This window comes from Teleopsis dalmanni, chromosome X (assembly GCF_002237135.1).
Source record: "Teleopsis dalmanni isolate 2A chromosome X, ASM223713v2, whole genome shotgun sequence".
In the NCBI taxonomy this organism is placed as follows: Eukaryota; Metazoa; Arthropoda; class Insecta; order Diptera; family Diopsidae; genus Teleopsis; species Teleopsis dalmanni.
In genome coordinates, this window is record NC_051848.1 from 53,266,912 (window position 1) to 53,339,000 (window position 72,089).

General features: G+C 27.6%; 2 protein-coding genes across 2 annotated transcripts in view; one reads left to right on the forward strand and one right to left on the reverse strand.

Annotated features, from left to right (window-relative positions):
• Positions 1 to 15,832: 15,832 nt before the first annotated feature.
• Positions 15,833 to 47,778, forward strand: LOC119688423. Its single transcript, XM_038103104.1, has 3 exons — positions 15,833 to 15,901; positions 45,972 to 46,466; positions 47,663 to 47,778. The coding sequence occupies exons 2-3, from the start codon at positions 46,076 to 46,078 to the stop codon at positions 47,776 to 47,778; spliced, it is 507 nt and encodes a 168-aa protein (XP_037959032.1). The 5' UTR covers positions 15,833 to 15,901; positions 45,972 to 46,075.
• An 8,110-nt stretch (positions 47,779 to 55,888) lies between these two features.
• The window catches only part of LOC119688424 (neuroligin-1-like), a 26,821-nt gene continuing 10,620 nt past the window's right edge, over positions 55,889 to 72,089 (reverse strand). Inside the window, exons 4-9 of the mRNA XM_038103105.1 lie at positions 68,530 to 68,730; positions 63,997 to 64,194; positions 62,240 to 62,626; positions 61,820 to 61,856; positions 56,719 to 56,931; positions 55,889 to 55,991 (exon numbers count right to left, since the gene is read on the reverse strand). Coding sequence (XP_037959033.1) covers positions 55,889 to 55,991; positions 56,719 to 56,931; positions 61,820 to 61,856; positions 62,240 to 62,626; positions 63,997 to 64,194; positions 68,530 to 68,730 — 1,139 coding nt within the window. The remainder of the gene's footprint in view (positions 55,992 to 56,718; positions 56,932 to 61,819; positions 61,857 to 62,239; positions 62,627 to 63,996; positions 64,195 to 68,529; positions 68,731 to 72,089) is intronic.

Consider the following 72,089-nt stretch of genomic DNA (forward strand, 5'->3'; position numbering starts at 1 on the left):
TTAATTATTTTATGCGATCTCCACTGAATAATTGATTTTAGAACAGATATAACAAAAGTTCCTATTTACAATAAACAAAAACATTCATAATAAATAATAATGAGTTATTAAGTATAAGATATATATGTAAATTACTACTCCTGAGTAGATCGTACAGAATTAATTAAGCAAAAAAATGTGAAAGTTTGGTCATCATATTCAACGATTTCCATTTATTTGTACATAAGTAAATTTTTTTTTATGTAGGTGATTTGAAAGTTCGGTATTGCTATACCAGAAACTGGGTGTATTGCCCTTACATAATATTTATATAATCTCTGAATGTACTCGTATAACAGAACTTTGAACCCAATTAATTTTGTAATGTAAATTTGTTAACCATTCGGAATTTTAAGTAATTCGTCATAGATATTGAGCATACCCAGAAAACAAAGCGCTTAATTCAATTATATTTCAACAAGATTTTGTTAAGAATATATACATATATATAAATTATGCATATGCACCCTGTATAAATTATTAAGTAACAAATTGATATTAAAAATTTAATTTAATTTAATCCATTAAATTTTTATTCATACTATAAATGGTATTTATACTATATAATTTCTCTAAAAATTGTTTATTATCCGAAACCAGCTTAAATTAAAATCGGGGTTAAACGCGACTTTATGCATGAATGAAATACTATATATAGTTTGGATCCTCAATAGAGAGCGCGACTATTCCTCAACTTAGCCTGAAACAACTAATGCAATAATCATTTGCATAGCTATGTGAACACAATTTTGGAGTAATATAGTGCCTGAACGATTAAATCTAGTTTTTCTGGATTTTTGGTTTGAAATATATTCCATCCTTTTTGGAGCAATGAAAAGGTAACGAAACCAACACATGCACAGAAATTTTTATTTATTTATTTTTTTACGTATATGTTTACTAGATATATACAACCAAAGACAGTTCGAGATTTCAACTTGCAAAACTTATCTTGTGTTAACTTAAGGAAAAATTTATCCAAAAAAATTGATGCTCAAATGAAAGTGAGTGTGTTCAGTGAATAGAAGAACTGAAATGTTATAACCATCCGGAAGCATTAATTAATGTGATGTTAATGCTGGAAATATCGCCGAGTATCTTAATGTTGAGAGGCATCCAAAAGCTTAAGCATAAGTCTGCACAGGCCACAACATAGACACAACAGGTTTTCTGGTGTCTTTTCTTCGAGCGCTGATAGACATGTACTACAGAAGACACTATAGAGTAGGCCGAGCTTGGTTTCACAGAAATATTGGTGTGCCATCCAAAAATTTCTATATAATATGTTGAAAAATAATGCTAATAATCTGTATTGGTTTTAATTTTTAATTTTTTTCTTTGGATTTAATAAGAACCAGATAAAGATGACCTGTCTGCTAACAATCAGACAATCGTACTTTGATTGTCTGAACAAAAGTCGCTCTGTTATCAATTGTCATCAAAAGTAACAAAACCGCAACAGTCAGCTTTAAGCATTATGGCATCCGAATTTAAGGATCCAAATGATTTAATATTCATCGATTACTTTTAAAAGCAAAAAACTATTAATATCGGATATCATATAATATTTTAGAGCATTTGTGGGATAAAATCACAAAAAATTCACAAAAACTAAAAAAAAAGAAAGTGCCATTCTATCAAGATAATCTACCAAATAACACGGGGATGATTACTGAATCAGGTGGTTTTTACAGACGGTCATCATTAATAAATTTCCCAGTCGATACGAATTACTTTTTGTTAGTATTGAGTGAAAATAGATTATTTGTTATCTGATCCTTCTTTAAAAGATCTGAAAGTTTTTACTGTGCTTTCTAGCAAGTCATACCCGATTAAATATTTTTTTAACAGAATCATATTCATTTACTTACTTGACATGATAATGCCAACAAATTTTAAGCAACTGAGCTCATACTGATCATAATTATATCTAATTCGATACTTGTTACCAACACGTATAGAACTAGGGAAAAATTTCTTATCGTAAGTGGTCTTTCTCCCAATTTGGTGCAGAAGGCTGCACTTGAAGATTACAATTGTTAAATCACATATACGGGTACTTTCCTTTAAAATGTTCTACTATCTCTGCAGATCTGTCCTCAAACGATTACTACTTTTTTATTAATTTTGAAAAAATTTATCGTGTTATTTGATTCAGCTCAAATAAATAAGTGATCACTGAAATATAAACCTATTTAGATAGTCTCAACTAATGATTCTATAAAAGAAGTGCAGAAATACATATCTGAATTACAACTAGCATATACTATATACTGAATTTTTTATTATTTTAATAGATTTCGAGAAGAAAGAGAGGATGATGAGCAATACCAATCAAGCGAAAAAATTTATTGTATTCTACTTGTCAAAACCCTATGTCAAGTTGATAAATAATCTCTTCATCGAGCCATAAATAGCATCGAATAATAGTAAGTAGTCTAATGATATTTACAGCGTAACATCTTTTTCAGGTTTTAAGATTAAGCTTTAAGTTGAACACCCATGACGGAATATAACTTTATATACATTGAACAACCGTGTTCCAATGCATATTGGAAGGATATGAAGAACTCTGAGGAATTATTGCATACCTTTTGTTCCAGAGCTGTAATGTTAATAACTGCGTGAATTATATAGAGGACAAAGGAGAGCGGAGGTACTGATATTGCGTCCCTTATGAATCAGAATAATGTTTATAATATTTTTCTCGATATTAAAATTTTAATGTAATTTTAATAAAGCTGTAATTATTTGAAGTGATTCATTTTTTAAATACACATATTCAATGGGTTTGTCTCAAAGAAAAAAATTTTTATACAAAAATTTTAATAAAAATATTAATATAATATTAAAATAATGCCATTATTTTAATGAAACTACTATATACAATAATATAAAATTAAAAATAAAAACGTTGTGGATTTCAAATAAAACGGAGCACAACTGTTTCTATCCAAACAGAAGATATTCAGCATTTCCAATAAAGTTTAGAAAATTTTTCATTAAGGATTTTCTAATATCAGAGATGGAAAGCAGGTCTATGTATATTTAATACTCTCTTTCTAGTTCTGATCAAAGCCAATTATTTGCAAAGAATATGAATAATAGTATTATTTTCTTCTAAGCATAAACGTGAAGATAGCGACTGACCAACTTATCGGGTATAATACAGATATAGTTAATACATTAATTAAAGCCAACATTAATAGTTGGCTTTGGATCAGTTGGTTAAGGTGCGCTAACTCTGAGCTTCAAATTTGGCAGGGCACGAGTTCAATTCCTAATATTTGCAGACTCCAAAAATTATTTAGGCATAACTGAATACAAGAATTATATCCAAGACCACTGATAATGGGTATTTGGCAACACTCGAAACAGCTGTATGGTCAGCCAAAAATTCAATTAAAAAAAATAATATAAAAAATAAAATTTTTGTTGTTGTAGTTCACTACTGTTCGAAAAAAACCTCTTTATACATTAATAATATTATCAAATGCATTAAATGGGATAACTCAGGGTTGTTAAAAATCTTATAAGAATATTTTTATTAGATAATAGCTAATGATAATTATAATAAAGAACCATATTAGTTATTTTACTCAATATTCATTAGGTAATTTATACTATGAACTACTGGATACTTACTATACTGATTTCTAGGAGAGTTGTACAGATTTTTTTTTTATGTACATTGTAAATTGTGCTTTATTATATACTAGTGATTTTTCTTTAGTTTACTAATAATATAATAATTATATAACAATAGTATTTACGACATCGAACAATAACCTCAGTAATACCATATTTCCACTGGTCTCATTTAGGCAGTTCTGCTCAGTAAGGCCGCTCATGAGGATAAATTTCCATACAAAGAGTTTTTACATAAATGAGTTCATTATAAATAAATCACCTGATTTAAGGCGTCAAATGCAACCATTAAAAATAAATTTCTCGCAAAGAAAATTATTAAAATTTTTAATATTTGTCATATGTTTTATAAGTAAAACGTGAACCAACAAGCTATTTCACATTTATAAATCAGCTTATGCCAATGGAAATCACCAAATCTGATCTGAATCTGTTTTCTTGTCTCGAAATCGAGAACATCCCTTATAGCTACGTAAATTATAAAAAGTTTAAATCAGGCCCGATAATAAAAATTAATAATTATAGCTTACTTACAGTTGTTATAATACATATGATATACTGTTGTTCTTTTTTTAACCCAAGTAACTCCACTGTTTCTGGGAAAGTATTCTCGCTAAAGACGAAACTCGGTGGGTAGTACAAATACCATAAATAGGCGAAATACCATACAAAGATGTTTATTTCAAGAAGTCGCCTGGTAAAATGTGAAATAGTTTCATATACACTACTTGGCAGTGTTCATGGGTTCCTGAAAACAGGAAGGTCTTGTGCAACTGTAGGACAGACGAGCTCGCCATGACAGGCACTCTGATTCTTGACATTCATTTCTCAGATATAGCTGTCCCACTTGCAAGAGTTAAACTGGCAATCAAACAAAAATATTTTAGCATTACCAAGAGAGATTGGCAAGGGTCAGTGCATTTTAGAAGACATGCTATGAAACTGGGTCTACTTTATGACTTTTTATCGTGGATACGGAGTGGAAAGTGGAAACTGTGTTCCGCCTCATGTGTTAGTGTTCATCTTTAGCTAGGAGAAAATCTTAATTATTCGGGGCTCCTTTTCTTATCGATTAAATAGACCTATCATCCTGTAAAATTTGAAATCTGACCAGGTTTATAGAATTGTCAGGTTGATTAATTTTTAACTAACGGGGGTGTCATGCCTTTCTGTTTTCTTTGTACGGTGATCTCAAATCGCTGATCTCAAATTGTTTTAGCTTTAGTAAGCTTTAAGCACAAGACCGCCATTCTAACGTTATCTAACATACACGCTAACATAATTTTAAGGAGCAACATGTGTTAAAAGTTTGTTGAGAAAAGCCTCTACAAATTCTTTATAAAAGCTATTATAAATTATGATAAAATCTTCTAGATATACTTTTAGTTTTTGTTCCCAGGATAAGCAGAAAATGAGTTCACAGACTCATTTAATGAATAAGTGGTTTAACGGTAACACTATATAATATATAATAATGCACTTCACTTTCTAAGTTCTGAACTACTAAATTACGGAATTAAATATATGTTGGTAGGTTATACTCTCTCTAATTGGCATCAAGATATGATTTATATATTTCTCATTCAGCGATATCGGTTGGAACTATAATTAATGCAGTTGTAATCCTATTAAAAATTGTGTGTTTACACTGTTGGCAAGTTTATTAGTTATAAATGTAATCTATAAAACTCAAGATTGAAATAATGTAATTTAAAACGGTGCCATTCTAAGGCACTACATTGAAATATGGATTAATTGTTTTAAACGTATGAATATGCAAAATTTATATAAGTAGTAAATGTTGAGGTTATTTAATTGAGTAGGAACTAGTTTTCAATATGTTTCATATAAAATTGTCTGGACTTTAGATTTCTCAATCCACAGTGTGAACATTGTCAACTTTACATAGTCACGTTTAACTATATTTAGTTATATAAGTAAAAGAATAGCTGAATACTATTAATATATTAACAGAACATTCACTAAACCCTATAAACACTTTTTATATACCAAAATAGTAGAAAGATAATATACAACAGATAATTGCATAATTTCTTTTTGAAATATAATATATCTTAAATTAAAATATACTATCTTACATCTTTACAAAAATACTACTTATATAAAACTTCGTTGGTGTTATTATAGTATTATTACTTTTTCGGTTTTTTAGTCCAACAAAAAATATTTTAGTTCTTTCCTAAAAAATTTTACAAGTCTTTAAAATAAATTTTTTTTTGTATTTAACAATATGTCTTTATTGAATCGCTTTTATTTAAATCCTAACAATAAGTTAATGGTCTTAAAAACTGATAACGAAGGGGCTTCTAAATAAGTACCCAGTGCTTATTTATCTGATATCACAGCACATAAGTAGAATCAAATATCATCTAAAACAACATCTATCATTTCATTTCAGTCTAGATCTTTAAAATAATATGACATTTTTATATCCTCAGTCTAATCCATTCAAATTTTAATTTTAGGTTCTACAAGCAAATTACAAAATCGGAAGGAAGTATACTTGAACCTTGAATTAGAAATGAAACTTCGAAACCATCAATGGGGTTTAGGTAGAAATTAACATCTGCGAGTCTGGATGTATAGCGCACGGCTATAGAGTTATGCAAACTTTAACTAATAAACATATGTAGAAGTTATTTAGCGCTTGCAGAATAAAGTGCACCTATCAATAGAAACAGCGACCTTCACCGCGACCTAAAGGTACCTACCGTCACTGTATTGCCTCATCATGAAAGACTTCAACAGCATACAATTGACATAGCCAACAAATTGCTTGACACTGGTTGTAGCTTAAGAAGAAGATTGAAACGTAAAAAACCTCTTCAACGCACAAGCTCAATAATATTTAATAGAATTAATAACTATTTATAAGTCAATTGATGTAAATGACTCGTTGGTCAGCCATGACTATTTGCTGTGTTAAGAAACTATTGGATTTTTTGTAATAAATGTTTTAATAATAAAAAAATGGAATGAGATTTATTAACAGTTATGTTCAAAACTTTAATTGGGGGTATTGGAATCGCATTTTTTGTATGGCTTCAGGAACTAAAAGAATAATTATTATATGTGTATGATATATTATAGAACCACAGGTTTTCAGATTCTTATTGGTGCAGAGCACTGCAACCTTAAGAGATCTACTGTACAGTAACATATGAATACATATTTACTAATATTTTTATAACGGAAGCAACAAAAATTGATTAAGTATTTAACCTTTGATAACATATCGGGCATTATATGATCTTGCAAGATATTTTTTGACTGACTGTAGCGTGCACTTGATATGGCTTGTTTAATGTGACACATCAAAATCACCTCCAATGCTGTTCAACTCAAGTGCTATATGTGTATAAATATTGTTACTAAAACTAACTGAATTAGAACTACAATAAAAAAAAACAACAACAACAATATAATCAGCAACAAAAGCCACAACAACAACACATCAACAGAAAACAATAGCAGAAACAATGCGTACATATATTAGTTAATAATTTTATTTCTTTGGATTTTTTTTATTCCCGTGACAAAGAAAATGATTAATTTTTGATATCTACAATGTTTTTTTTATTGGTTTTTATTCAATAATTACTTTTGGACATTTTTTAATATTTTTAAATTATATACATATATGCACATATGTGTTGTAAATAATTTTTTTCGCTAATTTTGCCTTAGGTTCTTAATCACAAGCCAATATAAAAGCTATAAAAAATTTTAGTAGCCAAAGGGCGATAGAAGACCATCATTACCTTCTATGGATAAATGTAAAACTAAGAACTCGAGAGCCGTAGGAATGGAAGTGAAGAGTGTAAGAAATAACCCACTATAGTTTTCGGTATCTAAAAAAGTATAAAAAAACATTTCTAACGATAATCGTTATCGGTACCGATTAACGTTTTCTGTCAGAAAGCGTGTCATTACCAAAAATTACCAGTTTTTGCATATGTAGGAATGACTTCTCTAAATTAAATTATATTTCTGAGATCAATAACGATAGTAATTAATATAGTTAAGCTATATTATTTAACTTGAAAATTGATCTACTCCTTAGAAAAAAAGGGGTATAGGCAATGGTCACAACTAAACAAAAAAATCGAATTATACTTTTTTAGATATCAAAAACTATAGAGGAATATACCTATGTAACACTCTTCCTTAGAAATTCTTTTTTATACTTTTTTAGATACCCAAAACTAAAGAGGGTTATTTCTTACACTCTTCACTTCCATTCGTACGGCACTCGAGTTCATAATTTTACATTTATCCATAGAAGGTAATGATTTTCTATCGCCTTTTGGCCACTAAAATTTTTAATAGCTTTTATCTATATACAGTCAAGCTTCTATAACTCCAACTTCTATTACTCGAATTTCTCTATAACTCGAACCAATAACAGTGCATTAAGGTTTTAGAGAGCAAATTCCATACAATTCTGCTTTCATAAATCGAACTTCTATAACTCGAATTTCTCTATAATTCAAACAAAAATTTTTTCCCGTACCGATAGGAATATGGGGAAAGTGCATTCTATAAGTCGAATTTTCGTTTTAAGTATAAATGCATTTTGCTGTTAGGGGAAGTCCCTTTTTCCAAATCAAATGTTTAAGCGTGGTTTAAAGTAAATAAAATAACTTTCAATACTACTCTTCACGCTTATAATGAGCTTGACAATGAAATTTGTACATCAAGCTTACCTACAGATGACGATATTATTGAGCACTATAGCTCTAAATTACTGGATCCCATTCTAAGCGCAACTGAAAGTGATGATGAGGGTTCCGTGGATATAATTGTTTATCAGCCTTCCAAGAATGAAGTAGAAGACTCATTCAATATTCTGAAATTATATGATGCTTTAAATGCACGAATAGTTTACAATATGTTAGGAAGGCAGGTGATAAAGCTTGGTCTGCTTTCGAACGACTTTTGTCATGATTGTGGCTCTGTGAATGAAAAGGATATTATATTCCATCTCATGTCTCAGTATTCATTATGTCAGTGTTATTATAGTATATAGGTCATGTGCGAGTTAGGCTAAGTTGATGCTAAACCAAATGGGAGATTTTTTGGGATTTTTTGCACTGCACACATTTAGCCATTTATCAACACGTATCGACACATCACTACATTATCAGCACAACTTAGTATTTCCCTCATTTAGAACGCAACTTAGCCTAACTCGCACACGACCATAATACTTTATTGGTTTTTTGGTCCAACAAAAAATATTACAATTCTTTCGTGAAAACTTTATAAGTAATTTCTGTAACAACTTACTAGGTTGTTCCCTTTAAGTTGAATGAAAGAAATCGAATCTTTTAACTTTTATGTTTAAGGTGGTTCTTCCATTGCAATCTAATCTAATCTATTCTGAATGCTGTGCATTTAGCGGGAGAGGTGTTTTTCTGTTGAGTTCTGTAAAAAGTTCTAATAATACCGTCATAATACAAGTTAGATTGTTAGACTGTAATTATATATGTTCGTGATATTTCTTGGAACATTTTTGCCTGTCTTTTATTGGAAACATCTCTACATTACGTTGATTTTGAGGGTTATTTACGTACTAAAAATCATTAAGCACTTCCCTTAAAATTTACTAAAAATTTCAATGTTAGAATTCAAAACCCCATGGGTAAATATCTACTTACATATATTAAATGTTTGTAACATAAGTGACACGTAGGAAAATTTCTATGTCATATACATTATTCTCTATTGTATAGTACATATGGCCAACCTTATGAGACATGCCTTTAAATATATGTTATATTGTTTGTGATCTGAACACGTCAAAAGTTGAAGAAGTAGCATTGGCCATAAACTCACATTTATCAATGCATCCCGCTGGTTTCAAAATGATCATTTCTCTATCCACTATTACAAGGAATTGAGGAATCTAAACGACTTTCTTAGCTAAGTGAGGACGATTTATTCTTCCTTCCTTTTAATGCACTTAACCTAACTAACCTAGTTGCATCTAGATCGAATATATTATTTCGTATATATAGTAATCCTTAATTAAAATCTATTGAAATTTTTGTTTAACTTATTTGAGGTGTAAATATTGTTTGGTTTAATTTTTTGTTGCTAAATTTAATGGGCTTGTTTCAATTGAAACAACAGACAATCTGAGCTCAGTTAAAAAAAAGAACTAATGTACTAGTTTTCAGACATTTATGGCAATTGCGATGACGAGGATGTACAAGAGTGTGTTTACCCTTTGCTTTGTGACTGTCCTGCTTTACACTGAAGAAACAATGGTTTGAAATCGAACAGAATTGGCTACCAAAAAAGAAGTTGTGTTCCATCATGACAATGCTAGGCCACACACATTTTTGATAACTAGGAACAAATTAACGGAACTTGATTGGAAAGTTATGATGCATCGATCATACAACACAGACCATGCAGTATCTGACTACCATTTATTTTGGTCTCTGTAAAATTCTCTCAATGGTAAAAAATTGTGCGGCGAAAAAACCACTGAGAATCACTTGGCAAAGTTTTTCAGCAATAAACCTCAGAAATTCTACACTAATGGCATTATGAAGCTATTCGAAAAATGGTAAAATTTTGTATTAATAACGTTTTCATTTGGCAAATCTAGGACTACTTTTTATTCGAGATTTGCTTTAAATAGTTTTCATTTTCGATTAACTACGTTAGGTTAGGTTATACTAGCAATTCCAAAGGATCCACTTAGACCTACAGGCCCATTGTGTTACCGTATAATTAAAAACTCATGAGGTGCGAACCACTTAGAACCTTTGGCAAAACTTATAATGCTATTCAAGAGGAAGTTTCGCAGTTCGCTAAGATTCTTAAAAAAGAAAGCTCCTAAAGTGTTAAGGTGGCGCCGCGCATTTGCTAGACAGAAACAAAGCAGATGGTAGGCACTTTCATCGTCCTCCCCATAACTGCGGCTGGTATGATTGAAAAGGAGATTTAACCTTCTAGCATGGTTACTTAAAATGCAGTTACCTGTATTTCGATTGATTAATCTTAGGCAAATATATAGTACTCGAGATTAATTTATAATGCTGTAGATATTTTCGCAGATATTTCACAGCTGTATTTAGAGATTAACCTAAACATGTTCGATTGGGCCAGAAAATTTTAGCAAAAATTGACAGATTGAAAGCAAATATAGATTTGCCAATCTAATACGAAGCCTACCGTGCTTTGTGAAAATAGCTTTTTTAATAAATAATTTACTGTAATGAGGAATTGTTTTGCCTAATATTAACCTACATATATAAAGCTTCCTAATTCTTCCTAATTCTGGATAGTCTTTTGGAGCCCACAGCAGGGTCCTGGATTGATTAAACACATGTTTACACCTCTGGAGTTTTGCTTAATAAAGTTTCATTACATATTGAGAAGATTTAGGTAATCATTTATCTGTATTGAGGTAGGTGTTACTGACTATGTGGCTCTTAATGTCGTTGAACTACTCGTATCTGAATCACTGAATTTGTTTAATTATAGAATTTGATTGAGTGAGCTCTTCGAACTCTAGTGAAATGGAACAATAAAATTTTATTATTTTAATTAATTGAATGTTTGGCTGACAATAGAGCACTTTAAAGTATTGTCAAATACAATCATTAGTAGTATTTTTGCAATTATTTCTTATATGAAATAATTCGTTAATAATTTTTTTAGCAGACTACAATTACCAACTCGTACCCTCCAAATTTAAAGCGCAGTATCTGTGTGGATCATTAGCCAACTGACCCAAAGCCGCACTTGATTTATATGTTCGCACTTTTTTTCTGGAGTTTTGTTAATTTTCTACGACAGTTCATTAACAAATTGGATTGCGATGTTATATTGGAACGACGAAATCATAAACCAGCGGAAGAATAATTGAATTAAACAATTGTAGTTACTTTTAATTAAATTCATTATCCATTTAAAGGATTTGATTTAAATCTTATTCTCAATTTTAAATATATAAAATATGTTAAGAGTTTATAAAATAAATTGATAACGAAATTAATAAAAAAAAACATTTTAAAAGTTAGAAGTGTTCGAATATAAATGAAAAGACAACAACAAAATTTTTTGTTAATTTATTAAAGTTTGATTGACCATACAAAGATGTTTCGAGTATTGCAAAAGTACTCATCATCAGTGGTCTTAGGAAATATTCGAATTTTTTGTAATTAGTTTATAATCCGTATACATATATTAGGAAATAATATGAATATTTCCTAAGACCACTGTTAATTAGTACTTGACAATACTGAAAACAGTGTTGTATGGTCAGTTAAATTTCAATAAATTACGTAACATTTTTGTTCTTGTTTTTTCATTTCTATTCGAACCATTCTAATTTTTAGATAGTTCTTTTTGTCATAAGACGCTTCATTTTCGAATAAAAAAAAATTAACATTATAACACAAGATTGATCCCATCAAAAAATACATAAAGGATAGAGCCCTGAAATTATTTGCGAAATCTGACAGACTTACTAACACCGCGTTATCAAATCTCAGAATGGTTACAGGCTCCTCGGGGAGATATGCAGATCTGAGGTCAATTATTGCTTAGTCTAATGAAGTGATAAACAATAATCCAGTCAAGGCGCAAAAAGGGGTTTTGTAGAAACCTCGCAGTTAATAGAGAGTAAAAGTGCTCAGGTGCACTGACTCAACTCAACTAGCCTCAACATAGAGAAAGAAACATTACATCAGAAAATTATTTTTTTTTCTTCAAATAAATAAATTTATACTTTATACCTTTTTTAATAACAGTGTATAAACAATGTCTTAAAGGCCTATTTAATTTATTTATAAGGCCGCGTGCGAGTTCAAATAAATTGGTGGTAAATTAAAGAAAATAGTGAATTTTGTCGATATAGCAGTGAATGTTGGTATTTACCAGAATTTCGTGTAGGGTAAATTAGATAAAAATTTTGAAAGATATTTAATAAATAAATAAAAAAAACCTCTTTATAAATAAATAAATAAATTTGAAAATTTTTAACCAAAAATAATAAATAAGTGCAATAAATATTCCTAGAAAATATAAATTTATTTTACCTCAATTTATTCGAACTCGTACACGGCCTAAGCCACTGTACTTTTATGCGGCTAATATTTCTATAATATTTGCATTTGTTTAACAACTTTTAGGGCTGCTGCCGCTAGGGGTATTCGAAGAAAAAAATATATTTCCTTTCTTACAAATTTGTTGCTATACAAATTCTTTGTTTTGCTATTGTGCTACTTAGCTATTGTGTATTGTATTGTATTGGATTGGATTGGATTGTATTGTATTGTGTTGGGTTGTGTTGTGAAGTGGTCTCAAATACATACAAATGTGCATGTTTTGTGTTATTATCAGAGTTCGGAATGTGGTGCACAAAATCGCACACTGCACTGTGCGAGTGGAAATTATTTTTAAAATATGCACACGCACATTTGTGGTGTTAAGAAAAAAAATGCACGCACTCAAATTTGTTGTGCGATTTTAAATTTCACATCGCACAAAGCGATGATTGTGCACACAGATTCGTGCACACACATTTGTGCTGTGTGACTGATTTTTAAAAATGTGCACAATCAGATGTGCGAGAAAATTTTATGCTCGCACCGCACTGTGCGACAAAAAATTCTCTTTGCACACGAGTGTGCTGCTCATATTACGTTTGCACAAATGTGCACAAATGTGCGACTGCACAAACGTGCACAAATGTGCACAAATGTGCGATGCACAAACGTGCACAAATGTGCGATTTTGCGCTTGCACCCAAGGGTGGAAAAAATTACAGGAACTTCACAATTTTGTTTGAAATAGAAAATATTATTTTGTTGCAAATTTTTAAAAAATTGATATTTGCGTTCGTTGGGATCGTAATTTATGTTAAAAATTGCATAAATTAACAAATATTTAAAATAATTATTTTTGTTAATTAATGTAAACTAAACATTATAACTGTCTTAACCTTATTTGTATTTTAACTTAAAATATTAGTTTTTTGTATATTACTTTGAGCATTTTTAAATGCAAATATAGTAAGTGAACTTAAAGTATTTGTTTGGAAAGTTTTGCACCAGTTTAAAAAAAATAAAAACATATTTTAGGAAGATTTTTTTATGCCCAAAAAATATGAAAGATTAGGAAAATATTTTTTTTGAACAGGTAGCAGGTATTGGTATTGGTGTATTTGTTTAATAAATTTTGCAACAGTTTAAAAAAGATAATACGGGAGGGCCACAAATAGGTATTTTTCTTCTCCAGAAATATGTATTCACTTAGGTAGAGTATCTAACATTCATTAAAAAACGCGAAAGATTAAGAAAATATTTTCTTGAACAGGTAGCAGGATTTTAGCGCCCTTTCTACTGTGCTAAGTAAGCAGAGATATAATTTAAGTGAAAAAATTATTTCAGCAATGTTATTAATAAGATTAAATGAAAATTTATTTCAAAAAATATGTAATAAAAATTATATATTTTTTAATAAGAAATTAAAATATTAAATTATTAAATTATTTCAATAACTTTGTAAAATTTAAACTGTAATTAAAGATAAAAAATTAAGTGAAATCTAATAACAAAATTAATTTATGTTGTTGTAAAAAATATTTAATTTGCTTTTTATAACCTTACTAACGAATCTTAGTGTACAACTTACTATTAAATAAAATTTTATGAAGTAGTCCAAAATTGATATATTTAATTTTTTCAAAGTACGATCCGTAGAACCGATCCTCTTTACTTATAACATTTCGAAACAAATACTCTTTCTCTATTAAATTCATGTACCTATTGAATATAACAAAGTTTTCAAGTACATTGTGAAATTAACTTTATTCCCATATTTTAAATTAATAAACCTTAAAAAAATAAGTAATATAAGCAATAAATGTAAATCTAATAATAAATTCAAAATTAAAATATAAATACAAAATTATTTCTTCAATAAAATATTTCGCATTAAGACCAAAATTAATACAAATCAGTTTTCCGTACTATTTTGCTGCGATATTTGTCATAATATTGTGCGCTTTTAAATCATAATTTTACACAAACGTGCAGTAGACATTTCGTCTCCGCACATTTGGGTGCATTTTTATTTTCGAGCCTGCACACAAAATGTGCTTCTCGTATTCTTTTCTGCACACGTTGTGTGCGAGGGCAAGTTGGCTGCCGCACACACAATGTGCTGTGCGAAATAACTTCGGCACAAACACCGAATGCGTGTGCGAGTTTTATTTCACTCCACCACACTCGTGTGAAATGTGCGTTTCGTTTGTGCACACAAGATGTGCACTTAAGATGTGCACAAAAATTTTCGCACACCACATTTGTGGTGTGAAATTTTAGAATCGCACAACATTTGTGCGTGGTGTTTTGCATTTTTGTGCACAGCACAGTGTTTTTCTGAACCCTGGTTATTATGATGAGTTATAAATTCGATAATTTTGGACCTTAGACTCTGTTTTACTTTTCAATTTTACAGTTAGAAATAGCTTCAAATAATTAATAATTATTTTTGAACTTTTAATACATACATACATACATATGTGCACATACATACAAACGTGTTATTATTTCGTGTTTTTTTTGCAGTTTTATATCTTCATATTTTACATATCGACGAACAAACGAAACCGACATTGTTTCGGCATTATGGCTGATACTGTTCTATGAAATATATATATATATATATATGCATGTATGTATGTATGTACGATTGCTTGTATGGATGTAAGTGTATGCATAAGTTGTATACTAATTAATGTTATACGCGTTTGTATGTCAACAGCAGCAAATATGTGTAATTGTATATACACATTTAATTTATATTTTTGCTGATATTGATATTGAATGAATTTCGACTTAAGCATTTAGTCGCCTCTACTTTATTTCACTTCACTTACTCACTTACTCAGTTACTTACACTTTACACTTCAATATTCTGAGTTCTGGGTTCTGAGTAATAATTAATTTATTATTTTATATTTATTTCACTCTGCTTGAAAGCAACTTGCTTGCTTTGTTTTAATTATAATTTTAACGAAGAACGAAAACAACAAAAACAACAAAAACAACAAAAACAAGCAAATAAACAACCACAAAACCAAGTTGTTGTTGTGCAGTTTTGTTAAGAAAATCATGTCAAAGTGTTAAAAACCGTCGATCGGTGAGGTTGGTACCTTGTTTGCTTGGTTAGTGCAAAATTGCACATTCATTAGTAATTTCTTAAATTGTTTGTATTTTTTTAATAGTTTGTAATGTAAATTGTATGATTTTGTACACGATTCCTTGCTGTCTTTATAAATTTCTTTTTTTTTTATTTTCAATTTAATATTAAAATTTATTTTTTTAACGAATAATTGTGTGTTGCTTGTGTGGCGTGTAAGTTCAAAAAATAACTGTTATAAAAAGGACTTATAATGAAAGGTGAATTTAAAAATCGAATGCACATTTGGATGCTGTTGGAGACAGAACTATTTTGAAAAATTGGAAATTATTTGAAATTGTGAACAGCTGTGATGTGAACAATAGATTTAAAAAAGTGTTATACAAATTAATAAAAAAACATGATTTCATATGTAATTGTGTATAAAAAAATATATGAAAAATAATTAAACATCAAATAAATAAATAATTTTATATTTTAAAAAAGTGTATTAATATTAAAAAAAAAAACATTGAAAACCAACAGAAAATTATATTTTTGAATTAATTATTAATAAAAAATAAAGTTCTGAAAACTAATAGAAATTTATATATTTGAATTTTTTTTAACTAAAAACGAGAAGAAAAACATATAAGCAAAATTATTAAAAATCAAATAAATAAATAATTTTATATTTTGAAAAAGAATATTAAGAAAAAAAAACAATGAAAATTAAAAAAAAATTAGTTTTTTAAATTAATTATTAATAAAAAATAAAGTTTTGAAAACTAACAGAAATTTATAATTTTGAATTTAAAAAAAAAAAGTACAAAAAAATATATGAATAATATAACGAAATATACAATGTAAAATTTATAACGTGAAAATCAAAGAGAAACATATATAATAAATACAATAATAATAATAAAACCTAAAAATAGAAACACGAAAAAAAGGATGAAAATGTATAAATTATATATATTTTAAAAAGAATATTAACAAAAAAAAAGAAAAAACTTTGAAAACTAATAAAAATTTATATTTTTAATTTTTCTTAGTAAAAAAAAGTACAAAAAAATAGATAAAACATAATTAAAAATCAAATGAATAAATAATTATATATTATTGAAAAGTATTTTATTTTTTTTTTTTTTTGTGACCAAAAATATTATATAATAATTTGTTGAGATGGGCTAATTGGACAATTTAAATACAAAATAAAAACTATAATTTATTAGTTATATTTAAAAAAATTATATTTTATTAAAATATTATTCCGATATTTCGACTATCTTCAATAGTCATCTTCAGGGAAACTAACAAAATATACAATGTAAAATTTATAACGTGAAAATCAAAAAGAAACATATATAATAAATACAATAATAATAATAAAACCAAAAAATAGAAACACAAAAAGAGGACGAAAATGTATAAATTATATATATTTTAAAAAGAATATTAACAAAAAAAAAAGAAAAAATTTTGAAAACTAATAAAAATTAAATTAAATAATTTTAATTTAATTTTTCTTAGTAAAAAAAAGTACAAAAAAATAGATGAAACATAATTAAAAATCAAATGAAAATATAATTATATATTATTAAAAAGTATTTTATTTTTTTTTTTGTGATCAAAAATATTATATAATAATTTGTTGTGATGGGCTAATTGGACAATTTAAATACAAAATAAAAACTATAATTTATTATTTATAAATTTTTTATAAAATTAAATTTTATTAAAATATTATTCCGATATTTCGACTATCTTCAATAGTCATCTTCAGGGAAACTAACAAAATATACAATGTAAAATTTATAGCGGGAAAATTAAAAAGGAAATCATACAATAAATACAATAAAAATAATAACAACAAAAAACAACAACACAAAAAGAAAATAAAAATTTATGAATTATATATATTTTTGAAAAGATTATTGATGAAAAGACAAAATCTAGAAAACTAATAAAAATTTATTTTTTTGAATTAATTGTTAATAAAAAAAGTTTTAAAACACAGACATTTTTTTAACTATTTTCTATTAAAATACTATTAATATAAGAAAGAAAATTTTAAAAACTAATATAAAATTAATTAAAGTATAAAAAAAAAAATTAATTTAAGGACAAAACAGAATTATGTCTGTGATTTTGTAAATAAAAATATATGAAAATGATGCTAAATATTTAACAATTTTTATTTAAATAAATAAGTTGTAATAATACATATGAACATAAAAATTATTTTATTTAAGTGCAGATAATCAGAAATATGAATTCTAAAATATTTAAAAGTTTTACAAAATCTTACACAATTTTTTTTATATAAATTACAAAAATAAAAATAAAATTGACATACAAATTTAAAGTATTTATTTAATCCTTTAAGTATTAATATATATATGTTAAATAAAATAAAAAAAAATTGTTCATAATTACTCCTTAATTTTCTCAATATATCTTTTTTATTGCAACGAGTGCCTCAAAATTGACCAAATCAATAAAAAAAATATTAATAAAATATTAAAATAATAATAAATAATTTGTTTAAGTTGTGATTTTATAGCTTTTATAAATTTTTTTTTAAATTTCTTAAATTTTTTATAAATTTCAAAAATTGAAAAACAAATGGAATTATTAATTTTAATTCAAAAAATAAAATTAATTTCTTAAAAAAAAAAAAATAAATAGTGAATTAAATTAAAAAACTTAAAATAACTTTTAAAAAACAAAACTATGATATAACAAATTGCTATGGTATTTTTAAATAAAAATAATTAGTTTAAATACTTTTAATAAACTAGTAATAATAAAGAAATGCATAAAACTAATTTGAACAATATTTTTTTTTTAATATACAAAAATGTATAACAGAAATGGTGAAAATAATGTGACAAAATAATTTTTTTTTATTTTATTATAATATAATATATATAAAAATAATCTATAAACTAAAAAAATTTAAGGGACCAATGTGGCATTTATCATGAACGCATATATTTAAACCAAAAACTTTAAGTACAATTACAATATTTATAAATATAAATATTTATAAAAATTAGAGCTTAATATTTTTATAAATAAATAAACAAGATATATTTTTAAAATTTTTTTTTCTTCAATTTCAAAGTTTTTTTTTAATATTGTATACTGAAGATGGTCTACGAAGATCGAAATATCTGTAATATAAATAATTTTTTATAAAAATTAAAATAAAATTAAATATTTAACACAAACGAATAAGTGTAATTTTTAAAATTTGAAAAAACAATTTTATAATTTTATGAGTTAAATAAAAAATAAAAAACTTATTAAAAATTAATTAACAATTTTTTAAATTTCAACCCAAAAATAATTGCTGAAAGTATAAAATGTTTTAAACACATTTAAATTTAATATTAAAATAATAAATTTAATAACGCATCACATATAACATATTAATAAACTTATGATATTATTATATTTAAAATATATATATATACTGATATTTATATATATATATATATATATATATAAATATTAATATTAATATTAACGTATATAATTCAATATATTATATTTAATTAATAACAAACAAGGAAATGAATTTTATTTCGTTTAAAAAAAAATATGTTCTGCAACAAATAACAATCAATAATATTAAACAAAATAAAAGTATTACGAAATATAATGCTATACATATAGCATAATTAATTGTTGATTATATTGTGTGTTCTAGAAAATATTAAAAGCATTAAATTTTTTGACTAAAATAAAATAAATAAATAAATAAGTGAAAATTATAAAATAAATTTAAATTTGAAGAGTTTGTAAGTGCATAATAATATAAACATTAAAAAGTGTGAACAGTTGGTATTAATTGTATAATCGCTTCTGTTAATAAGATAACAGAGGTAACAGATATAACAGATATAACACAGACTGCAAGCAGTGAGTACAGTTTAATGATACTGAGAATGAATCTTATATTAATAAAAACAATAAGATTTTATTATATTAAACATATATCTAAAAATATTGCAGTAATATATATATTTTCACACTTTTTTTTATTTTAATGCATAATTTTTTATTTCAATATATTAGTTTATATCTAAATTTTTTTCATTACTTGAATAGCATGAATAGATAAATTATTTGTTTTCTGATTTTTTTTTGGCTTTATACATTTAAATTTAAAATTGTCTATTATTGAAAGAGACAATAATTTGTTTTGTTGTATTTGTTTATTTATATATAAGTTTAATAATTATTCTTTTATGAACATTGAAGATCATCTACAAAATAGCCCGAAATATTTGTATGAAATTATTTCTTTTTTTTAATATAAACAAAAAAGTTAACAATAACTTCTTAAGTGTTATTTATTAATTATTTGATTAAATAATAATTTGGTAACATTTATTTTTATTGAATAGTTATATATTTCATTTTTTCTGCATATATGGAAATTAAAGCATACATATATAACATGAAATATTTTAAAAATTTTATCAATACCTATATCGAAAAAAATCAATTAATATTTGTTTACTGAATATATATATTAAATATTCATAGTTTCGACGCTACAGTGATCATAAACATTTATCTACTATATTTTTATTACACTAATTATTTTTTTTTATTTATATATTATGTTATATATGTATGAAAATAGTTACAGCAAAAGTTTTATAAAAATTTGTTTTAAAAATTGGTGCTATTATAGTTAAAAATTATGAAAGAAAACATGTATACAAACATTTTTAATGGTAAAAAAACTTAATATAAAAAAAATATTGAAAATAAATATGTAATTCAATTCTCTGGAACAACAACCAAGGCAAAAAAAAGAAGAAAGTGACAAAAAAAGATCTATTATAGTCTAAAATTTAGAAAGAAAATCCTTATATATACATTTTTTATAGTAAGAAAAACTGAAAATAGGTTTCATTCTTGTTGGGAACACTTTAATATAAAACTAACGCTATAGGCTCTGTTAAGTAGAAATTAATATACCTCTGCTCTTAACAAAATTATAACAATAATTTTTTTTTCGACTATACCTTTTTGCTTTTTCTATACTTTTAATACAATTGCAGTATTTTTTAAAATATATTAAAATAAGATAAGAAAGAGTAGAGTTAGTATTTCAAAAATTCTATAGCAATAACTGTTCCTATGTTGTGAACAATTTTAATAAATTAAAATATCGTATAACGTCTGTTAAATTTGCTGCTCATGCTACTGTTATACAATATTTATATTTATATGATGAATAATATTTTTCTTATCTATATCATTTTTATTATTGTTAGTGCCGTTCAGTACTCTAATTTTTTACAACAATATATGTATATTTTATTTATATTATTAAAAAGTATTTTTTTTAAATGTTTTTATTTTAGAATTCAGAACAGCGTAAGACAGTATAATTATTTTTTATTAAGAGAAAAACTGATTTATAATAATAAAATATTTACATTTATATATATGTATTTATTTAAATTATTTATTTTATGTATGTCAATTTATGTTTTTTATTCCTTTTTTCTATTTAATAATTAATATGGGTGCTTTCTAAGTCATTCAATTATTAAAATAATTAAATTTTATTTAAACACTTAATAATATTTTTCGAATATATTTTTAAAATAAATAAAAATTAAATAAAAAGATTCACCACATATAAGAAAAAATATAAGAAAAAATATTAATTATAATTATATATAATATATACAATATATACGATATACATATATAAAGTATATATGTATATAAAATAGTATGTATATAGTATATATATATATACAATAATATATATACAATAGTGTAAATATATACTAAGACCGTGTGCGAGTTAGAGTAAATTGAAGGTAAATTGAGGAAAATACTAAATAATGTCGGCATGGCAGCGAATGTTGGTATTTACCAGAATTTCGAGTAGGGTAAATTAGATAAAAATTATGTAAATTAGATGTTACCATTGTAAAAATTTTATGAGATGTTTAAATGAATAAATAAATTTGAAAACTTTTAAACGAAAATAATAAATAAGTGCAATAAATAAATATTTACATAAGTGCAGTGGAAAAAATCTCTACGAAGTTTTTAAATTACTTTATCTCAATTTACTCGAACTTGCAAACGGCCAAAATGTGCTTTAAATGTGAGGCCTTTTTTGTAACTTAATTATTTTATAACTTAATTTTATTTAAACTTTTAATAATTAATTTCAAAAATATATTCAAAATATTTAAAAAAAATATTCAAAAATATTTTAGTACACATCTAAAAATATTAAAAAAAAAATTCACCACACAATACAACGAAGCCGCTTGAGAACAATTATCAACAACTTTGATTTAATTATATGCAACAAAAATAGAAACATAAACTCTATTTTAGTACATTTTTGCTTGCAATCTTACCATAAAGCAAAACACAGATCGGCTTTACTGAGCCTGTTTTCTTTGTCTTCACAACCAACTGTTTGAGTTTATTGTTATTGTTATTTTTGCTTTTGTTATTGATTTGCTGTCATTGGAACAGAAGTACGGTACTGAAGCCGTACTTCAACACAAAGCATACGAATAATAAAATCCTACCTTAACGCTGTCGCAGCACATACATTTTTACTTTTATACGGTAACATTAACTACGTTTGTATGTATTCAATTTGTAAGCGCCCTAAATAGTGTTTTTTTTAAACTCAATTCACCTAAATGTCTTCTGTTTTTTTTTCCTTTTTTTTATTTCTGACCTATATATAAACCGCAGCTTGCAGCATTTCTTACAAGTGTGTGTAAGGGACTGAACACGTATAACACTTACTACATAATTACATTTTCAATACTAATATAGTATGTACATTTTTTTGTTCCTCTCCTCTGATTTTTTTTGTTAATAATACTTTACTTATAGTATTTCAAGTGTTATTTTGATTTTTTATAAACGGGTTTCCCAAAAAAAATTTATGTATATAATTTAATAACAGCAATAACAGCGTTCAAAATATAAAAATACATCAAATAGGGAGCAATATAACCATGAACCGAAAATCCATACGAACTAAACACAAAGGTAACATTTGTTTTTGTTTTTTGTACAAAAGTTGGCTGATGGCTGATCAAGTTACGCTTGTATTGCGTTCTGTTTATCGCAGCATCGCCGAGTGTTTGCATACACAAAATACAGAATATGCGTGCAACAGTAGCAGCGCAAACGCAGTTATATGCGCAGTCGCCTTCATAAGTGCAAACGTGAATGCGGGTCTATGTTGTTTCGGTTTAATTTTGAAAAATTTTTGTTTTGAGTTTATGACAGTTTCAAAATATATAATTTAATTGCAAAACATAGTTAATATCTAATGAAAAACCTGTTCATAAAAACTGCTCATTAAATTTTATTATATGTTCAAAGATATGAAAAGCAAATGTGCATTAAAATGTTCATCGTGTTGAAATAAGAAATACAATTTATCTAGCAAAAGTAAAAAATAAAGAAAAAAATGTTAATGAGCATTTTGGCATTAACATTGAAAGCAAACCAAGCAAATTTTTACCAAATTACCCCGGCAATAACAACAGCAACAGCAACAACAACAACAAACAGTTACATTATTTATTTGTGAAAAAAAGTGTTAATTTTTAAAGCAATTATATCGAAGAATTTTAGTATTTATTCGTGATTAAATAATAGCGCACACAGAATTTGCTCAAATATTAAAAAAAATAAATTACACATAAAGCAAAAAGACATAAAAATAAAAAAAGAAATTATAAAGCCAGCCGCCGCATTTGAAAAAAAATGCAAAGCAGATGTGCCGGAAGGAAATTTTAATGAATTTGTGCCTTGTGCCATAACTACAAATCTAAAAATATTCAAAATTAAAACAATATCGCAGGATATGTTAAATACAATATACAAACAATTTCTAACATATTCAAAAAGTTTTTGTGTATGAAGTGAAATAAGATAGTTATGAATTATTTAATAATTCCATTAATTATTGTTATTTGTACGGAAACAGTTCTTGCAGTGTTTGTGCCTTTTTGAAATTGTGGCACTGCATTATCAACGCTGGCAGTTGACAAAGTTCACCTAGAAGTGACATAAGTAAGATTTTGAAAAATTTCAAACTAACATATTATATTTTATTCATATAAAAAATTTTTTGAAATACCTTGAATAATCGTATTCAGTAACTAAATAAAGTTTGGTTACATTCTGATACACAATGGTTGAGCTGATTCGACTTTTCGGTTGGAAATGTCAACCGGGCTGTCATCCAATTGAAAAAATACAAACTGATTTCTAGCTGGGCGTCTACACTGGCTAAACGTTGACAAGTTGTTAATGTTCGAATATAAATATATATTATTTTCGAATTTGTCTGCAAACTAAAATTTATATGTGTTAGCTTCAGAGAGTGTGCGTAAATTTGAGAGTAAAAATTTTGCCAAGGGCAAGATATTGTAGTGAAACAAAGTGTTCTGAAATTCAAATATTTTGCTATAAGATTTAATTTAACCGGGCTTAAATTCGGACCATCTTCAGGGTACATCAAATGTTATTATACAGAATTGATCATAATTCTTGTTATCGTTACAAAGATACAAAATTTAACACACAAGAAAAAGAATGACAAGAGAAAAACATGGATTGGTTTATTAAACGAATAGATAATAGATTGCCCTCATTCGATTTTCTTCCCTTCTTTTCATCAATTGCTCTCTTTATTGTGTGGATTACTTGAGTGAGTCCACTTAAAATAGACAACATTTTACATAGAATAGATAACATTCAAAATCATTGCCTTTTACAACATCCTCAAAACGGTTAAATATTCCAATTCTAAAAATTGACTAAACTGTGTTTTGTACACAGTTTAATCAGTAGAATTAGTCTAGATTTTCAAGTTACAATGAGATGTAAATTACAAGCACTCATCGAAATAAATTCCAAGTGAGTGAATTAGTGAATACTTCAATCTAAAATTTATAATTACATATCTAAAATGAATAAAATGAATAAAGGACGTTGGGACAGCACACCGTCCAGCAAGTGGCCGCACTGAAGTAAAGAATTAACCGAAGTAGACTACGAAACAACATGGGTCCTTTTTCGTCTTTCAACTCTCGGATGTCGATATTAAGTTAAAGCTAGAGAGGCTTTCATTTGCATTACTACATCTCTTGTTATTGCAAGCAGCTCATTTGGTTTGAGGTTGCCTGCCAAGCCATTGGTACAATATATGCATCGCTGTCTCCTTTTCTTCTTTGCATAGTCTGCCAATGCCTTCCATATCCAGTTTCCATATCCAGTAATCAATGAGATCAGCCAGCTTAAGGTGCTCTGCGATAGCTAAGCACTTTTATCGATTCTCTGGCTAACGGAGTTCTGGATAAAAAAATGAATAGCTCTTCTTTAAACCTCTTCTTAGCTCTTCTTAAAATTATTAAAACTTCTTTAATAATTTCTAAAGTGTTCATTGTGACACATTAGTGAAATTTTGTTATAGAAAATCCTATAATAATAAAATATAGTAATATAATAATGATTTCTGTCCATTTCATAAAAAATAACTTTCTAAAATTAAGTATTTTTAATATTCAATCCAATAATTTTTTATTTTTTGTTTTTGAGATATTGAAATAGCTACACCCTTTCAGAACTTTCACTTCTAATTTTCTTAGAAATAAGGTTAATAAATTTTTTTAAATTTTATTGTTCCATCATTTTGCACACTGTTAAGTCGTTGTTGGGCTATTGTGGGCTTCTTATCTTATCGATATTGAAAATATTTTCAAAATTGCTGAAATAATATAAACATAAACTTACATCCGTAAAAAATAATAAATAATCACCACTTGAAAGTATAATTATTTACGTATTGTAGATATGTATTGCAATGTTCCTACTAACTGCGGTGTTGTAAAAATGTTGCCATTCAATAAATGATTAACTAATTAATTTAGTGATTATTAACAATAAATGTTCGAAGTCATAATTGTTAGTAGCTGATATCTGCAAAATTGTGCTTTCACACATTTTTGGTAGTTTGCGATATATTTAGAATCTAGAAATATACAGATAAATATTGTTGTAGTAAATGAATTTTGTTAAGTGGTGAAGTTGTGTTTGGAAAAAGAAGTTTGCTCAAGAGTAGTGATAAGATACTTCTTTAATTGTTAGTAATAAAAATCATATTGTTATTATTTCCATATATTATTCCATAAGGAGCTTAAGCAATCTACAAAAGTTTTCCATTGTTTGCCATTTCTATGGTATTTTGTGCTATTGCTCTCAACTCGTTAAACGATTTGCCCGTCTCCTGCTAAACTGTCCTTCTCCAGGTCATTTCTGGTCTGCCACTGCGCCTAGTCCCCTTGGGGATATCTTCATGATGCTTACGTAATGTGTGTTCAATCCAACCATACTTATTTCTTCTTATCTCGTGGTTTACGTTTGTCATATAAAAGTTTAAAATGAAACATAGACATTTATATGTGTAATCGTTCTTCGCATATATGTATGTTCTTGAAAGACCAAAGATTATCGCATGATAGCCTCTTATTCCAGCTGATTTCTTTTTTTTTTTTTTGGTAAGTTGCTTACGTATATCGATCGCAAATCATTCAATCCAAACATGCGTAGATGATCGTGGTCGTTCTTTTTCTCTAATTCCTCGAACTCTTATAATATGGTTTTCATATTTTAGTATCGGGTTCTTCATAGATTCGTTAACATTTCATTGTTATGCCTGATTCTAAATGTTCAAAATTTGTCTCTTGCAGTATTCTTTTTTAAGTATTTAATGGTAGTATTTCTATTTATTATCTAATAAACCTTATTGTTTTATCTTATTCTTATTCAAGACAAATAGAACCTTTTAGTTTAATCATTTTTATATTTATAAATTTATAGGCTTTACATCAAAATAGGAAATTATATGAGTTTTTTTGTCAAAAAAATTTTGTTCTGAAAGATAAAGTAAATATCTTTAATCTAAAAATAAGCATCAGTTTCAGTAATTATATCTTCATTAGCACCAAATCCTCTTTTCTGAAACAACTTTCTTAGTTCTTAAAACAGGTAGTAGTCGCTGGGATATAGATCCAGCAAATGGATAAACTTATAAAACGAAGAGCAATTTGTTCTAGTCATTGTAGTTATATTTGAAATATCTATTCGTCACTATTTGTGACATGATGTCATCGATGCAAATTTATACCATCATCATTATTATCAATTCTTATATCTCCCATAAGAGCATAGGACCTCAATTCAAATTTATATGATTGTCTGGATAAGTTGAAAGTACTGCTTTCAAATTCAGATACTGAAAATATTTTTGAGACATGGTGTCAATCTGAAGACCAATCGAAGACCAAACGATTCAAATATGGCGTTCTTTAATCACATATATGCATAATTAAGTAAAATGTCTTCAAAGTTATTTTATGTCCATAGCCTAAAGACTAGATAAATTCAATATTTTGCTTTCAAATACAAATGCACATTCTTAGTGTAGTTTCTAATTGTTATTTTTTTTTCCTAGTTTTATGTTACGTCTTGAATTCATAGCTATACAGATGCTCTGTACAGACTGAGATACTTTCAAAAACAATGTGGTCGAGCAACTTGAATGTATCATATTCACGTTTGAATATAAGTATTCACTCATTCGAAATTCATACTCGTATAACAGAATACATTGTCATGCACTATATCGTTTTACACAAACAACAATTACTTGTGTGTGTCGTGGTTGGTAGTGCATAAACTGGAGAGCAGAAATATTCGCATTATTAGCAAATTGTTTTTGTATTTTCGAGGATTTGATTAACAAACTTCTTAAGAATCATTCGTTTTTCGGTTCGCAAACTCATAGCTAATGAAAATATTCACGAATGCTTTAATTTGATTCATTAAAGTAGTCTGCTTAACATATTTAAACACCTTTCTGTAGATGCAACATAAGACCTCTGTATTCTATCTACACATTGTATTCCATTTAGTTACATTTAAGTGCGAATATATGCGTATAATAAAATATTTTTAAAAAAGTATATGATGCTAATCAATAACATCAAAACGTAAACCTTTGACCGTAATACGTTGAAGTCAATAAATTAGAGTTTTTCAATTTTATTGTTGATAGGCAATCAATTTTCTATTCTATAAAACTAATTGCAAAAAAAAAAAAAATATACCAGAATACACATAATACCGAAACCGAACTGATAACCACACCACGCATGCTTATTTATCAGTTGCATTTACGATGTGCAATTCAATTAGACCTTAGCCGGAATTGCTTTTAATAAAACGTTTAAAAACTATTTTGCTATAAAAATAAGTAATGATATAGATGAATACAGAAGGTTTGTGATTAAGTAGAGTTGTAAATATATAAAACATTATAAATATGTAAAATTTATTAGTTCTCAATAAAACCGCAAAGATCTAAAGGTTTTGCAAGAATATTACTCATTACTCATTTGAGGAAATCAAAATATATGTGATTTTCCATAAGCTAAAGAAATCAACTGCTCAATTGATTTCATTTTTTTACATTAATAAAAATTTAAAACTGTAGAGGATTGTAGATTGTATATACATCCTCCTAATTAGATAAAGTTATATTAGTTTGGCATGATTCCGTTTTCCCGGGCACGCCTACTTGAAAACAGAATCTATTCAACATATCTATTATAAGCAACTTTTTTCAATTAGATCAAAACTTACTTGATATTATCTTTATTAAAAGACGTTATAAAAGATTATATAAAGTGGAGTGGGGTTAGGTTAATCTGGCTGGGTGTAAACCACTTATAGATCCCATAGTCTCTAAGGATACTAAATAGAGTGCTATTATAAAATAAAATTCTTGAAGATTGTGTATACTACATACTCTTAATTTGATAAAGTTATATTAGTTTAACATGATTTCGTTTTCCCGGGCACATCCACTTGAAAACGGATTCCATTCAACACATCTATTATAAGCAACTTTTTCCAATTAGATGGATACAGATTATGTAAAGTGGAGTGGGGCTAATGTGAATCTGGCTGAATTTAAGCCGCGTGCAAATCCATTAGTCTCTAACGTTATCAAGCAGTGGTTTCCAACCTTTCTTTGACCAAGGTCCACTATGATATTTTTGTTTTTAATAGGAACCACAAAGTTTAAGAATAATAAACTAAGAATAATAAAGAATAATAATAATAATAATAATAATAAATAAATATAATTATTTATGCATCTCTGGTATAATGTATAACGAATTGTATAAGCGTATATGTACATTATACATAGGCTTTGGCATAGGTATATAATTACTTGAAAATTTTATTGAGCTTATTTTCTAATAAATGAGGTTTCTGTAGACAAACTAGCTATAAGCTATGTATCCATACTTGTTAATTTTGATTCACAGACCATTTTTAAACATCTAGCGCACCATCTGTTAGGAACCACTGATACATGCTTGGTGGTAGGCATTTTTTAAAATTTTAGAATGGCTTGAAGATCTTTTCTTGAGACAACGCCATCAAGTATTTTTAAAATATTTATTAAATTATTTTTTGTGACCAGATCTACGTAATTCTAAACAAAAAGCTTCATGCTGTCAAAATGATCGAAGTGGTAGGTTTCATTTGTTAAAATTTTATATAAACTATGGTTCGTTATGACTTAAAAGGTTGGTTATGGTTATGAAAGGATTAAATGCTTGTATATACATTCTGCTCAAAAAGTATTCACAAATTTAAATTTTATTCCAAATTTATTTTATATCCTTCAAAATATGCTCCTTCTGAAGCGATTCACATATGCCAACGCTTTACCGAATCATCCACACACTTTTCGAAGGCCCGTGAATGTATGACTTTTAGTTCCTTCAGCGAATTCTCTTTTAGCGATTCAATCGACTCAAAACGCTTACCACGAAGGGACAATTTGAGTTTCGGGAACAAGAAAAAGTCGCACGGATCAGATCTGGCGAATATAGTGCCTGAGCGATGACAGTGGTGCCATGGTTGGTCAAAAAATCGCGTACAATATGAATTTTCCATAGTAAAAATCGCTAAATGCACTTGAGGTAGTCTCACATTAACAGCTGCTGTAAACAAACTAATTGACAGATGGCGCTCAAATTTGTACCATATATCAAGAAAGTGTGTACCAACATAACAAAAAAAAGACCTATTACTTAAGGAGTAGTTAACAAACAACGAAATCCGGATACAGAAGGTAACAACAAATAAACAAAACCATTGCTGCTGTTCTTATGTTAGTTTTAATCTCGGTAGTGTGTAAAGGGCTGGAAAGCTACAAAGGGTCTTAGGCGAGGCATTGTACGAAAAAAACCAAGCAAACACTTATTTCGATAAAAATAGAACTCTTTACATACATATATTTGTTGTTTTCAAAAGTAGATTAATTTTGTATGTAATTTTTTTTTTGGAGAAAGCATGGAAACAGAATTTGTATTAAAACATCATTTATCAGAAATTCTTAAGAGGACTTATATTCCTTACATATTTATATTTTTACCACTTTGTCACTATCTCGAAACCTATTCTATATATTATATTTTCATGCCGGCTCGAAACCTATTCTATATATATATTTGTTTCAATGCCCGCTCTTCTCTTGAAATTCTGCACATTGAATTATTATCACTGCTTTATTTTATTATATTATTAAAAAAAAATTGTTATTATTGGTTTGTTTACATTTTTTGCTTTATTAAACAATTTTAATTTTACCATTTCTCGTATATTGTTTTGGTTTATTTTCTTTCGAAATTGGAACGCTGATTATTGCTATATGTTTCATCATAGGTTAACGAGGGTTGCCTGTTATATTATAAAATGAAATTTATTTATTACTCTATTACTCTTTACATAAATTTATTATTAGATAAATTCTTTTTAAATATGGAAATGTGACATTTTTTTTACCCATTATTAGATCTGAAGGATAAAAAAATAATAAAAAAAAAGTGGAGAAGCTGTAGATACTTTTTTACGGTAACAGATTTAATGTCATATTATATAGGTCAAGTCTTCTTGTTTTTAAACCTCTTAAACGTTTTCTATATAATATCAAATTAAATGTATATTAAATATTATATTTATTTGCATTCAAATATATTAAGCAATAAATTATATAAATATAATAATATTAAAATAAATCAAATAAATGTATTTAAAGAAATATTCAACATTGAACTAAAGGCATGACCAACCAGGACACACGTTCAACACATTGGTATTCAAATCTATGTTATATATAGAAAACAAATATTTAGTATCTAGCTTAAAAAAAATTAAATTTCAGCTTAAAAAACTAAGCTCTTATTTATTATACTTGTGAGTAAATTTTGCTTAAAACTCTTCGAATTCGAATTTCGATCTTCAATCAAGATCACCAGATTGAATTAACATTCTCATCTAGTATATAGAAATTGAATTTGGATCTTTTAGGTTTATCAATCAAACTGTAACCATTGATATATTTTGTGTTGAAAAGTTAATTAAAATATATTTACTAGTAATTCTTAGAGTAAATATAATGAAACTCTAAAGTATCATATTTAAGAGCATTACTTATTTCCGCCAACAAAAAATTTTAAATTAAATATAGAATTAAATTAACAAGACAAGCATATGCACTGTAGGTAAAACATCGCTTTTAAGATGACTCTTAAAATATCGGCTATATTATTAAAGAAACTGCAAAGTACTATCAAGCAAACAAAATTTATTTTCTTGTTTTTAAAGTGAATCCCATCAAGTGATATATAAAAACACTTGACACAATTTTCCTTAGATTTTTTATACAGTAATATGACATATGACCGGGGACTGCGCGGCACTGATGCACAAGCGGAAGAAACACCTTAAAGGGTATTTCATGAAACATAAGAATTCAAGACTAGGAGAAACACTATAATCCGACTAAGAGGAACAATAGATCTTTTAGATCGCAGTGTACTATCCCTTTTTCATAATAATAATAAACGACATATGGCCTTAAAATCTGTGGAAAATAATAATTTCTAAAACATAAAAAGATTACACTGGACCCTATTAGTCGAACAAGATATGGTCAAGGGCATACGTTGAGTTTTTTTCCTAGAAGTTAGTACTCAACAAAGCCTTTGGGCTATTGTCCGTAATGTTCACCCACTGTGCTGGTGTGAATGCACTGATTACCAGATCGTACTTAAATCGCACGAAGTAACATGGACAACCAGATCGGGCTTAAATCTGGCGATATAACGCAGTACAGCTAATTTACCAATATCTCTAACATACGTTTTTCAAATTATAATTTTCGATTACTTATTACACAAACTATACGTAAAAGGGCTTAATAATCTATTCGTGCAATTGTGCTAAGATATATAAAAATATTTCTTTATCCAGTTTTTATACACTCATACAGTTACATACATAATATAACACGTCTAACATATACTATATATAATAAAGTCATCATGATATGCGATGATCATCAGTTATCAAATTGTGTACTCCTACAACCTATTTAAAGGTCAAACGCGTGCCGTAACTTTTAGAGATTATTTTTTGTTCCACTAACATACTACCCATGTTTTCTTCTAAAAACAAAACAAATTATTTTTTTTTAATTTTTTTTTAATTTTTTTTTTATTAAAAATATTGTATAATGAACATTCTACTTAATAATATAACATGATTTATACTGTTGACCTTGGACATATCTCTTCGAGCTCAGCAGACCGCTCTATGAAATCGTACGACGCTATGAAGAATTCTCGTATGATTAGGTTTCCGAAATTTCGCATCAGGCGACACTAGATCTATGCTTGCAAAGCATTTGTTCATACAAATCACATAACATATATAAGTAGTACGATTATTAATGTTTTGTTTTGAACTTGTACTCATTAGTCACATTAATATTATTTATAATATGTTATGTATTCTTTTTTAATCAATGTAAATTTTTTTATTTTCAACAATCTATGCTCACTCTAAATAATTGCCAACTCATAGAAATCAGGTCGTTAACCCTCTCTTCCGTTAAGGGTATGTGTCGGAATTGAACTGATTACAAATTTGCGCAATAGACACAAGGTGTATTATCAGTCATTTACATATATATGTATATATATATAATATATATACTCTTATACAAATGCATAGAAAAGTGAATTTCATGCAATCTCAGCAAAACATTTTTTTTTTTTTTGTAACTTTGTATTACGAATAAATTATTTATTTAGTACGTATTTTTTATGATTTGCCACGTTTCCTGTATTTTGTGTAAGTAATTTAATAATGTATTAAATATTATTTATCACGTATATACCATTTGGCACGGGTGCTTTTTGAAATTAAAAATTATGAAGTGAGTTTTAATAGAAAATTGAGAACGTATTGTATTTTTTTCAAAACGATCTCATTTCATTGTGCTTCGAATGATAAGGTTATTTAGTAGAAACTAGGGTGATGGATTCAAAAACTTTACAGAACATTTTGTAAATTCCATATGAAGAAAATTTGTAATACTGATAAGGTTATTTAGTAGAAACTAGGGTGACGGATTCAAAAATTTATAATATTTAAATGCTGTTGAACAGATATACGAGAAAGTTTCAGAATCTTTTTCCACTGTAATTTAAACCAATCGAAGTCAATAAAGAATTGCTGTTAATTGCTTTTAAAAAACATATATCTATATAAACATATATATCTGTATACATATATATATATAATATATAGGTAGACTAGCTTAAAAGTGTCATATTTGCATATATATGTATTCTACGCAATTATATCAAAAGATTCAAAAAGATGAAACAGAGTCCGACCCTTTAAAACACAGCTAGACTAGTCTGATTTCGGTGAATTGAATTGTTTGTGAATTTAAGTAAGCCAGATATTCCTCTTAATTATCTTAAAGAATTGCTCTACAAATAAGACAATAAGGTTAAAGCAGTACGTTCCAAACTTTATAGTGCAACAACAGGAAACTGATATATAACCAAATAATTTCTCCTTCACTTCTATATGGTTGTGTAGCGTTTAGCAAAGCTTCAAACACTATTATTCACCAGTTAGAAATTGCACAAAGCCAGGCTCTGAGAAGACTTTTCAAAGTTCCTTGGTATATTAGGACGAATGACATCCTTAGGGACCTCAAGATTGATCCCATCAAAAAATACATAAAGGATAGAGCCCTGAAATTATTTGCAAAATCTGACAGACTTACTAACACCGCATTATCAAATCTTAGAATCGTTACAGGCTCCTCGAGGAGGTATGCAGATCTGAGGTCAATTATTACTTAGTCTGATGATGTGATAAATAATAATCCAGTCAAGGCACAAAGAGGGGTTTTGAAGAAACCCTCAGTTAATATAGAGTAAAAGTGCTCAGGTGCACTGACTCAACTTGTCTCTCTCTCTCAATATAACAACCTAGCAAAGATTTTTAAAAATTTTATATTAAAATATTTGTTCACTTCACATAATACGCTCTAATCACTTTTCGCATATGCTCTAATTGCATAATGTAAAAAAAAATTAATAGTCAGGACAGACTTGTAATGTGAAATAACATAAAAACACAAACAACACAAGTTCAATCCGATCATCAAATACTGCACACAGAAAAACATGTAACGTAATTGCTTAGCGTTTGTATCAGCTGCTATAAAATTTCGCGTATATTCACATCAACAAACCAAAATTTAATTGGTTCTTAGGTGTCTCCTCATACTTTTACCTCGGCAAGAATAATCAAGTGCATATCTTCCATAAAGTGTGAAGAGGGTTTTAATTTTGTACTCAGAATTTTTGCACTGAGAAATTTGAATGAAACATGGAAAAAAAATAAAAATTTTCCTCCAAAAACATAAAATGGACTTTAAATCACGTGAGTTAATGTTTATGCACGTGTGGGTTATTATCAATCTCTCTCTTCAGGCGATCCTCAAATTTATGGATCCCATTTCTGTAGTGGTTTTTCAGTATCTATACAGAACGACTATCTACCGCAGCTATTCCTTCTCTGTTTGAAAAAAGTTAGTTTCTACGCAAAAGTTGTAAAAAGAGCCAAAAGTCAGAAGGAACTGAATCTGACGAAAAGACTGATTGCTATTAAATATGACGATATATAGATATATGTATTAAATTATTATGATTCTCACATAGTTTGAAGAAAAATTTCAATATAATGCAAACTGCTCAAAGGTATGTTTGAATTTCTTTAATATGTATAAAGTACCAATTGCTTAAACGTATGTTGTAAATCATTTAACACGAGCTTTATGATTATATTAAGTCATAAATATTATAAATCATAAATTTTATTAATCCTGCTGACATGGTACAGCATGGTAATGTGTGATATACCACATTAAGGTTTTGTGCATTTTTTTGTGTTCTGAATACAGGTTTACTTCTTTCTATCAAGTTTGCTAACTCTGATTTTTTGGGTGCAGTTCTTGAATATTCATTTATGTACCCTATTTTAATAATATTTTTATTATCAAATAAAAAGAATAATAATAACTATAGCAGTGACAATTAAAGCACTATCTGTACCCTTGGCAAGATTCTGACTAGCTTCAGTCTACTATCAAAACTCATGTGGAGAACAAAACAGGGAAAAAATGAGTATAAAATGAAATTTCAAAATAATTATAATAAAATAACTTTATAAAATAAAAATAAAATATATAATAGAAATAAATGTAAACAGATAAAGATTGATTTATAAAAATTACACCAAAAGCTTACTTCTCTAGCTTTCTGTCCGCAAACTCTTCTAATAATAAAAATTTTTATCTGAATTATTTATTTATCTGAATTCAGATATTATTGATCGCAGATAGATTTTTGTCAGTTCAAATTTTCAAGAACTCATTTCTCCATTTACAACTGTTATAGGCATAGCGATTAATATTTGGTGTATAATCTATAGATTTGTTTTCATTTCTATGAGATTGAAGATATAGTCAGAGGAAATATCATGGTTGTCAGAAAAAAGATTTCAAACTGAGTTCCTCATATCGCAACCAGTTATCTACATCCAATTTCTAGTCTGTGATTAGTTCTAATTGGAGATTTTTCACAGAATTTCAGATTTAAAGGTTTACTGGTTAACAGATAATTTCACTAGTTAATTGTTTATTTTATGTAAGAATTTACTAATTTGGTTATTATTTTCAACTGAAACATTTCAATTAAAATTGTAAGAAAAAAAATAAATGTGTAAAATAATATATACTACAGTCATAAAATAAATGTACTGAAAGTAGCTACGAAATGTAATAATATTTTAGCTAAAATATATATTTCATATCCATATGTCTGTATATGGGTCATTCATGTACAAATCGGGCAGACTTTGACAAAAAATGAACTCAACATTTTGGCTGATATTTTTTGATGAGCTCCTTTCATAAAATATGAAGACCCGTTTCTTGGGAAAAAATTTTGAAATTCTTTTCCTATGAGATATGAACCCATGGGGTTTTAGTAATTAGCATTGTAGACATATTTTTAAACGGCCATATCTTAGGCTATATAAATTATAGGAACATCATTAAATTCGTGATTGAAAAATAGAGATGACGCGAAACTAACTGATTTAACTAAACTAATTCTGCAAACGATAGCCTCCCAAAAAGTTTTTATTTCTATGTAGAATTTAATGATAAATTTAATTCAGTAATAAAATAATTATTTTTGTGGAAAATTGATTTATGGTATTATGGTGCGTATGAGTGACATGAGAGGCGCCTGACCAATTAATTTTTTTAAGTACTTCTAAAAGAAATATCACATTGGAAATATTTATTTTTAAGTACAAATTATTGATTAATTCAAATCAAAAATAAAAAATAAAAATCTTTCTAATATGTTTTTTTTTTACTAAAAATTCGTGTGTATGTGTTTGGTGTAAGGTAAAGGATAAATAAATTTTTAAAAAATACTTATAAGACAATACCGTCCTGAAATTTTTGGGTTTTATATAGAATCTTATAAAAAATTAAGTTCAAAAATAATATATAAAAATATTGCTTAAAATGCTTGGTTTGTTTTGCGGAAGGAAAAAAATTTTTAAAAAATAAACAATAATGCCATTCTGAAAAGTTTTTTTTTCCAGTAAGATTTAATACTAAATTTAAATAAAATATAAAAAATAAAAATTCTTGAGAAACATTTGAAAAATATTTTTGTTTTTGAAATTTGACGTTGAATATTAGCACTTAAATATAAACAATCTTAATTGTTAAAAGTTGAATCCATTATCTTTAAAATGCAATAAATTTTAAGTTTCTATCATTTATGGAGCCTGTGATATGAAATATTAAAAAATTGTGTCTACAATGTTAATTGTCAAAAACCCATTGGTATTTCTAGAAAAAAATTACGAAATTTTTTCCCAAGATACGGGTCTTCTTATTTAATGAAAAGAGGACATGAAAAAAAATTCCAGTCAAATCGAAGGTGATGAGATCATCCGTCCTTTTGCGTTGGAAAAGTATGATCCATATACATATAATATTAAATAAACATTAAAAAAATTTGATTTAATAAAAGAACAATATTGAAATTTAAAGATTTCTTTCTCATATAAGGAAGCAAGTGAGTTTGTTCATGTCAAGGCTACTGGCTTATGACGATTGACTCTGACTTTCAAGCTTAACCCTTGGTACTTGCAGTCACAAAAAATATTTATATATTATAAATAAGATATTTATATATTATAAATAAGATATTTATATATTAAAAATAAGATATTTATAAATTATAAATAAGATATTTATATATTATAAATAAGATATTTAAAGTTATAAATAAGAATATTTAATATATTATAAATAAGATAATTATATATTATAAATAAGATATTTATATATAATAAATAAGATATTTATGTATTATAAATAAGGTGTTTGTATATTATAAATAAGATATTTATATATTATAAATAAGATATTTATATATAATAAATAAGATATTTATGTATTATAAATAAGGTGTTTGTATATTATAAATAAGATATTTATATATTATAAATAAGATGTTTCTTTATCATAAATAAGATATTTATATGTTATAAATAAGATATATATATATTAAAAATAAAATATTTATATATTATAAATAAAATATTTATATATTATAAATAAGATGTTTATTATAAATAAGATATTTATATATTATAAATAAGATGTTTATATAATATAAATAAGATGTTTCTTTATTATAAATAAGATATTTATATATTATAAATAAGATATTTATATATTAAAAATAAGATATTAATATATTATAAATAAGATATTTATATATTATAAATAAGATGTTCATATATTATAAATAAGATATTTATATATTATAAATAAGATGTTTATTATAAATAAAATATTTATATATTATGAATAAGATATTTATATATTATAAATAAGATATTTATATATTATAAATAATATATAAATCTTATTTTAAATAAGGTTTTTATATATTATGAATTAGATATTTATACATTATAAAGAAGATGTTTATTTATTATAAATAAAATTTATATATTATGAGATTTTTATATATTATAAATAAGATGTTTATTTATTATAAATAAAATTTATATATTATAAGTGAGATTTTTATATATTAAGAATAAGATATTTATATATAAATATAAAAAATAATTCCAAAAAACCACTGATGATGAATATTTGACAATACTCGAAAACGGTGTGCGATCAGCCAAGAATTCAATTAATTAAAAATAAATAAAAATTTTGTTGTTGCAAATCACTACTGTTCGAAAAATCTCTCTAAAAATATTATATGATAAAATATGTTATGTTTTTATCCTAAACGTGATATAACATATAATATGTTTTAAGAGCTTTGTTTTTGCATAGGCTTTGTTTTTAGTAAAATTATTTCATGAAAAGCTAGAGATTCTGTTTTTTCCGTATGATTGACCTTAATAATCATATATCTTCCCGCATATCAACTTTTAATACCAATTTTAATAAAACTGAGTAGCGACAACAACAACTTAAAATGCATTTTACAACAAAATTAATTATATTAAATAATTGTAAATGGAAATTAAAATTGCAACTGATAAAGTTGCCTTCCGTACAAAACTCATTTTGAGAGATTGATTTCTCTAAAAATAATAACAGAAACCAATACTTATATATATATATATAAATACTCATATATTAATATATTTTAAACAAATTGTATCGTTTTATTATAGATGACTTAAGCATTGGAGAGCTGTATTTCATTCTCTTCTCCTACAAGTTGACCGCCTTAACAGATTTTAATCAGTTGCAATCTAAAATCAGACTTTTTAAGATTTCAGTCTACGTTCTTTGTTTTCTTTGCTGCACATTTTCATTAATTAATTTATTTAAATATTAAATATTATTGAATTGACATCAAATTATTTCATAAATAATAAATCTGTTAATTAGAAAAATAATTTTGTAATCATAAGTTTATAGGATTTATTGGAGTTAAAAAAAAATTTTCGGAAAAAAATTAAAAACCTAAAATTGAAAGATAAATAAAGAATTCATATTCCTGTGCATATATATTTTACCTTATGCATATATAATCAATTTTGCTTTTATATCAAAAGATATACATATATATTTAAACTAATGTCATAGATTTCAAAGTGAATATCAGTGAATGTGTGTATACATTTTTGAATTGTACCATTTCTTAAGTCAAATAAAGTGAAAATTATTCAACGTAAGTTTTAAATATATATATAATAATATATACTCTAGGAACAACTGCTCATTGCAATCCTATTCATTTTGTCATAAAGGATCTTCACATTTTCTATTATATTATACTAAGCCTCCGTTGCGATAAACACTGGTAAAATCGATTCAAATTCCTTTTTCAGTACTACTCTTTTAAGCTCTGCGTATAGATTGGGTTCACTAAAATTTCGTTTTGGGTCTATATGCCAGATGGTGGAATTATTCAAAGTGTGATTTGTATAACTGACTTGTGGTTATAATTGTTTTGTGACATTGTGACATTATACTGATGGAAGAATGCTTCTTCTTATTTACTTAAGGTTTTTTTTTTTGTGCTTAAAACAATAATATAGTTGAAAATAAATACGGATATATATCAAAGATTTCTGAAAATCTCTTTTCATACTACCTTCACCCTTCACGCATTTCTTATTACCTAGTTTTAATGTAAAATCTATTTATTTTTAATGTTTTACTTTTGCTATATAAAGATCATCTATATAAAAAATAATAATATTTTTAAATGAAAGTACTCAAGTTAGATTCAATTTAAAGTGTCTACATGGATTCTGTGGCAAAATCTTCGTTAAATATAACTTAATATAGATGCAAGTTTTTAATTGATATGATAATGATATATAAATACATTAAATATATAACATTTATGGATTTATGGAACTTAGCCTATCTCGCACACGTCCTTAAAATAGTAATACATAATATAATATAATTTTTCTTTGTGTGACTAATTGTATTTTTTCGTATTTAGAACTTTTTATGACATTTTCCAAGTAGACTTTACTTAGTATACTATTATTAGTAGTTCTCGATCACATAGTCTATTCTTCGTAGTACCTTATTATTGCTAATATGATCCGCTCATATTATTTTTACTATTCTTCGAAATAACCTTAATTAAAATGATTGAAACTTGTTAATATCTGTTATTTTTTTAAAGTTCTGGTTTCCATGGTATAGACTAATGTTGATCAAGCAGCATTTTAGAAAATATATGGGACGCTTCCACATTTCTTTTGCATGTGGCGGTCAATAAACCAATCAAACGGTCTGTAGCGTTATTTGGTAATTTAACCATCCTGCAGCTATGAACCTTTCACAAAATAACGAATTAATTACAAAATTATGTTTTATACCAAAAACGTAAAATATAAATACCACGTGCGACCTAGTCAGTATCAATTCTATAACTGATTTATTGATATAAAGTTTTTAACTATTAATAGCAAATTTAAATGTGTTTTTAAAATATATTTCATTTTAATATATTTCATTTTCTTTGTGTGACTAATTGTATTTTTTCGTATTTAGAACTTTTTATGACATTTTCCAAGTAGACTTTACTTAGTATACTATTATTAGTAGTTCTCGATCACATAGTCTATTCTTCGTAGTACCTTATTATTGCTAATATGATCCGCTCATATTATTTTTACTATTCTTCGAAATAACCTTAATTAAAATGATTGAAACTTGTTAATATCTGTTATTTTTTTAAAGTTCTGGTTTCCATGGTATAGACTAATGTTGATCAAGCAGCATTTTAGAAAATATATGGGACGCTTCCACATTTCTTTTGCATGTGGCGGTCAATAAACCAATCAAACGGTCTGTAGCGTTATTTGGTAATTTAACCATCCTGCAGCTATGAACCTTTCACAAAATAACGAATTAATTACAAAATTATGTTTTATACCAAAAACGTAAAATATAAATACCACGTGCGACCTAGTCAGTATCAATTCTATAACTGATTTATTGATATAAAGTTTTTAACTATTAATAGCAAATTTAAATGTGTTTTTAAAATATATTTCATTTTAACAAAAGAAAAAAAATTAGCTTCAAATAGGTAAGAGCGTTGCAGAATGACTAATCTCAAATACATATACAAAAATTACAAATATTAATAAAACGTTAGTACATTATTTATTATATATCTATAATATATACCATACATGAATAATATATTGAAAAATTATATTACTAAAAAATTAAATAATCAAAAAGAAAATGTAATCCTTTTCATGTGACAACATCTTTACTTTTTATATGACGATATATATTTGCGTATAAGGAAGAATTGTTATAATTCTCATTTAGTTTCCAAAAAATTTTTATTTGGTGCAAACAGTACAAAGATATGTTTAAGTTTATTTAATATAAAATATTTGCAGAGCAGTAGTTACGTAACCCCGGTATGAAGGAGACCTGGTATAATAGTTATATTATTGTATGACATATGCTGTAATAAATCAGGAATATGTATTAGTTAAATACTATAAAGTAACTCATATACAAAAGTCTATATGAAATATCTGTATGCCACTTAAATTATGGGAACATTTAAATTAAAAAATTAAAAAGAAAAGATAATACTTTTCATGTGAGTGAACAGCTTCTATTCAGCTAAACGAGAGCATATAAGTAAGGAATATACCTTACTGGATACATCTAGTTGAATTTCTCCTCCAAATTTTTATTTTTTTATTAATTTTATAAGATTTTACTTTACTAGTATTTCTTCAAAACTTCAGAAAATTTTCAATATTATATACTTGTAATTAGTTTACGTTTAAAAGAAATTTTTATAATGAAAACAAAGTGAAATCATTTACAAATCGGACAACCTTTTGACCTTATCATCTCCGATTTGGCCCCTTTTATTAAATAAGAAATATAAAACCATGGATATTTGACAATTAACATTGTAGACACAATTTTTTAAAATCTTATATCTCAGGCTCCATAAATGATAGAAACTTAAAATTTATTGCATTTTAAAGCTAAATGATTCATTTTTTAAAAAATAGTTTTAACAATTAAGATTGTTCATATTTAAGTGCTTATATTCAACGTCAAATTTCAAAAAAAAATATTTTCCAAATGTTTCTCAAAAATTTTTATTTTTTATATTTTATTTAAATTTAGTATTAAATCTTACTGGGAAATAAAACTTTTCAGAATGACATTATTTTTTATAATTTTTTAAAAATTTTTTTCCTTCCGCAAAACAAATCAAGCACATATATACTTTGTTTCCGATTAATGAATTTTCGAAGAATCTACTAAAATAATTTTTATATATTATTTTTGATTTCATTTTTTAATAAGATTCTATATAAAACCCAAAAATTTCAGAACGGTATTGTCTTATAAGTATTTTTTAAAAATTTATTTATCCTTCACCAAACACATACACACGAATTTTTACTAAAAAAAAAGGGAGGAATATATTAGAAAAATTTTTATTTTTAATTTTTGATTTGAATTAATTTTGTTTCTGAATTAAATTTATCAATAAATTCTACATAAAAATTAAACTTTTTAGGACCTTCTTGTTCTCCGAAATATTTTTATTAAATAAATTAGTTTCGCATCATCTCTGTTTTTAAGCCAATTTTTTTTGAAAAACGCGAGGTACTACTTTCAAAAAGGTTTATTACGATACGCTTTGTGTACCTTCGAATTATAATAGATTTTTTCCGAGTTTGTCTTAGGTATGCATTTTTTTCTCTTAATATCACCATTTATCCTTACATGAGGAATTTGCTGCAAATATACATTTTTAAATAATAATATTCGATTCTATTCAATTTATAGATTACAAAATACTCGTGAGCTAATTGTGCCGAAAGCTTTTTCGTTGTCGATAAAACATAGCAATACATTTTTTAAAGCCCTGACATTTTGAATTAAAACTTTAATATATAGCAAAGCTTCTCGAGTTCCAAGTACTGCTCTAAAGCCAAATTGTGATATTATTATTTCTTCAACATTTTTGCAGTAAATTTGATTTTAACGTCAATATGACAATAATGACTATTTTCACTTTAACAGAAATTGTGGTATTTAATAGAGAAGTTTCGAACAGTAGTGAGCTACAACAACAAAAATTATTTTTATATTATTTTTAATTAAAATTCGGCTGAAATTATTTTTTATATTATTTTTCGGTTGACCATTCGAGTATTGCCAAATACTTATCATCATTGGTCTATGAATTATTTCTTATATTTAATTATTCGCAAATAATTTTTTTGAGACTGCAAGTACCAAGGGTTGAACTCGTGTCCTGTCAATTTTGATGCTCAGACTCAGCGCCATATATATAGATAAAATATTTTAATTGAAGGTGTCATGTTTGCTATGTTTATTAGTTTTAAAATTTCAGATGACACCACAACTATCCATACTCTTACCACCGACTTTTATTTATTCACTTCATTTACTTAATTAATTTGATAAATTATTTGAAAAGCTACTCTTTAACATATGACCTTTATATTTTCTCCCTCAAGAGTTATAAGTTGTAGTCAATCGTTAATATGTTTCTCACTCTTGTAATATATATTGTATGTTTATAAGTACAATATCAGATGTATGGACAATGTAGAGAGCAATATATATGTTTATAATAATATATATGTTTATAATAATATATATGTTTATAATAATGTATATGTTTATAATTATATAAACATAGATAATAATATCTATATTTATAATAACACAGATAGATAATGTGCCTCGAAGCAAATTTATCTAAAAGTACTGTATCTCATTTAATCATAAGTTAAAATTGTTAATGATGATGTTAAAAGACATTTTTAATAATTACAGAATTATTACATTACAGAAAAGCGTTCTTCTTTATTTTGTTTTTATAAACTTTTCAAACTGCTTATGACATAAATTGTTATTATTATTATTATTGTTAGGGGATGTAGCACTGCGACCGTGCCCCCTTCTGGGCTTAGAGTAGGTCTTTAAGCCCTGTTGCATCAATAAAAAGTAGTATAGAACCTACTTTACAGAGTGTTATTGCCTCTTCCGTAAGAATATACATTCCTAGGAGCCTATTTCGTATGTGCATTAACGCAGAGCATTCTAACAACACATGTGTAGCCGACTCCTCATTCTCTTCATAGAATCTACAGTTTGCATCCGTAAGGTGGTGTTTTAGTCTACAGTACCCTGTTAGGATTCCAGTGATGATTCTAAGTTTTTCTTTTGATAGGTTCATACAATCCTGGTATCTCTTATTGTTATAGGTATCAATAAGTGATTTGGATTGTTTTAATCATGGTATATTATACCAGTAATCCTTTTCATTCTGGTTCTCCTTTATTTTTATGAGAGAAAGGAGCGTACTATTTCCTAGTCCACAAAAAGGTTCCGGCCCCATCATCGCTGTGGCTGCTCCTTTTCTGGCTAGTTTGTCCGCATATTCGTTTCCGCGTACTCCAGTATGTCTCGGTACCCAAAGAATCGACACTTGATTTGTTTCGCCAAGCAGATTTAGCAAATCAAGGCAGTCTAACACCAGTCTTGAGGTCACCTGATGCGAGTATGACATAAATTAGTATGGAAAACTTAATTCAATATTTACTAAACTATTTTTTTGTAATTTACTTTCAAAATGAATAATGATCGGCGTATTTTTGCATTTCAGTCGAGCGTTACTGAATATCCATCAATTTAAAAGTTAGAAGGGTTCGAATAGAAATGAAAAGACAACATTTTTTTTGTACAGTAAAAAGCAACAGTGTGAGACATGAACCCACTGCAACCATCTTTTAGGAATGAATAGATAAAATTTCCATAGCAATGTGGAAACTTCATTCCAGTAATCACGGGAGAGAGATGGGAACAGATAGGGTTAATAAAATAATAAGAATTATAATAAAACAAAAGTTTTAGTTAATTAATTGAAATTTGTTTGACCATACAACGCTGTTTCGAGTATTGTGAAGTACATATCTTCAGTGATCTTAGGAATCAATCATGATCAATTTAATTTAAAGTTTCTAATTTAATTTTTATTATTTTATATGAAAAGCAGCGCTATATACGATCGCCTCACTCGCTAAACCGACATTTGCGGAGATCATTGATAAAATGCGACTATGAGGTGAACTCCCATTCTCTATTTCCTCATTCAATAATTCCATAACGGAGTTTAAATTATAAGATAAAAATATTTTTAATTTGTATTTGAGTGAAACACTTTGACTAAAAATTGACAAGAAATTGTTTCGAATATAATAATTATATTGTCTGCAGTGTTAATTGCATGTATTATAAATAATAGATAGGTAATTTGATACACAATTACAAATTATCTATAAAATTGCTTTAAATATGATTTGTTATTAAATTTTTTTAATTATAAGAAAAAACCGCTTGAAATGTTGTACAAAATCTTGACAATGTTAATTGAATGTTGTGGAATGAGCTAAACTTGTTTTAAACTAACATTTAATTGCAACTAAGATACATTTTTGTTTCTTTTTTACAGATTCAATCGTATTTTGCCTAAGCAACGTGATTGATCATACTATAACTTAACAAAAAAATCAGTCATCATTGAAGTTCGATCGGAACAGTACTAACAAAACATAAATGATATCGGCAAGGGACAAGTTTTTTGCGAGCAGTGGCTCATCTACGTCTGCTTTAGGTTTAGGAATTGAAGTAGTTGATACAACACCCACATCCGTTTATAATCCTACAACGATGCCACTCAGCAATGGTACAACCGATAGTAAACGCACCAAAAGTACAACTTTCACAGTTACAAACACAACCGTTCCAATGACGCAATCGCATCTTGGATCATCTAGTCAAACACAGGCTGTATCAGCTGTATCAGCGGAAGAAGAAAATGATCCGAATAAGCAAAATGGTGTTGAAGAATTGGATCGTATACCGTTCTCTAATTTGCCATCACGTGATCCAGTCGATATGGAGTTTAAAGATCTTTCATTGACCGTGAATATGGGTTTCACAAAAGGTAAGTCAATTTAAATATTATACTCTTATATACTATACATAACCAAAATCATAATATTGGATACAGATATACGATAGCATTAATACTAGTTTAAATAATTTAACAGATTTGTTTTTTTTTTTTAAATATAACCTGAATTCTTCTCTTGAACACAAAAACTAAGATGAGATATTTTAAGTCATATATTATAGATGATGTTTACTAGTAGCTGAGAAGGTCAAAAGGTGCATTTTGTAAATAATATTTATGAGTTTATTTACTTGTTAAGTTTCTTTTAAATTATTTTTATTTCATTTAACTTAATTAAGTGAATACATTTTATAATTTATAAACTACATTCAATTAAACCAGGTGTAGGTAATTAAATTCGTTTGTTATTTTAATATCAAGTAAAGTGGCTCGTGCAAGGGCGCCAAAAAAGGCAGAAACTTTTTAATGGGGGAGTTTTTGAAAACTATTTCAAAGTCCATACGAAAACATTTAATTTAAAACATTTCATTATATACCATAAAACGTTAAGTGGTCCACAAAATTATAGGAGTGATTTTAAACCCCTTCTGCCTCTATGTGCGATTATCATGATTTTGTAACAGATTCAAACGATAAAACGCTTCGGTCGTGGTTCTAGTGACTAAACTCTACTAAACTCTATTCCCTTAATTTCTAATATAATAAAGCTTCGCTTACAAGATAAACAGAAAGTAAGATATTAAGGTTAAATTGCAGACAAACTGAATTAATTGTGTTTTTAAAAAAAGAATACACTACCTGTAGTCTAAAACATGCAGCTGTAGAAATTCTACAACATAGTGAAGACTTCTCGATATAGAGACTTTAAAATACATTGAACTCATATTACACAAGAGACTTATCTGCTTACTTAATGTAAAGGATAGAGTAACTGTGGAAATTCTACATTTGAGTGGTGGAGTCTTGGAGATATAGAAACTTTGAAATACCTTGAACTCATATTAGACAGGCGACTTACCTGCTAACTTAATGTAAAGAATGGAGTAGCTGTAGAAATTCTGACGAAAAATTGGTCAGTAAAGTTGGAAATTAAATCCACAAATCATATACTGGCTCTACACCACTGTAATCAGCGGTGTAGATAATATATTTGATAATAGTAAAGTAGCCATCAATATAGAAATCTACATATTTCAAGCTATTAAATAACTTTATACAAATAACAGCTTTTCTGTGCTTCGCCGATGACTTAGGAACTGCCTCAAATAAAGCACTGGAAACGCTCCACAAACTACTTACACTAGATGTAGTAAAACAAAATATGACTGCGTTAGCATCGTGAAAGAAACTGTGAAAGAAACTGCAAAGCTGAAGAATTTACCAGACGGGGTTCAAACGAAACCGATATTGGAATACATATCACAGCCTCTAATATATTTTTAAAACACAGTCTGGCTTAAAAAACCAATAGAGCTTGACCAAATTAAAACACTTAATACGGTTGATACTTAATAGGAATAAAACATGTGACTTATTCTGTCTACCAAGAAAAAAATATCTCAAAGATCGTAATCTTAGGCTGCAAGGTTTCTTCCATGAATATTGTAAATCTGAGGCAAAAGGAGGATATATCTCGAAAATAGATGAAATTAATTATAATGAATTACTATTTCAATTGTTCTGTACTTCTATTACTCTGATAGCTTTCTTCAACTATAATAACTCAATATGGGCAATACATTGCCGAAAGGAACATTTTTGCTGTTTTAAATGAAACTAAAGTGATATATAGGTAGTGTTGGTAATATCACCTAATAAATAATATTCCAGACCAAGGTATGTCAGAGCTGGCCCGTACCATCGATCCGTGAAATATTGTGTTTTTATGTTTAACGATAATATTTTACCATTTTTCGAGCAGATCCTGAAATCACATTAAATATTTTTGTCGGTGTTCATAAAACACTTTGAATATATCTCTGGTCCGCAGTTTTGGGCTGAGAAATATTGTTCTAATATAATTCTGTCTAATTTTAATTCGTATATTTTTGTCGGTGTTTATAAAACACTTTGAATATATCTCTGGTCCGTAGTTTTGGACTGAGAAATATTGTTCTAATATAATTCTGTCTAATTTTAACTCGTATATTTTTGTCGGTGTTTATAAAACACTTTGAATATATCTCTGGTCCGTAGTTTTGGGCTGAGAAATATTGTTCTAATATAATTCTGTCTAATTTTAACTGTATATTTTTGCGGTGTTTAAAAACACTTTGAATATATCTCTGGTCCGTGTTTTGGGGCTGAGAATATTGTTCTAATATATTCTGTATTTACATTGTGACCGAAAGGTTTCCGGAAATTTTTAAATAAAACGCAAAATTCTTAATCTTCATCAATATTTATTTTATCTCCTTCAAAATATGCTCCATTAGAAGCGATACACAAATGCCAACGTTTCTTCCAATCATCAAAACATTTTTTATAGGCGCTTTCCGGTATGGCTTTGAGTTCCCTCTGCGAATTCTGTTTTACGTATTCTATGGACAAAACGCGTTCCTCTGAGTGGTAATTTGAGGTTGGGAAACAGGAAAAAGTCACACGGTGCAAGATCAGGTGAATACGGTGGCTGTTCGATGGTATTTATTGAATGTTTGGCCTTAAAATCGTTGATAATGTTGAACAAATTGAGGTGAATCGGAACAAGCCGGGCGTTGACACGTCGCATACACAAATTGTCCACCAAAATCAAACGAGCCATCTCACGACCGATGCCTAGCTCTCGTGCTATCTCTCTAACACTCACATGAGGATTTTTGAACACGATTTCCTTTGCCTTTTCAATGTTTTCGTCGGTGGTAGAGGTCGAAGGTCGTCCAGAACGCGGCATGTCTTCGACGGTCGTACGACAGTCCTGAAAGGCTTTGTACCACTCATAAACTTGAGTTTTCGATAAAACTGATTCCCCATAAGCCTTTTGTAGCATTCGCAACGATTCTGCACACGAAATTTCGTTCGAAAAACAAAATTTGATGCAAACTCTTTGTTCAATATTTTTTTCCATTGTTTTTTTCGCAACGCACTACTGAGGTGAACTGGTTTCAACAGCTGCCGTAAACGAACTGTCCGACAGATCGCGCTCATTTTTGGCATAGTAATTAAGGACAGTGCTGCCAAACTACATAAACTTAAAATATCGAAAAATATACAGCGCGCGAATTTTAAATGAGAATTTCCGAAAACTTTTCAGTCTTAATGTATATCTGTTCATTTTGTGAGAAATATGCTTTTCCATTTACAATTCCATTCGTGTTTCTTTTCGTTATGATTGATTTTCAGTTGTGTGTCCAGGAGGTTCAAAGAGGATCCCTCCTTTGTTAATGTTACTTATTTTTCAGTGAACTGAAAAAATATTGCTCAGAAAATATTTTGTATAGCCTCGCCCCTTAGCACAATCCCGGCTAAGCCACTGCTACAACTCTTGGTGTAATTCTTTAAATTTTGTGGATCTATAAGCAACAGCACTATATACACTATCAACACTGTTATTTATTAGAAGTATAATCTATTAAAGTGTATAATCTAAGTGTACTTATTTTCGAGATTCTATGAACATTATGCATTTATTAATTAGTAATATGTTTAGAGATTGTTGCAAGTATATATTAGTTTAATAATTGAATATGCTTATATCGTTGAAATAGTTTTTCTAGTTTTAGTAGGATTACTAGTTTTGCTTATAAATTTGAATTCCTTTTTTATTAGTTTTACTATATAAAAAATTAAATTTCAGTAAACAGATTTTGCTTTAAATTCATATTTTTAATCAAATATTTTATGCTTAAATACTGCGTTATATAAATATGGATAACCTGAGAACGTCTAAAAAACACGCATAATAATTAAAAATTATTTTTGCTACACACACTCACACTTAAGGAACCTATTAGAATTTATTAAAATTATTTTTAATTAAAAAATAATTTATGCAAATAAAAACAAATAATGCTGACAAATTTTTAATTAAACGCAACATGGAAGCGGAAAAAAAATTGTTATTTAAACCACCACAAAAATGCTGTTGGGTCAGTAATATTAGATTCGGTAATGTGGAACAAAAATTGTCCCAAATTCAGTGATGGCAATTTTGTGGGTACATCATGTGAAAATTAAATGAAAATCAGAATTTAATATGAGACAAGCAAGGAGGTTCGCAAATATTTTGTTTAATATTTGTACTAATTTCTGCTCCAAGGCTTGCGTAGGAGCACATTTACGTATTACATATCCTTTCAATTTGTAAGCGAAAAGCAAAAACCAGCAATTTTCCTAAACAATTTGCAATCAATTGACATTTAATAAAATGCGTACAAATTCCATTCTAACGCAAACAAAGTGGAGCAAAGCTTCCGTCGCAATCCAGTAATGGTACATAAGCTCGTAACAATAACAATCTCAACAACGGTAACATTAAGGCTACAACAGCAACAGCAACAGAAACAGTAACAGCAACAGTAACAATAATAATGTGAACAATTTTAATATTCATGGAGTAACAAAAATTTCGTGGTTAACCGTAAATGTCATTTGAAATTTAACATATTTTTATGGCTACGTATATGGGCACGCCTACATATGAGATCTGGAGAATATTGAGAGATTCGCAAGTGTGTCGGTAGTAAATGAGTGGATTCCATGAAACAATAATTTCAGATTGAAGGAACTAGTAGAACCAATTATGATCACTTAGCATTATGATCACAGTTAGATCTAACTAGCCTAAAGTAGGATGAAAAACTGCGGAGGACACAGCAATGTTGTCTAAAAACTTCTTATAATTCAACGGCAGATATTAAAAAAAACTAATACTGAATTAATAATATAATATACAAAAATGTTGATGCAGGATCTATATGATATCTATGAATGAAATATATGAATGTTGGTTTCAAGTTGTTGAGTGTTATGATTTAGTGATTACTATAAACCTGTGTGTTTAAGCTAAGAAAACTAATAGCAATAAACTTTAATTACTTCATGAGTAATCGATGTCCTTATGTTGCAAAATTAATGATCTGGCCAGATGTGGTTAGTTTAGTTTGAAATGGCATGTTTATGCTGTAGAACTCAATTGAGCTCAAATAATATCAAGGAAACTACAGAGGAGCACTTTTTCCGAATAATACTATTGACAACAAAATGAGGTAGCATATCTAGTTGATAATGTTTTTCAAGGTAAAACTTAAAATGTTAAAGTCTGATAACTCAAGAATATAGCTATGTCTGTCGCCTGACAGCATAGGAGAAAAGTTTGCTCAGTATAGACAATTTAACCAATATCCTTCAGTTAAGTCGCATATGAAGTTATACGGACTTATAGTGTATCGAATAACGTTGAAAAAAATAACTGTGTTTAAGAATCCAAACAGTTGCTTGATATAAATTACTTAAGAAGACGAGTGCAATGCACTAAACCCTTTGATTTGTAAATGTAATCTCAAAACATTCTAGGGAATATAAAGGATATGTTATTAAATATTTTTTAATTAAAAAAATAAATTTCGTGGTCAAGCCGGTGTGATCGGTATCGTGTAAATAAATTATTGTAAATAATAATAGTGTATATTATTATTTATAATTTATTTCTTTGTGACATTGAAATTGTTAAATCAGTGATTTTGTAAAGAAACAATTTTTGTAATATATAATTTTTGCCTACTGTCGGTTTTATGGTGCTGTTAGCTGTCATTTTTTTATGAAATTATTTATTTCTTTTCTGCTTTTTTCTATATTAGTGTTACAATACTGTTATATTGTATTGTACCGATGCCATAGTTTCCTTTAAATAATCATGTATAAAATAAATGACTTTTATACACACGTCTTCAAAGGATTTTTTTTTATGAACATTTTTTCTTTCTTCTTTTCAGATCAGGCTTGCGCTTTCTTTTTATTAATTTTTTAATTTCTTAATTTAGTTAGCTTCCACCTCAATTTGAATTTTTTTATATAGTATATATTATATTAAAATACAGTAGTGCTATAGTAAACACAATACCACGGACAGATAGTGTTCGAGTCCGTATAAATGTGGTGTACATTTAAGTTGTCTTGCAAAATGAATCCAAGTGTGAGAAAGAAAAATGTTATTCTTAACTAATATTTTTAAATTGTATTTTATTAAAACATACATCTATTTACAAATACTAAAGCAAAATTTGTATCAAGGGTAGTTTCCATGTCTAACTTAATACAGTATATAATGTTACCTTCCTTTACTTAGACAGTTTTAGATAAGTATTTAAATAAAATTCAAAAATTTCATTTATTAAAAAAATTATAATACATTCATTAAAGAAAATATTATGTTACTATTTTATATAAGTACTGTATTTTTATGTGTAAAATCTAAACAAATTTTTATTGTATTTTTTATAGAGATGTTTCCAACTTATTCAAACCAAACTTTCTAAAATTTACTACTGGCATTGCATTTGGAAGGAATTGAAATTCAAATAAATAAATTAAATGAACAAATAATTTTAAATAATTTTTTGGCTTCATTTAATATGACTTTTACTAAATTTTTTCTTTTCCAAACTTTCTGTGAAAAATTTTAAATTCATTGTATTACTGTGGTTATGTTGGCGTGTTTGAGGCTTACAAATTACATATTTTATTATAATTTTTGTTATTCCTATGTTACAATTTCCCGAGATATTTCATTAATTTTATTTCTTTCATAATGCAATTTAAATAAATTTTTTTTAATCTTCGACTTAATACGCCCGCATGTGAATACAAATTTTGCTACAATTTTCTATGCAATTCAAATAATTTCACTGAATAAATGATTTTGATTTTATCTTTAAGTATTAAAATGTTATATAGAAAATTTAAATATTAATAGAGTTTGAAAGAAATACAATTTCATCAAAAAAATAAGTTTTGAATATTATTTTTTTACTTTAAAATATATATCAGCATATATCTTAATTCAATTTAAAGTGTAAAAATTGATAAATTTTTCATATAAATTGTTAATTTAAATATTATATATATAATTCAATTAAGTCAGCAATAGAAATTATGATTTTATTGGACTTCATATACAAAATAAATTAATAGGGTTCAAAAGAACATTTTTGTTGAAATCCAAATAAACATACTATATTAGTTTTGATAAAATACTGGCTGGTAAGATATGATGCTATACATATATAAATAAGTAAAATAAATAAATAATAAATGTATTCAGTTATTGAGTTATAATTGGATATAATAAATAGTTAAATATAAAAGGGTGTGTTAGGTTTCAAATGAAATTTCAATATTTTTATGTAGATGCAATTAATATTTAGAGCGAATTTCAGTATCCATATTTTACTCTCTCGATAAAACGTATTCAATTTTTCGAGCGTTTCACCAATTCCAAAAATCAAGTAGTTTATATGCAATACCACAAATTTTTATAAACTATAATTAAATACTCTACAGTGGACATTTAAATATAAGCTAAAACTTGGTTAGACGACAGTAAAAATCAATAATAAAGCAATAATTCGTAATCATATATATGATTATGCGAAAATAATGCTATGTTACTATTATTAATTAAATATTTTTTAGTTTATTTAATTTTCTGTGTACAATTCTTTTTTAATATAAAATTCAATAAGCTTCCATACTCATAAATTTGGGAATGTTTTTGTCAGTTATTTTGTTTGAATAGTATAAGTTATAGACAAATAATTTGACTAATTAGTCGATTTGATCTGTCTATATCTAGAAAAAGTATTTATGCAGAATCTCATTGAACTAGCAAAGTATTGAAAAAGTTAAGGATATAAACTGAGAAGAAATAAGGATATTGTTAGATCAATTCAACCCATAATGCTATTTAAAAATATTTATATTGTAAATGGTTTTTTCTGAAATAAAAATAAACTTTTCATTTTATTAAAATTACACTTCCATTTTTTATGGACTTATAATTGCATATATTGTGGAGAAATAATAAGAAATGCAAGCAGTGCTATGATTATTTACTTTTTACTTTTAATTAAAAGATTAAAGTATAATATCAGTCAAAATATACCTTTTTCATATATTTATATATCTTTGTCAAGTATTTGTGCAGAATATTTATAACAAAAGTATTTTGCGAGATTAACTGAAGATTAAAGCAAACAAAATTATATCTATATTCTGATCATGAAGCATTCATGACATTGGATATTCACTGTGCAAAATAAAATATTTTTTCAATCCAGATTTGATTGAATCTCATTTGATATAATAAATAAATTTTATTGCAAATATTTGAACATTTCATTTTAGATTCTTTTACGACAGAAGCATTCCACACGTTATATCAAAAATTACTTCTTAGAAAACATTGAGGTAAAAAGATGCTGAGGAAGGTAAATATTTTTTAAGTTGGTTTTATAATTATTGTATCTTCAATCACAATACCAATATATGTACAATTTTAATTAATCCATCTTATTAATTATAAAGGACTGGTTATTGTACTTAATCGAAAACAATAGACACCAAAAATACCAAAAAATATCGGCTTGTTTGGCTTATACCAGCTTTTATTGACACTGCCCAAGCGATATTTTTACTTTACTGATGGCCTAATATTAGGGTGTTCAAAAACACGTGTATTAATACAACGCGTCAAACAACGCTCCATTGGAATTTCTTTATAGATTTTCGCTGGTATCAATGAAGAAATGTGTGTAAGACATAACTTTCACCTTGGTTTGGGATGAGGCCCATCTATACCTCTGCTACTCTTTGGGTCGTAGTATCCGGTGGAGAAACGCAACTCCACGCCGAATGAATGATGCATTCTTTCCACGTAAGTTTGGGTATCAACCACATCCACTACATGTCCAACCACAAATGGTCAGCACAGCCGAAGCTGCGGGCACTGACCCCCGTAGTACCGGACTTATACCACGTGTAGTGTATCGCAAGTGCAGACCTTATTTACTTCTATGCACACTTCTTAGACAAGTGTCGGCATGGCACCGGGATTTTATTCGCCTCTTACGACAGGTATGCTTTACCTCGGGAATATTCTAGCTCCTTCATCGCAGGGGAAAGTATATAGTAGAAAAGCACATAAACAGTAAAGGATGATTAATAATTATACTATTTTATACTAATAATTATACTATCTCTTCTGATTATTCAAATCTTAAGCCGTAATGTTTAAATAAATTTAAAAACGTGAATAAAAAATTAATTTTATTTGTTATAAAATAAGTGTAACCAAATTTGATAGGCGATAAAAGCAAAAATTTAAATTTAGCGCTTCAAGGATATCGAGGATATCGTTTTGAATGATTGATTTCTTTCTCCGAAATACACAATAAATTGGCATTAATTCGCTTTGATGTTATTTTTATAAAAAACGGCAGCAATTATTTTACGAATTATTACTTAAATGTATCTTTTGTTGCATCTGTCGTTGTTTGTACTCCTGCAGATTTGCTTAAATACACTTCATTTGCTTCGGTGTAGTCGATTACACTTCCTTTTCTTTACAAATTACATTTCATATCATTTTAATTTTCCTATAAATCATAATTATATTTCAGAATTTTGCATTTGGGAGCGAAATCCTCCTCGAAGCCGCACAAATATTTCGTATTGAATATTGACTTCCACACAGGAAGCCGCCTTTTTCTTTCTCAATTCAAATGGGATATGCGGTGCGTATTTGAGTATTGTAAATACTGTATTGAGTATTGTATCTGTGTGTATTTGTGTGCGAGTGTGTGTGTATGGCATTAACTTTATTTAGCGGTACTTTAACATGATTTAAATAATGAAGCGCTAATGAATGTTTTATTTTGTAAAGCATTTTTTATTTTATTTATGACTGAATGTAGATATATATTGAATATAGATATATATATTTATATAAATTTTTTTTCTTGATATTTTTGTTTTATTTTTGGCATTTACTTTTCATTTCACATTTTTATTGTATTGAGAACATTGCATATCGCATTTTAAGTAGCATGAAATTTTAACACAAATTCACCGATAGCAGTACTTTTAATAGTAGATTATTTTGTAAAAGTAATGGCTTGAAACAAAATAAAATTTTATATTTTCCGTTTTCCGTACCGATTTTTTCTTCACTGATTTGCACATAAAATGGCTCATTTGCATATGCTTAAAGGCACTTAAATTTACTTAAGCGTATGTGAGTAGTACGTATTATGTTGGTAAAAGATATATGAGCATAAATCGTACTTACCTTATATTAATCGGATGCTGTACTGGTCTTTCCCAATCTGTGTACTCATTTACAATTGTTGCGAATATCTCATTCAGATGATACGTGTATGTATTACGTACGTAAGCTTTTAAAATCTTGGAGCGTCGATCCGCCTCAATGCCGTATTGCACGTCACCGGAATTGAAGGAAAAAAACGCCTCAGCACGTGTGACACCAGCCATAAGGTCATATCTGCGTAAGGAAATCAAAATGATAAAATGAGTCAAAGAGAAGAAAATCTCTGAAATTTACATGAATGTTTTTCATAAGGTACGTGAAAATGAAAAGAAAATTAAATTCACAACTTTCTCACTTCTTAATGCAATTTGTTTTTTTTTGCTTTTTGTAATACAATATCTTGGTAGAAAAGGGAATCAGAAAATACATTTGTCGCTCGTAAAGAAGTAGATAAATTGAAAATTGTGATTTCAACAAATGTTGGTACAGAAGGATGGAAATCAAAAATGGAAATCAGCAGGTTATTAATTAAATCAACTAAGAGCATCACCGCTGCAGGAGTTGATTGCTATATGTAATAGTATTGAATATATTCAATGCAAAATGTATTTACTTTAAATAGGAAATGAAATTTATTTAAATTTAAAAAAAAAAAAAAAACAAAAAAAAAAAAATTCGCAAAGAACATATAAGTTTTGGAAAAGAAGTACAATTTTATAAGAATTTCTTGGAAATGCATTTTTTACTTTGAATAGGAAATGAAATTTATTTAAATTTACAAAAAAAAAAAATATAATGCAAAGAACACATAAGTTTTGGAAAAGAAGTACAATTTTATAAGAATTTCTTGGAAATGCAATTTTTCGAATTAAAAACTCAAAACTCCAAACACTCTTTTATGAATTATCGAATAATCCTAAAAAGAATCATGCGTTTCCATTGACACTGCGGCACTAAATGCGGTTAAAAGCTTATGTTTGATCAGTATTACATATGATCGCTTGAGCAAGTCTCAGAGGGGAATTTTTCAAAATCTCTTACTAGATTAATAAGCAAAAATCGTGACTTTGAAGTGTCTACATGGAACCCAAAAGTTTCAGGGTTTCACTAATACAAGAGGACTGATATTATTGCTAAAGAAGTTTGTGCATCTGCCATTGCGATGTATTAAGTTAGAGCTACCTTATATTGAGGTACTAAACGAAGTTGAAACCTTATATTTAACCACTACCATGATTGTCTGATAAAAACACAGAGCATACTTTTTTTTTCAAAGCTTCTTTCCGAGTCAAAATAAAAAAATTATTGTTTTACAGTGCCCAAACGGAACCCAAGAGAAACGAGGTAATCAAAAGACTTATTGCTTGGCATTTGTAAAATAGCATATATTTTTATTGACACTAATTTTGTTAACACAATCACATAATTTTTTATTGTTCAGGCTTTTACAACTTAACAAATAAATATTACTTTTTTTAAGAATTCAACAAATGCACTAATATCTTATTTGAGGGTATTAGTTTCAACATTCGAAATTTATGGAAAAAGCAAAATTTTATTTTTAAATTGATATTCAGTAATCAAATAGTGTTGGTCAGTTGCATGTTTTCAACAAGACTGAAATAGGATTATATTCTGTGAACGTTTGTTGTCAGCAGTTTGAAGTACAAGCATTGTTTGAGGTGAAATAAAAGTTATGGCGAGTATTTTCTAAGATTTAAATATTTTTTACAAATCCAAACTAAAAGGGAATAAAATATCAATAAGTATCAAAAAATCTATCTCAGTTTTTCATTTTTAAAGTATGTCATATCAAAAATGGAACTTAACTCGATTCGGTCATAATATCTACTCTCTTGCAACGAAATATCTCATTCACGTGATGAGATACTTAATAAATCAGAAGTTTCTCAAGTACTTCAATGCATAAAATGCAGATTTTTATTAAATTCATTTGAAAACACTAAGCGAGAGCACATAAAACAAATATTGTATGTTTATTATGAGTGCATTTTAAATTGTAGAACAAACTTTTTGGCAGTGTTCAGCATTTTAAATCCATGCAGATAACTTATTGAAACAAAATACTTCAAACTTTTTCATATGAGTACAAAACTTTTCCCATGGAACATATTGTACTTGATGAAAAACAAAAAAAGAGTAGAATTGTAGGAACATACATGATAGTTCAGTGAACTCGATGAATTTATATGTTTAAGGAGATGTGCGGATTGCTCGCAAATTGAAGTCAACTTTAGTTTCTCAACTTACATGGAATGAATTTCAAATATGCCATTTTTCATTATTTGCATACAGGACGAAGTTGTTTGGAATAGTAATTATTAGACAAAAAATTTACGTAAAATGAACGTAAAATGTATGGCAACATTGTCAGTAATTAAAGTATGTAGAAGACACCATATGTACATAAATCTTATTTAAGATAAGTCAATGACTTAAACAGAAGTTGTGAGATATGGACAATGAGAGTATGAAAAAGAAAATAAAGATAAAAGTAGTTTATATCTAAGCTTACTTAAAAAAGACTATACGTACAGATTAATTTATTTAAAGGTATTTGGCTATTATTGTATGAATTAATTCCTATTTTTTTAAGTCCTAGTTTTAATGATATATCATTAGTTGTATGTAATGTAGATGTTCGTTTATATTGGAAACGCATTTGTCTTAGTTAAATAAAAATTAACTGAAATTTCTAATTTTCATTTTCATAATAATCCTTTTATCAATTTTCTGTGTAAATAACATATAACCACTCCTCCGGAGTATACCCTGGAAGAACATGCGTCTTTATATTTCTTCCTTAATAATCAGCATATTATAGTTCATTCTTTACAACAGTAATATAAGAACAAAAAATACGAGTCGAGGAAACGCAACTTTGAACTCCACAATTCTTATATGGATCATAGCTAAAGTGTCGACTCATAAGCAGAATTTAAACTACATTATTAAGTGAGAAAAAATAAGAATGACTACAATAAGGATCTAAAGAATTTCGGAACAGATATTAAAAGTGTGCATGATTGGGAAGATGTAAACGTTGCTTGGTGTTGAACATATCTTTAAAACTAGTTATAATCAACTGACTGCCGAACATATTATCAATGTGAAGAAAATAAAAAAAAAATTTCACAAAAGGTTAAATGTTATACTCGTAAATAATCTTGACTATGGAAGTAAAAAAACCATATTCAACAAAAGTATATATATATCAAATTATAGTGCAGTAAACACTCGGTAAAATGATAGAATGAAAGATGTAATGTCAAGGCTTTTCGATGTTTCGAATACATTTTAATTGTAACAATTATTTTTGGAATATTTATTATTTGCAAATATTTTATCGTTGGCTATTGAGATGGTTCATAATATTGGACATACGTTTAACTGGGAGCCTAATATACTTCATTTCTTTTCTTTTCTTTTTTGTTAATTTATTGTATAATTAGCTTTAATTATAATTTAATGCCTACTTATAGAATATAACAATTAACGGTTTTAAGCATTAATGTTTTACAAGTACTGAGTATGCATTGAATTGTTATATTAAACTTAAACATAAGAAAGTTTAAATGATTCTTAAATTGTCTGTTATAGTCTGTTAAATGACGATAGTTCAAACCTAACAATAATTACACAACGAACAAAGAATTTTTTACGACATGTCTTATTCTATATTAAATTTAGTGAGCAATACATTACTGCAATTATGCTTACTTTAATTGCCATAATAATTATCACATTATTGCTTACGATATCATAATGTTTTTATGCTTCTTGTCAGGTTAAATAATATATGTATTCTCAATAAACGCAGTGCTTGTATTATTATACATTTATATAATGTTTACTTAAAAACTTTTATGAAAACCTCTAAATGGATTTGCTGTAAATTTAATATTCATATTTAAATATGAATGAGATAAATGAATATTACTTTACACCAAACTAATATGCTATTTTACGTTTAATATACTTAAAAATTAGAGTTTCTGAACCGGAAAATCTTGTCATTCGAAAACTATTTAACATCAATTATTTAAGCCTTGCTAATATCGTGCTAATCACATATTAAAATGCTATCACCTTAACTAACAAATCACGATAATTATATGCAAACAGCTACAGATTAAGAAGCGATTACAAACACATTATATATAAACACGCCCCCAGTATTGACAACCGCACTTTTGTAAGTGCAAAGGATGTTATATATTAGCGTTGTAATAAAGGCGAACCAATATCTGGAGGGATGTATGTAATGTTAATAAAATATGCAAGTTATATACTTATTAAGCATATTTGCAACTGTAATTAGTGCGGCATAAGCTGCAAAAACAGTCTCTAACGCATATGCAAACATACAAACATTTAATTAACCATACAAGCGTGAAATATTTGCATTAAACCAAATATGGAGAGAGTACTAGTGTATTTCAAAAAAGAAAAAAATATGAGATTATAAATAAATATTAATTTTAAACTTTCGTCGTGTTAGATTCAAGATTAAATACTGACATTTACACCATTTGTATGTGAGTTTTTTGCTACAAATCACGCCGCATAGGCTGATTCAGGGTTTTACATTACATTAATTAGTGCTGCACGAGAGTGTTAAAAAGCAACATACACGCACAATTCAGCGCTGGCGAACTGTAGCAGGTGACACACATGCTCAGCTCAGGATACGAGTATGAATGAAGTGTGTTTGAATCGATTTAAAATCCACGGAACTGCTCTACTTAATGGTAACGAATATGTACTTAAGATAAATGGGATAAGCCACTTAAAGTATCTGTACGACACGAATACGTGCAACTGCTTTAATTAAAAATCATAAAGTTTTTGGTGTGTTAACTAAAATTATGATATCTTTTAATTTAAAAAAAATTAAAATTTTTATCCTATCAATTGCATATTAAACAAATTTGTAATTATAACTCTTCAAAACTTTGGGAAGTAAAGTTACAATTTTCGCCATTGTTTACTAACTTTTTCGCTTGCGTGTAAATTAAACTTATATCGCTACAATGGCGTACAAGGCGAACTTTCAGATAACATGCAGTGCCAGCGAGGAGTCTGTACTACTTATACATACCTTGACAACTTGTTAATGGCTGTTTTCCTCATTAATACTGAATTAATTAAGATGAAAATTCGATGTCGAGGTGGGTATTTATAAGATTGTGCATAGTTAGTATGTAAGAATCCATGAGTAAAGTTGTAACAACGTCAGTAGCAGCAGCAGCAGCAGCAGTAAAATCATCGAGTAGGAAGTTGTTATGGTTGGGATATATAAAGACATAGAACAGTATTGAAATGTTGAACAATGTTGATATATTACAGTACAATACGTATACATATATAAAGTTTACATACAGATAGTTATACACAGATACGACTAAACATATTAATGTATATTTAAATGCATGACTGTCAATTTATACAAAATTAAAACTAATGGCAATTTAATTACATTAGTGAAAATATTGACATTTCCACAGCAACAATAACTTACCAATATTCTCTAGTTGCCCTGGTGTGCCCCAGCCACCAGCTGCTGCTATACCAGCACCACCACCTAAGCCACTACCAGCAGCTGTTGAGGCTTGTGCTTGTGCAGCTGCTGAGCCTGGCGCTGGTGGCACATAATCACCGCCATCAATTACAACACCATCTATGCTGGGACCGAATGCAAAACCAAACTCTGGTTGACGTATGGGCACACTTAATAGCTGCTCGAGGGTTCTGTCGCGTAAACATTTCATGAGATGTCCATGCGGTAAATCGGGTGCACAATTTACATGATGTGCAACTATGGCAGCATACTTGGCTGGATTGCTAACAAGTGACCATGGTGCTAAACCAGAGCCCGACATAAGTATTGCACGATTAAAGAGTAGACCTAAAATAAGAGCCATTTATATATATAATTATATTCTTTAATTTATTTATTTAATATACATTTTCATGTAATATAACATTCATATTTTTTTTAATTTTATTTATTTTTCGTTTTAATATTATTAATTTTTTCACCCATAAAAATCGATGTATACATTTTTACGATACTAAATTTGAGTAAATATTGATGTATTTACTCAGTGGACTTAATGCAATAAGTCCACAATTCCGCGTTTAATTGTTTTTTATAACGCAAATTTTGAACGAAGGACTACATTTTGACATAATAGTATCTGTATGAACTTATTTAAATGTTGTGTTTCTGAATCATTTTTTATAGTTTATATATAGTGAACTGTATTATAAAGTAAAATATAAAGTGAAGACCTTTTGCTAGTTTGAATGCATTTTATATGTACCGTTTAGTTTTGTTTAGGCTGTTATTAGGAAGTATTTGATCGTTTGTTCATCGAAAGTTAGTTAATCAGGTATTCGTTGAAATGAGTATATACTATAAGGTACTTAGGAGCATATTTTTTTTATTTATTAACTCTGTTTATTTTAGAGTTATAGCTTGTGATATTAATATTTCTATAATAACTGATTTGAATAATTTTTTATATTTATTTCTTTGATTTTTTTTCGCACTAGTTTTATTTGCTCATATATTCGTTTAGTAGTGGGAATACATCTCTATAGTTTGGCTTATAAAAACAATTGAACTATCAATGAATTGGTTGTTCGAAAACATATTTTTACTAACTATGAACTTATTCTAGCAATAAATGCAGCATAAGCATTTAATTTATAAAAAAGCTATTCAAAAGGAAATTACTATGTACAAAATATTATTCTATCAATAATAATAATTTCATTTATTACAAGAAATATAATTTATTTTGATTCATTATCTTGTAATTTGTCTGTAAAGCAAGCTATTTACTACTTTATTTTATTAAAAACGGATAATTTATAATTCGTTTCAGGGAGTGATTATTAGAAAAAATGATGGATAACTTTTTAGTTTCTTAGACTGTGGAATAATGTAACGAACTTAAAAACTTATCATGTATACTTTTTGTTATACAATATGTTCACACTAAAATTTATTTATTTAATAACTAATGTCTTTCACTGAGCTTATTATACCTGCATAAGTATTTGCATGATTATATATTAATTCTCATTATTCTCAGCTAATCACTTAACTTGAAAACTAGTTCAATTTAATGCTCGGAAACTTTTGAAGATACTTCTAATATAAATAAGTCTATATCAGTTAATTACAGTATTTTTTATTAGATTTTGAAATTTTTCTACACTGTTTAGAATAATAATTAAAATTTAATAAAGTCTAATATCTAAACTTACCTTCCGGCACTGCCATAGATGAAATTAAGAAATGCACACAAGCAGCTCCTGTACCATGTCCCGCAAGTGTTATACTCATTGGATCACCACCAAAAGCTGCAATATTTTCTTTAAGCCAATGCAAGGCAGCAATGATATCCATTAAACCATAATTTGCTGGCAGTTTCGAATAGCGGTCAGTGTTGGCATTTAGAAAACCTATTGGAAAAAAATTAATATAAAAAAATTAGAGATATATGCAAATTGTTTGATATAAGTAATAAATATAAGTTATTGGGAATATGTTTTATTTGAAAATTAATGAGTTTGTATAACTGGCATATGATTTTTGGATGTTTCTTTATTGCAGAATGACTTTCAATCGAAACGCTTCACTTTATAAATATTGTTGTAATATATAGTGATATGTGCATGCCATCTAAATTTATTAATTGACTCCAAAATCTGCGTTACTCTTTGATATTATGCCGATGAGTCATATTTATGAGACACTAATTTAAGATAATATAACATAATAAATGGAATAGGTTTCCGGAATTAAGTGATATGTTAAAATAAAGTGATGTGTAATAAATACATATACAAATATATTTCTTTATCTATATACATGTTAGTTCAGATTAAACTAACTAGCTCCTTAACTAGATATGTTCCATTTAGCTATTCGTACCACCTTTGAAAGACGACCGACATTTGTTAATTTTAAATTATGCAGAGTAATACAGGATCCCCACAAGAGATTTGATGACAATAAAAGTATTGTATTATAATATTACAATGCCAAAACAGTTGCTCTTTCACAAGCTGTCAAAGAAGTGCTACTAATCACAAAAAAAAGACCACAGTCATTCACAATAGGGTCTTGAGATATTAATTTATTCGTAAACGCGATACTCGTACACTTTTGGTTTTGCAAGTGCGAAGGTTTTGGGAATGTGTTTTCAATGCTTTTTGATTTTTTAACAGATATTTCTTTTGTATTTGCAACGACGCAACAAGATCGTGAACTGCCCTATTATTTCAATATACGTAAGACAAAATAATGAAATAGGCTTTTGAAATGAAGTGATTTGTCAAATTTAAACACGGCGACTTTTCATATAATATATGATTTTCATTTGTATTTATAATAATAATATTAATTGTATAGAATCTTAGAAAGGTTAAGTTGTATTACAGTATTAAAACTTTGAGTAGTTTTCTTTCTTCTATGATATGATATGATATAATATCAGTACATAAGATAATTGCTTGTAGGTGTCTTAGCTTAATATTCAAATACATATATTCTCATTTGTGTTGGCGCGCATGTACACGAAAATGGATATCGTTTTTAAAATGAAGATAATTTTATTAAAAATATGAGCTTATCTCTTATTTCCACATGAATATATTAATTAAAATCTATTTTGTCATTTTATTAAGTTATTGAAATTTGAACGTGGTCAATAGAATGCAATTTCCTACGCTAAAATCACTAAAAAATCAGCAAACTCGGCCTATGCAATTCGTTGTCTATCTATAAAATATGAATTTTAACTTGGTTACTAATTGAATTGTGCATTGATTATTCAATCAGTGTGCTAATCTTTAGTGTCACTGTCCATAAACAAATTAACTAACGATAACATACCAACTTCGGTTTAAAATTCGTGAACGTAGCGTTTTTGTCAATTTGCCTAGATGCCTTGGTGCTGAAGGGAAGTGCACCGCATTTACTGTGCACCACACTGAAATCACAACCTATGGAAATGGCCGTAGTGCAGTTTCAATTATTAGGCAAATAGCCACTCCAGTGAATTCTCCACATATGATGCCATGTGTGCATTAATTTACATATCACATATTTACACACTCATACATACATTAAAACCATTCACTATATAAACCTAAACAAACCGTTTTGATTATGTACATTTTCGACTGTTTATGTTTTGCGTTTAACCAAAATGAAGAGGTTGTGGCGGCGAGGTTGTGCGCTATGACCAGAAATTGTCAAACCGTCCTAACGTAAATAATTTTATATCGCTCACATTATAAATTATAATTATACATTTGCATGCTCGTGAGTATGTTCAGTGTTGTATGTTGTTACTTTGGCTCTATAAGTTGGAAGTGGTTATTTTTGTAACAGAATAGATGACCTATTTAACAACATCGTCGAGTAATTTGAGAACACACTTTGGGAATACTCATATAAGCAACAACTTAACTGGCAACTTTAATATCTCAAAGAGGTGAAGGTAAAACACAGTAACAGAAGAACTGAATCATTTATTTTAACCAAAAATCTAAATATACTATGAGATGTTTTGGTAATATACTGATAACAATGAGTTTAGGATAGCAAAAAATTTGAAATAAGTATGGGAATTTCTTGTGAATCCGTTCAATTCACTAATGGCTAACCTATTTATGAGAAATTACTGGAATTTTTCTATAGATTTAATAAATTAAGTAATTTTACTTAATAAATCGATTAACGTATTTAATAATAAGTAATAATAAGTTTTCTAGGTCAATTTAAAACATTTTCCAGTCATCAGCACACCTCCATCCCTTTCAGTACAGTAATCAGTAGCAGATGTTGATATATTGTTATTTAGAAAGATTATTTTAAACTGCAATGTAAGCAACAAAAAGAAGAATAGATAATAGAGTTCGATAGCCAGGTAGAAAAATTTCAATATAATTGTCAGCTAATAAATGTTTTTTAAATAAATTAAACTAATCAAAAAAAAAGAATATTTAAAAAAAAACAGCTCAGTCAAAACTCCATCAATGTCTAAATAGTGATGGTACGATCTGTGATTGAAGTATAATGTTAAATAAAGTAATAAAAATAACAAATATGAAAAGATCTCTAATAATATGCACTAAGACAATTAATTAAGACGTATTCTAAAAACCACTTTTATTTGTAAAGCTGGTGAAGTGTTAGGAACACGTCTTATAGACAGTCATTTAACGAATGATCAGTGCAATGTTACGCTCTTTTTCGTATTGACCAAAAGGCATGTACAGAGTGTCATGTCATAATGTCAATTTCGATCTTTAACTATTAATTTGACACTTTTTTTGCATCTAAACTAAAAAACCACGTATTTTTATGTGATTGTGCTGGACAAATTCACATAAAAAACAAAAATTTACTCATAAAATACACAAATTACTAAGGGCCATGTTATGCAGAGTGTCTTGGGCACGGCAAAATTTGCTCTTTAGGGCTATGCCGAAAATGCATGTTACGCAGAGGGTCACAACAGTATTGCCTAAATTTAAAAGAAAATTTAGACATGCTCACTTAATTTGACTTAATTTCATTTTTCGAAATTAAGAAAATTTAGCTGTCTGAACATTACTTACTAAAATCAATCATTATCACTGATTGATTTTGCTCGTTTGATTATATTGCTGTTTATATGAGAAATATAAACAATTACTATTAAGCTATGGATTGAATTTTGAGACAGGGTAGACCCAGTGTAAAACTTAAATAATTAAATCAAAAATAAAACAAATCTCAAATAATGTTTAAAAGGTACATATGATATATTACTTATGTTTCTATCACTACTCTAATTTTAATTATTATTAACAACAAGAACTTAATTCTTTTCATATAAACATGAAGAACATATCGATATAAGGATATGAAGTTTTCGCTATCCTTATGTGTCATTTCACGATGTCGTTATTTTTTACATTAAATGCAATTGAATCACCCTCATTGTAAAATGTTATAAAAAATTTAATCCAAACTTTATTCACTCTAAAGTTAAGTTTTATTTTTTTATTCAATTACGTTTATATGTTTTATTTGCATAATTATTTTTGGTAACGTTTAATTTTACTAAATTCTAATTTCAACACAAAAGCGCAACTGCACGAATAACTCGGAAAAAATTGCTCAGCAATTTGAATTTAATTTCGCCTTCTTAAAAAATATTGGGTACCCAATATGCCCACATATGCCAAAGCCACAGCATGCTAAAAAGTTAAAATTTTGGCTTTTTCGAATTTTCTATGAAAAAATGTTCATGCGATTTCTGAGCGTTTAAAATTCGGAACGATGCTTTTGTGGCAAAAATAAAATTAAACCTTTTTTATGTGTGCAACGAGGTAGACGGAAGCTGGTGCATGTGCAAATGCACGTCCAAATGCACATATGAGTGAGCATAGGTTTTGTGCACGTTCGTATCCTAGAAAAACCGAAATGCTAACTGACCACGCTCTAAGCCAGAAAAAAACAGAAAACATTTAATTGACAAGACTTTTTTTTTCAAATGGCCAGATCAGAAACTGGGTTAAACTGTCAGCACTAATTAAAGAAATTCATTTTAAAATTCAGCATAGAAATTATAAGCAATTAATAGCATACGAACTTTTCCAGTTTTCCAGTTTTTCAGTTTTTGTAATTTTTAGTTCTTGCAATTAGTTATATATATTTTTGTTAATTTTATTTTATACAGTTTTGTAACACTTTTTTTTTATTACTTTCTCTAAATTTTCATGCAACCAATGTTGGCTTACCTAACACGCCCAGTCTGTAATTGATGGTAACCACAAGTATTTGACCAAAGCTTGCTAACACGGAGCCATCGTATGGATTGCCGCTGTTCCATTCATATGACTCGCCATGCACGAATACCAGCACAGGATATTTCTGCTGACCACTCGTTGTGCCGCTGTTGCCGCTATTGCTCCCACTGCTGGAACCATCACGTGAGCCAACTGTAAAAAAGCATGAAGAGAATTTTCTTAGTTTGGGCGAAAATAAGAAATGGTAAGTGCAGAATTTAAAATTTTTATTAAATACTTAAACAATTTTTAAAGCTTCAATTTCTATATTTTATTTCAATTAATTTTTATTATATGGATTGCTAAATTCTGTTTATTATTGTTTATTTTTCTATACAATCGAAGCAATTTTCTTAACAATTATTTCATGTAGACGATGTGTTAGTTTATTTGTTTCATTAAAGAGCTGACAACCCACATAACATAAAAAAATAAATGAATTTATTTCTAAAAGCAATTAAAATATGCAATCAAAATCATTTCCCTAACTTTACTTCCTGTCTCTTACCATAGAACATTTTCAACCAGCAGCACTTTCCGATAGGCAATCTCTGCCTATCAATATCTTAGCATCTCAATAAGCATTGATAGATTTTATGCCATTTATCAATGCTCGAGCATTTGAGTTGTCCAATGAAATGTACATTTGTCTGGCAATGATATACTTTTATGGGCTTATGTCTATCATGAGAGTCGCATTAAAGACTTGCATGCTTGTCTATTATCTATAAAATTTTATAAGCCCATATATACTTCAACAGCAGTTTTAAGTTGCTTCCGTTGTTTTGTGTGATAGGCTTTTATCATGATTTTTATTCCTATTTTTATTGCTGTTTTGTTCTTTTTATCGATGAAGTTGTTTGTTGGATATCCTTCAAGCGGAATAGCAAAACAGAAATTAACTTCAACTTTAGTTTTTATAATGCATTAAAAATGCTTGTACTATTTTTGTTGTGTCAATTTCAATATACATGCAAGTATTGCTGAGTCAAAGGGAGTTTGATAGACAGCTTTAATATAATTGGATGTTGTATAAAATAAATTGTATAAATAAGTAAATCTTATTACGTGAGGTTATTAAGCTTTATTTACGTTTTCATATATTTTAATATTATTCCTTTAGGAAGTGAATATAAGGAAGAGGCTAGGGAAATAAAATAATAAAAATTTGAATATTTTTCATCACTTGATCTTATATTACAAAAAATTTTTACTCCTAAGGTAATTGAGGTTGCAGCGGCAGTTTAGCAGGTATTCTTTCGCTAACCATAATTAGCGATTTTTCAGCATTCTTCTGTCACATTTCTCATAATAAACTTTTAGAGATAAAAATAATATAAAAACGAAATAAGTATATTGAATTTAAGTAACTAAACAGATTTTTTATCATGACAAACTGTCAAAAAAGTACTTCCCTAAAAACCAGTTTCGTCTTTAAGCCAAAGCTGGGTAGTCACTGAAAAAATATTTAATCGTTTTATCTTCCTGTAGATCTCCATAATTCCTATAAAGAGTTCTAAAAGGAATACGTACTTTCAGTACTTGTGTTCCTAGACACTAGTAACAAAAAAGAACTGCAGTAAACCTTGCAGTATTCACGCAGTCCCTGTTAATAAGTTTCGAAGATCTATTCTTGTTATGTGTAGGTCATGCCAATCAGGAAGTTAATTGTGTCAGTAATAATAATAGCAACGATAATATTGTTGTTGATCATTACAAAGTTAATAATAATAATGTTTAGGTTGCTAATAGGTTTAGATTTCTATGTACATATGTACATTCTACAGTCAATGTTAGAAACTAATGTAGCTCGAAGTCAAAGAATAATAAAGTTATAGAATTCCAACAGATGCAGTTCACTATCTGTTTATATTCCCGATATCCATTTAACTATAGGCAAAAGTTGCAAGGTCTGATATATTAAGAGATGGTTTTTATTGCATAATTCTTGCTGTAACACATTCCGATTTTCGGATAATTGAACTTCCAACGAAAACCGTGGTCATTACTTTGGTTTTTTGTTATTTTTCTCGTATTTATTATTATTATTACTCAGAGGGGATGTTGCACTATGACCATCGGGTCTATTGTGCCCCTTTTGGGCTTAGACTAAGTTTCTAAGCCCTGTTGCGTCGATAAAAAGTATTACTTTATAGAGTTTCATTGCCTCTTCCGTAAGGATATAAGTACATTTCCAGAAGTGTATTCTGTGTGTACACTAGCGCAAGGCATTCTAATAGCATATGTGTGGATGACTCTTCGCTCTCTTTGCAGGACCTGCAGTATGTAACCATATAGATGTCGATTCTAGTAATGTTTTGTTTTAGTAACCAGTATCTTGTTAAAGGTTGTGACGAGGATTCCAAATTTTTCTTTTGATAAGTCCATTCAATTTTGGTATTTCCTATTGTTATAGGCTCCAATCAGTGACAAGTGATTATCCCAGTAATATCTTTTGTTCTGGTTCTCCTTGATTTTTATGAGAAAAAGAAGAGTACTGTGCCCTAACCCTCAGAAAAGCCATATCAGCCAGAATCTGTTTGAAGTTAACTGAAATATTTATTTATTTAATTTATGATGCTTGTGTGAAAACAATCGCCAAAAATAAATATATATTAAATATCCATTTGATTTAATAATTTATTGTACCAGTAAATCGTTTAATGTATTAAAAATTATGTTTTAAAGTAAAAAATAAATTCTAAATACAGATTTAAATAATTTAAAGTATATATGATATATGTTCATGGACGCAGTCAGGAATGTGGACTGAGTTGCGGTAAAAGAGTGAAATACAAAATATATAAAATCATTACAAATTTACGAATTTATGACTTCAGTATGAGAAATAAAAAAATGTCATATTACATAATAATAGTATCAATTTAAGCTTCCTTGCTAAATAATTGCAAAAGTGGTTTCCTTACATATTTGGGGGTCCCAGATTAAGTCAATTCATCTATTATACAGCTTAGTAAATAAAGATTCTTTTGCCACTTATTTAAAGTTAGATTTGCCCCATAAGTTCTTCTTGGCTACAATACTCATGTTTGTGTCATAACGGCACGATCTCAATTTTATTCGAAAATAATGCTTTCACCGTATAATAATGTGAAAGCATCTCCGTATAATAAAGTGTCATATGCGTCTCCTTTGCCTACGCCCATGCTAGTGTCCATTGATGTTAGTTTAACATCAAATGAGGTAACTAATCTTTATTAATAGTCTTATAAATATTATTAATAATATTAATTGTAATTGAGTAAGCCATAATTTTTTGTTTCATTGGGTTTAACGCTTCCGACCGTTTCTTTTTAATTGTAAATAACTGAACTTGCATTCAATTATAACTCCCAGTTGGAGTAATTTATTTATGTGTATGATTCCGTTCTTTTAGGTTAAACTGGCTATTCGGATTTCTTAAATGAAACCCTTCCGAAGTTTTTCTCTAAAATATTTAAAATATATTTGTTGGTTATGACGATAGATATATATTTTGTTTTACTACTATG

Coding starts and splice junctions, on each gene's coding strand:
- LOC119688423 (XM_038103104.1), top strand. CDS start 46,076: ATGATATCGGCAAGGGACAAGTTTTTTGCGAGCAGTGGCTCATCTACG. Junction 46,467..47,662: donor GAATATGGGTTTCACAAAAG/GTAAGTCAATTT, acceptor TACAAATAACAG/CTTTTCTGTGCTTCGCCGAT.